Here is a 72089-nt window from a genome sequence, read left to right on the forward strand (position 1 = left end):
TGACGTCTGAATAATTAAAAATATGGCGGATTATATTAAGATTTTATCCAGTTGATACATTAGTCTCAGGTGTCACTTTGGTAGCTATCGAATATCGCTATACATTGAAAATGTCCTCAAAAAGTACGCGCTGAAGGACACAATGGAACGTCGTGTCCGGACAGCTGGCCGTGTAGTGATAAGTTACTTATAGCTTAGTGACGGTGAATAGAGCCACTTATAATTCAAGGACAGTTCCAAACTGAACAAGAACAATGGAACGCGTCAAAGGTAACAGCGAAACCAACTGGCTTGTTCCACGAGAGAGTCAGTTGAAATGTTAGTTTAATGACTTTTGATTTAATATTCTGAAGTACATTAAACTCATCATCGCCTTGTGACCTCAAAATGTACTTTTGTAACAAAGGAACTGTAAACATGTTTGCTATTTTTCTAACGGTTAATGAACTCAGAAAATTATTTATTTATCGCTTGAATTTAGCTTAAAGCATAAATGCTTCTATTTTATTGCTCTTATAGACAGAAAAACATACGACCCTGATGGTTAGTAGTAACCATCGCTCATGGACATCAACAATGTCAGGAGCTGAGCCAAGCCGCTGCCTACTGATAAGTACTCTGCACAAGCCTCGTTTAAAGAAGGATATGTCATAGCGCTCAGGAAACCCCGTGGAGGGGAGCTCATTCCATAGCCGGATGGTACGTAGCAAAAAAGACCTCTGGAAACGCACTGTCGATGAACGCAGCGGATCCAGATGATATGGATAAACTCTGCTCCGATGGCGGGAGGTACGATAATAAAAAGGAGATGAGGGGATCATCTCAAACAATTCCTCAGAGCACCTCCCATGGAACATACGGTACAAAATACAGAGGGAACCGAAGTCCCTCCGCAGACCCAGAGGTTCCAAACAGATGCTTCATGCCACGATTCATATTGAGATAAGAGACAGAAATGTTATTTGTACTATATTAACGAATGTATATTATTCTTCTAATCAGAACGCGAGAATAGTTCTTTTTAGAAATAAGGTGCTGGTTCCAATGGCCGCTCAAAACACTCGACTATTAGCGCATACACGGATTTTAAATTTACTTGAGAGTAATTTTGTTTATAAATGTGCTATAATACGCATTTGGCCCTTTGTATTTGAATCCTGGCATGATCTCATCACTAGATATCGGTAAACTGACCAACATTATCGATGGTGGAAGGAGACTTTTTGTTCAGTTTTTGGTCAATATAAACATTTTGAATACCGACTTCCAAAACTCCTGCTCAAATCTCTAGTGGTCTGCTAGATGTTTTATCACATTACTTACCGAATATTACATTTACAAGATGTATCCTATCTTCGTGTTAGTTAGCTCGTCGGGTGAGTGACGTAATTCGATTAAAGAGGCTCCGTAGCGCAATGTAGATATGGGGGCGTGTTTGAAACTATTTAAATTTGAACTGGCAGTAGGTTTTTTTTTAATAAAATGAGAAGAGAAGTTTGGTTTTCTATTTGGGGTTACAGAGAACATTCCAGAGCCGGCTTTGGATTCAGCGCAGGGAGTTGTACGATGGTAGAAAACTGATGGCGGAATCATATCCTCTGAACTCCCCACAGCGCGTTCCGTGGAAAACATAAATTTTACCGTAGACCCAAATAGTCATGTTTTTTAATACAGTATTCACTAGACAATGACCGAGATTTGTACGGTTTTTTTTTTGATAACGCCATCTTGTTGTGTCTTTAAAGCGGTTAGTTGCCCTCAATTAAGAAAAAATAGTATTATTATTCGCCAATAGATGTCGGGAAGAGTTGATTATTGAAAACACGAATAAAATAACATTTTCTGAAAATAAATCGTAGCTAGATCGATTTATTGCCCCCGAAATCTCCTGTATACTGAATTTTATGAAAATCGTTGGAGCCGTTTCCGAGATTCAAATTATATATTATCTATATATTAATACGTGAAGCAAAAACTTTGTATCCCTTTTTACGAAAATTGCGCGGACGGAGGAGTATGAAATTTTCCACACTTATAGAGAATATAGAGAAGAAGTGCACAATGCTAATATTTTTTTAAAATAATGCATAAAAGATACATTAAAACAATAAAGAAAACATTACACACACTACATACCATGTATTTGACGCACACACGCATGCATACTATTTATTGTCAAACTTTTGTTCTTGGCGTCTGTTGTCAAATTGAGAATAGATTAAATATAGATTGTCCTTTGTTAATATTTTTATAGTGTAGTCTTGGCGAAATTTTTGATTATAGACGTATAAAATACAATCATAATAGTGTACAAACTTACAATTCCAATAAATAGTCGAATTTCGACTACTGCGGGACCTCTAGTATATATTAATATACAAGAATTGCTCGTTTAAAGGTATAAGATTTTATCATAACAGAAAAACAAATAAAAAAATACAAACGTAAACATATTATTTGCTATTTGCAGACGGGTCGTTGGTTCGAAAATATCCGATCAGACGAGAGGCGCACTTGAATCGTATCGATACACCATTCAAGTGTACTGAATTTATGCATCACGCGTTCAATACGACGATAGGTTTTGTATTGCTAGTAACAGATGTTGCTTATAGTTTTAAATCATAGATTTTTTTTATTGCTTAGATCGGTGGAAGAGCCCACAGCCCACTTGGTGTTAAGTGGTTTTCAGAACCCATAGACATCTACAACGTAAATGCGCCACCCACCTTGAGATGTCAGTTCTAAGGTCTCAGTAAAGTTACAACAGCTGCCCCGCCCGTCAAACCGAAACGCATTACTGCTTCATGGCAGAAATAGGCAAGGTGGTGGTACCTACCCGTGCGGACTCAAGAGGTCCTACCACCAGTAATTTACACGATGTTATTTCTTCACCGTGAAAGTCAATCGTGAACATTTCTTAAGTACGTATTTCAATAGAAAAGTTGGTACCGGCTTGCGGGATTCGAACACCGGTGCATCGCAAGATACGAATGCAACGGACGTCTCATCATTTAGGCCATGACGACTTCAAAATTTTTGTCGTATTTTTTGTCGGATTAGTGGTGATAACGTTTGTTATGAAGCCTGGCCTAATACAATTTGCCAATACCAACCAGACTTACACAAAAGGTAGAAAATCCATGCTATATACTACAAAACAGTTAGGAGTTTGCGTTTTAATGATATTTTCGCAAAATGTTCGGTGAAAGTGTAAAATATGTTGTGTTTTGTTTAAATTTAAGATAGATTTGATTCATCGTAATATTATTTATGCTTTTTACTTTCAAGTATTAGCGAAAATAGATTGAGGTTAGTTATGATATACTGAGAAACTGAGAGAAAAAGAGATAAAATATAAATACATAGCGGAGTATGTCTGATAGTAATTTCTTTTTGCAAATTTATTTCTCTGCTTGTTGGGTTTGTTTACAAGCTTCACTTAAAAACATACGATTCACAATTAGATGCTTCCATATTAGAATGGCTTTCTAGATACCTCAGAAAATCACTACAATCTGGAATGAATAGAAAAAAAAAACGTTAATACATACATACAAGTAAAGCAAACTAAAAATATTTCGTTTAAAAATATTCTCTTTACAAAGTTCGTGAAGCTTACATTCATATTTTGTGTTCTGGTATTATTTCAAAAGCTCCACAATATAATAATTGTTCCTGCCGCTCCCGTTAGATTATTGTTTCCTGAATCTAGATGGTATTTGTGGCTGTTCGCACTAGCTTTACGTGGAGCGTGTTTGAATGCTTTTTTTTATGATTGGAAGATAACTGTTAGGCCTTTCCCGTTTTACCTGGACAGGTGGGCAAAGGCTCAGCCAGGAGGGGTGGGATTTGTTAACAGTTGCCCGAGCGCCTCCGAAGGAGACCTAACAACTCAAGAGCAATTGCTTCGCAAATGAATCTATTACCGGATCGGAATCGCGACCCACTGAGAAGATCCAGCGAGAAACTCAGCGGGCTGATGCATGGGTTAGGTTTGCACGTCGAACTCTTTGTCGAGTTCGAAGAGTACGGTTACCAGGGTTCCTTAGCCTGCTCCTAGTGTTAGAGCCGAAAGCGTCTAATGCAAAGGTTATTGGATCTGATGGATCCGTAATGACGTGTCTAGGGCGACGACGGTGACTGGCTCCTGCGTGATCAGGAATCGGGGAGTAGTCAGCGGCGGCAACGATAAGGCGATTATCATGACGCATAGCCTTATCGAAGTACGACCGCGTTTGAATGTTTTAAAGTACTCAAGAGCCACAAATAAAATATAGAAGTGGCATTGGCTAATTTAATATCCCTGTGTTCAAAGTTGGCTTGATTATGCTTATTGTGTGTACTATTTAAGACCTTCATGGACCCGTCATATATTATGATTGATAGCACTTCAATGATGACATAGTTCGTGTTTATTTGATTATTTTAACAATTCCCGGTATTTATTTGTCATTTCTGGTGGTAAAACGTATAAGGTGCATACTCCTGAATAATGCTATCCGTTAGAGATAGCTGTTAAAATTTCAATCTTAAATCTCAAATATGGCGTTTACCATTTGCGTTTTCTCCTGTAACTATTTAAAACCAAAAGACCAGCGACTCTGTGTGCCCGCCTACGAAGTATATAAATCCCATCCCGTCAAAAATAATACAATTCCTTATTAATTGAGATTAATCCGAGAAAATGTTCTTATCGAGAGAAACATTTTTAAAATGCCTTAGCATTCGCCACTATACTAGGTACAGAAGCTTAAATTCACGTTTTGTAATATGATGAACTTGAAAATTCTCCAATTACAGATATTGATTTTTTACTAGTGGTAGGACCTCTTGTGAGTCCGCGCGGGTGGGTACCACCACCCTGCCTATTTCTGCCGTGAAGCAGTAATGCGTTTCGGTTTGAAGGGCGGGGCAGCCGTTGTAGCTATACGTGAGACCTTAGAACTTATATCTCAAGGTGGGTGGCGCATTTACGTTGTGGATGTCTATGGGCTCCAGTAACCACTTAAAACCAGGTGGGCTGCGAGCTCGTCCACGCATCTAAGCAATAACAAAAAAAAATTGATTGGGACAATTTGTGATAACCCAAGTAAGCTGGTATGGTAAGTAATAAATAAGTTGGTATATCATTGTGGTATTTGGTTGGAAATATCTTTACAGATACTAAAGCGAAACTATTCTCCGTTATCTGATCTTCTGACCGTATTTAAATAAAAAAAATCGGTTGTCTGTAAAGTCGGTTTACTGATGATTGTTGAACGTGAAAACGTCATAAGAAAATACTGATGGAATGATCTTCTTTTTTCAAAAGAAAATTTTAATTTTATTTGTTTGATAGATATTTTGTATGGATATAGAGAAGGAGGTAAATGGAAATCACTATTGAATTGATCAAGGTACATTTATTTATACGCATAAATACAATTATGTCAATATATTTTTTACAATGTGCATCTTTGTTGCTCGTAGCGTACTCTCGTTTGCTCTTCAAGCCTTAAATGGAACGCCTCAGAGCGAGGTAACGCCGCATGAGTCATACTTTTTCGTGCGTACAGCCGGCTCCATCGAATTATAAGACGTTGTCACGTCAAAAAACGCAGTATATCTGGCTCCAGTGCGAACCAAAACGTATTGGAAGAAAACCTTGGGGTTTAATTATTATAAAGTAACTCTGTGTTGTTTCAGTCGAGATTGTTCCAGGAAGTTTCGGCTTTTGAATTTACGAATATAGACTTTCTAGGTATTCGGAGTGAGCGAGTGATCGATTTAACGTTTAGCAAAAATAGTTGAGATACTGCCGAGATTTTAGCGCAAAGTACATAGGCCAAGAAGATAATTTTCATTAACTCGTTGAATGCCATGTACATAACAGTGCCCTACGTAGCGCAAAAGTCTATAAAAATAATGTCATGTTAAAAAATATCTATTTCAATAAATTTGAATTGTGTGTTATCTATATTTGGGTTTTTGGTTGACAAGGTTTGCGGACCACTTTTAATACTCGATTCTAATCCTTCATCGTGGAAGCTATTATTACGTAGTTGTAAAGTACGTATTTCATTAGAAATATTGGTATTTGCCAACGTGATTTAAATACCGGCACAGTGGCATCGCTCGATACGCGTGCCTTGGTTGTATCCAACCTATATAGCCTCAAGAGTATGTTGGCCGTCTACATCTAATACTAATCTCTATTATGAGCAATTTGTCTGTCAGATTATCCTGATTCAAAACTAAGGTCTTGTAGTCTTCTGCAAATTCCAATTTATAATGAATAATTTTAATCTGTATGCCCGTATCGGAAGTAGCGTGCTCCCACGGGGGCCACCGCGAGATTTATAGCCTCACTAACATTATCCAACCTGGTCGTATTTTACACAGCAGTTGGGATACCAGGAACTGTTAATTATTATGAACCAGCCGATGCTGGTTACATACCAAACTATTCATATACGAGGAGCTTAAGTCTTAGACTCTTATCAGGAGATACGTAATTTTTTTAAGTGTCTGGCTACTGTTAATATGCTATATATTTAGGTGTATTTTAATTTTAACAGGTTATACGCTATGCGGCATATCGGTGGACCTAGCGTACTATACCATTCGGGCCAAGCCAAACTCAGGGAACCAGTAATTTTCATCAACTTGAGCTTTGCATTCTAAAATGTATAAAATGCGATGATTTGAACGGAAGATTAGTGACTTTTACCGTCTTGTTTTTAAGATATTTTAAGAGACAATAATATTGAAAAAAACTACAACTTTCTATTGGATTTGAAAACTAAGTCGTTTGGTTCGGCTAAAGGGCTATGCGGCTCAGTTCCATATGCGTTTTGTATGATAGCTGTAATTTGTGGCTTGTAGGAAGCGTTTACTTTTACCCTCATGTGGCTCACGGCTGATTTTCGTGGCCTGATCGGTTCATTAAGATAGAGTTCACCGGTGAGCACTAAAGCCTGAATGAAAATACTCGATTTATCATTAAGACGATCAACATGTTAAGAACTGCACATAGTTGAATGCAACAGCTTATGTATGTATCTATAGCTATGAGACAATATATTCGGAGTAGCCTCACATTAATTGGCTACGAAAACTCCTTCTCCTTCTACTACTGATTCTTGTTTTGCGTTGTTTTAGTAACGTGGCAGTATCTATTCCTGTTAATGAAATTCTTCTTCTCCAAATTCAGTTAGCTTTGAGCCTCTACGTACTCCAACTCGATGACGACCATTACCACGTGGACAATGTGGTGTATACGTACAGATTTCTAACCAAACAAAATTACGATAGTTTTTCACAGATGAAACCATCGTAAATGCGTAAGGTATTGGCACTACAAATATACCTACTCTTATTTTAAAGCAAAAGTGCGTTTCATCTTTCATATGCGGTAGGCAGCGGCTTGGCTCTACCCCTGGCATTGCTGAAGTCCATGGGCGACAGTAACCACTCACCATCAGGTGGGCCGTATGCTCGTCTGCCTACAAGGGCAATAAAAAAAAACCGACTTTGCGTGGATATAAATAGATCATTATCCCGTAACACAGCTTTAATTACCAAAGAACACCAAAACTCATGCATTAATTAATTGCTCATCAAAATATTGATGGAAGCTTACTCCTGTTCGCATAAGAACCAACAAACTAACTTCAAGTAAACGCAATTAATCAACAAAGTAAATCCGGTAAGCGCTCCGTACAACAAAACTGTAGTGGGAAGGACGGTATTAAAACCGCATTAAATAAACTTGACAAAGAAAATAACTATGATTGAGAGCTGGGAAACAAGGAGTTAGTGTGCTAGCTTTGTATCAGAGATCGTGGACGAAGCTACAAGAATGCACGCCAATATGCTGCTTTATATAATGCTTTTGTGAACCTTAGAACTTATATCTCGAGGTGGGTGGCGCGTTTACGTTGTAGATGTCTATGGGCTCCAGTAACCACTTAACACCAGGTGGGCTGTGAGCTCGTCCACTCATCTAAGCAATAAAAAAAAAAACATTTTTTCAAAATATTTTATACATCTATCTGTATACCTATATCTTTGGTGTTTTAAAATTAGACGAGATATTATATAAATTTATATGATATTATTATATTAATACTTGATTCCCAAAGTGCAAAGAATACATTTTTTTAAGATAATTACGCAGTTAGATGATTCGTTGTGGGAAGCTAAAAGTTTTACAAGTATGAATTTTTAAAATTCTTGTATTGATTTTCCTGGTGGTAGGGCGTTTTTGTGACTCTGTAGGAGTAGGTACCACCACCCTGGCTATTTCTTCCGCGAAGGAGTAATGCGTTTCGGTTTGAAGGGTGGGCAGCTGTTTTTTTTTTATTGCCCTTGTAGGCAGACGATCATACGGCCCACCTGCTGGTAAGTGGTTGTCGGCGCCCATGGACTTCAGCAATGCCAGGGGCAGAGTCAAGCCGCTGTCTACTGCTGTTGCACTGTAACAGCTGAGACTGGGAACTCATGTCTCGAGGTGGGTGATAGCATTTACATTGTTGATGTCTATGGACCTTGGTAAACACCTAGCAATAGCTTGGCCGTGAGCTCGACAATATTCATAAGCAAAAAGAAAAAAAAAAAAAAAAAATATTATTTATATTTGTATGTATATCAATAATTTTAGAATGGCCTATAACGCAGTGAACGGTTACAAGTGGATTGCCTGAACCTTTGTTGATGTCTGAAGCGAAGGTGAGTGTTTATCATCAAATGAATCGTATGTTTATAAACAATAAAAATACAATCATTTTTTTCCAAAAATAACAACTGCCCTTCTGTTAGATTGTTTTCTATTGTATACTGTAATGTCTACATTATTTGATCCGCATTGTTTCTGTTTTGAAATTGTACTTAAGCATTATAATTATTATTATATAAAAAAAAACTCACACTTATATCAAATGCAATGTACTTAAAACTTGTTACTCTTGTTACTCTTTCGAACTGATATATTGAAATCACAATTTATTGAATTTAAAATGTACAATTCACTGAAACATCCACTTCTCTCATGTTTGATTGGGAAATTAGATAAAAGTCGTACACACACACACACACACATTATGTATACATACATTCATACATACATATACATATATTCTAATATATACTGGGGCACTAAGCAAAAATGACACGTACGATACTAACCATTTCCCATCAAACGACCCTATCAGTTCGTCTTTAACCATAAACTTGATGCTGTCTCTAAATTCAGCTTTAAAAAAGTACTAAAAATACTGAATGAATGACTAGTTTTAAGCATTGATGATCTACACGTAGAGTAGTTGCACTGTTATGAGTGTCGTTATCTTTGATGTTTTTTTTATTGCCTAGATCGGTGGACGAGCTCACAGCTCACCTGGTGTTAAGTGGTTACTGGAGTCCATAGACATCAACAACGTAAATGCCGCAATCAACCTTGAGATATGGGTCCTAAGGGTCTCAGTATAGTTACAACGGCTGCCCCACCCTGCAAACCGAAACGCATTACAGCTTCACGGCAGAAATAGGCAGGGAGCCCAATCCTGGGTAGCGAGGCCCGTACCGCGCGGGTCCAATGACCCGACAGTCCATTGCACTTTTATTGATCTCTTCCAAAATCTTCTCTTATCATAATAATAAAATAACTGACACCTTTTTTGCGCCTTGCTCATTCAATCGTCTTCGCTATGTTCCTTTTCTCTGTCATTCTTTCTTTGAAGTAATCGTGGTCTAAAGGATAAGACGTCGGGCTCATTCCTATGTAGCGATGCACCGGTGTCCGGATCCCGCCGGCATGTACCAATTTTTGTAATGAAACACGTATTTATCAAATGTTCACGATTGACTTCCACGGTGAAGGAATAACATCGTGTAATAAAGAATCAGCCCGAAAAATTTTTATTTGTGTAATTAGTGGTGGTGGGACCTCTTGTGAGTCCGCACCACTACCCTGCCTATTTCTGCCGTAACGCAGTAATGCATTTCGGTTTGAAGGGCGGAGTAGCTGTTGTAAAAGTGAGACCTTACGACTCATCTCAAAGTGGGCGGCATTTACATTGTAGATGTCTATAAGGTCCCGGAACCACTGAACATCAGGTGGGCCGTAAGCTCGTTCACCCATCTAAGCAATATATAAAAATAATAAAAACTTTTCTCCCTTTCTTACCGTTTTTCTCTCACTCACATCTTAACGCTCCGTTCCGCATTTATTTTCATATATTCCGTTCGTAGCAATCCTACACGTACCTATTTATTTAAAGGTATATATTATTATGTTAGTATTTCAGTTTCTAGTTTTCTCAGAGAATCTTAGTTCGTGACCATATGACCCTGTGGAGTTTGTTCCGAATTGTGACAACTAATTATTATGTTTGTCACATGCTATCTACCTCGAGAATAAGCTCCTTTGTATAAATAGTCTTATTTAGTAGCTCCTTACCATAATCTTTGGTTCTATTTTTAATATTAGAGTTGTAGGACACTTCAACGACATGTTCTTAGTGTGTCCTTTGAATCTACTGTTGGGACTTCCTTTTCCTTATTCCTTCCTCAATCCCCTATCCACGCCATCTGTTGACACTACAAGAAAAACTATGCGCGTATGAAAATGGCGCGAAAAGTGTAAAAAAAAACTAAAAACGGTGCCGGTGCAAAAACAATAAAATTGTGATTTGTTGATCAATCAGCACATATAACTCTCGCCAGTGAGAAAATATAATAGTGCATCAACGAAATACAGAGTGAGTCCTAAAACTTATCCTTTTTCCAGTCCCAAACATCTAAATTCAAAACATATTTAGTGGTCCGTTTCGAGCGCGAATAACCTATGGTAACTAGGGGCATATTCGTTAGAAAACTCTAGTTCTACATTTCATTTCGCTTTAATCTTATCCTAATAACAATATAACTATAATTTATAATATTATTTTACTATTTAAAGCATAAAATAACAATATATTTTTTATAAATCTCGAGTGACGTAGGTAGTTCAAAAAATTTATCGGTTGTAAAAATAGCATTCATTTGAAACATAATTTTTGTATTCAGATTCAAATTATATTAAAATTTGTATTGTTACTATAATTTACGTATTCTATAATGTCAGAACTCAAATTAAAACTCCTAACAAGTCAGCGTGAATATGTTTTTAAGGACATACAAATACTTTATAACTTATCACAACAAATTGCATCAGATTCGTCAAAATTATCTCAATTCAATGTTCGATACAAACGTCTAGATGTTTTACGGCAAGAATATTTAGATCTAACTAATCAAATAAATGCGTTAAAACTTGAAATTAATCCTAAAGACAAAATCGATATGCAAGTTGTTAAGGCATTTGACGACATGTATTACGCGATATCGGAAGCGTCTAACGCCGACCCCGGCTACGCCGGCGCACCCGCGTCGCATTACGTCTCACCCAAGCCGTTTGGTCAGCAAGTACGTTTACCAAAAATTAATTTAATCAAGTTTGATGGTAGAATTGAGCAATGGCGGACTTTTTATGATACATTTACGTCGCTTGTACACGAGAATGAAAATATTACAGCAATTGAGAAATTTCATTATTTAATATCGTGTCTATCGGGTGCTGCTTTATCGATTGCCAAAGGGGTACCTGTTACATCTGATAATTATCAAATAGTTTTCGACGCACTAGTGGGTCGATTTGAAAATAAAAGGTTATTAGCTACATCTTATTTAGACAAAATTATACAATTTCAGCAATTGAAAAGTTCTAACATTAATGATTTATTGACATTAAATAATTTATTATATGAAAGTGTCAATGCCCTCAAGGCAATAAACATTCCCAATCTTGGTGAATTTATATTATTCTATTGGGCGTCCCGTACTTTAGACAGTGACACTCGTAAAAGATTTGAATCACAGTTACAGGAAAATTCAAATAACCTACCTACTATAAACGACTTACTAACTTTTTTACAAAACTATGTTAAAATACTAGAGGTTAGTGAACCAAGCTCGTCATCTGTTGTACGTATACAACAAACTAATAAACAACTCACAAATTATAAGAGTGCACCTCGCAATGAATGTTTTTCTAAAAAACTTTATTTGAAATCAACATCATTGCCCGTTAATTCAAACATATCTTCAAGTGTCAACACCGGCGCACCGTGTAGCTGTTGTGAACAACAACATAATCTATATAAGTGTCCTAAATTTCAAGCTTTAGGCATACAAGACCGGCTTAATTTAGTGACATCAAAATCTTTATGTAAAAACTGTTTACGCCAAAATCATAACATTAACAAATGTTATTCAAAATTAAATTGTTCTACTTGCGGACAACGACATCATACGCTTCTCCATGAGGTCAATACAGCTGTGAGTGGCATGGTCACAGTTGACGTACGCCCGGACGAGATCACGCGTAATCCCACCTTCGAGTCTAGCACTGCAGCCTCCACTAATGCGTATGTGGGCTACAGTCGCTCGGTGGTTCTTTTGGGTACTTGTGTAGTTCGCGTTCGTCATCTTCGCAGTACTAATCAATCATTTCTTGTACGTGCGTAGATTGATAGTGGTGCTCAAGATTGTTTCATTACCAAGTCATGTTGTCAACGTTTGGGCTTACCATTACGTCGCTGTCCATTAACCGTAGTTGGTCTAGGTCAAAATGCTGTACATCACGTGACTGGAGTTACTTCTTGCACTGTACTTTCTCGTACTTCAGAAAATCCTCATTTCAACATTAATCCTATCGTAGTAAATACTATAACGAGTAAAATGCCTGCTACAAACTTACCTAGTAATCTTCGTGAATCTTTTAAACATCTGGTCCTCGCTGATGAGAATTTTGATAAACCATCAAATGTACATTTACTACTCGGCGCAGAACTGTTCCATAGTATTTATGACGGTCAACGCGTTCAGCCCAGTCATGATCTACCGGTAGCTTTACACAGCGTATTTGGTTGGGTCATTACCGGTAAAATTGATACAAACCATTTACCTCCGCCAACAATATCTTCTCTCTTAGCATCCACACGTTCTCTGGACGAGGGACTCAAGCGATTCTGGGAGATCGAAGAACCTCCAAATCAGGTTATTTTAAACCCTGAAGATATTAAATGTGAACAAATGTACTCAAATCTAACGTATCGTAATCCCGACGGCAGATATGTTGTACCTATGCTTCTCAAAGAACCTATCAGTCAACTAGGCGATTCTTTCAACTAATCTTTCTCTCGGCTCGTTAACCTAGAACGACGCCTTGATCGAAACTTAGAGTTGAAAAAAGAGTACACCGCCTTTATGCGCGAATACAAGTTGTTAGGGCATATGGAGCTTAGCGGTGACTCGAATAAAATCGGGCAGTATATAATTCCTCATCATTGTGTCATTCGCCCGGAAAGTACAACGACTAAACTTAGGGTTGTATCCGATGCTAGCGCCAAAACTACCAATGGCAAATCTCTTAACGATCTTGTATATACTGGTCCAAAACTTCAAAACGATATAGGAGATATACTTACAAAATTTCGGTTGCATGCTGTTGTTTTTACTGCCGACATCAGTAAGATGTATCGAAACATCGAACTCAGGCCAGAAGACCGAAGATGGCAGCATATACTTTGGCGCGATTCTCCTTCTGATCCTGTAACTGAGTATGAGCTGAAAACGGTAACCTACGGGGTTACGAGTTCCCCTTATCTGGCAATACGTACTCTGCATCAATTAGCCTCTGACTACGAAGAAGAGTGGCCCTTAGCTGCTGCTAGTCTTCGTCATGATACTTTCATGGATGACATCACCGTTGGTGGTACATGTATTGAAACTGCACTGAAACATAGAGAAGAGTTAATACAAATGTTAGCGCGTGCTAAGTTCGAATTACGTAAATGGAGTAGCAACTCACCCGAATTCCTCACCCAGATACCAACGGAACATTGTCAAGTTCCAAAAACATTTTGTGATGAAAAACAAAAACAAAGTATCAAGATTCTTGGAGTCCAATGGGATCCAGCTGATGATAACTTCACTTATGCTTTATCAGAACTCGCTTCAGGGAATACAAAACGTGCTATTCTATCAAACGTCGCCAGAATTTATGATCCACTCGGATGGTTGGCCCCAATGGTTCTAATAGCTAAGCTTACCTTACAAGAACTATGGCGCCTTCAGCTTGACTGGGATGAAACTGTACCGTCAGATATGTTGTCTCAGTGGCATCTATTTACATCTGAGTTTCACTATCTGAAGGATATTAAAATTCCTCGACTAATTGTACCTCCTCATTCAAAATCATACGAACTTGTAGGTTTTTGTGATGGATCTACCAAGGCTTATGGTTGTTCTGTGTACTTACGTATCACTACCGACACTGAAATTACATCTCACTTGCTTATTGCAAAATCTAAAGTAGCTCCATTAAAAGTTCTTACTGTCAACCGATTGGAGCTATGTAGTGCTGTATTACTAGCAAAAATATTGAAGCATATTAGTAATTTACTAAATGAAACTCAAACCTCAAACATAACAATTTCAAAGATATGGGCATTCACTGATAGCTCGACTGTACTATCATGGCTGCAAACAGCACCTCATCGTCTTAAAACTTTCGTTGCACACCGTGTCGTGAAGCTGTTAGATAATTTGTCTGTCGAAAATTGGTATCATGTGCCAACGTATGATAATCCAGCAGATTACTGCAGTCGTGGTCTTACCTGCTCTCAGCTTGTGGCTTGTTCCACTTGGTGGACAGGACCCAAATGGATAATCTCGAAGTCTTCTACATGGCCGGTGTCTGAAAAATTACCTTATTTAAAGGAATTAGCCGAAGTAAAATCCAGCTTCTTGTGCCATGTTCTTTTGGAATCTTCTAACAATAGTATTCTAACTCAGTTAATTGAGAAGTACTCTTCATTGTTGAGGCTACAACGCATCTTTGCCTGGTGTCGACGTTTTATTGCAAACGCAACAATTCTTACCAAAATCGAAGCTATTCTCAATTCACGACCATTAATTTCGGTATCTTCTGACCCTAACGAGGTAGACGTATTGACACCTGGGCATTTCTTGACAGGGAGCCCTCTAGTGAGCTTACCCGAGCCTCTCCTTGCTGATATACAAATGTCAGTTCGTTCTAGATGGCAGATGTTACAAAAGCTAACTCAACGTTTTTGGCGTGTCTGGCATTTGGATTATCTTCATACATTACAGCAACGCGCTAAATGGTTTAAACAACACGGTAACGTTAAGCTGGGAGATATAGTTATGATCGTGGATCAAAACCTTCCACCGTTGGAATGGCGTATCGGCAGAATTAGCATAATTCATCCCGGTTCTGATGGCGTAGTACGGGTTGTCACTGTCCAAACAGCTCACGGTCTGCTGCGCCGACCAGTTACAAAGTTGTGTCCTTTGCCAATTCACGAAAACTTGTAACCTTTATAATTTACTTTATACTATTATCTAATTCAATATAATAGTTTATTTATTCACATAATTATTATTTTTATCTTAATTATTACTTTATTCTTACCATATTATTATATCTAATTCACTAGGTATCTTAGTTACCACAGCTTATTATCTTATTAAAATCTTTTGAAATCCTCCAATGATTTCAAGTGGGGGGAAATGTTGGGACTTCCTTTTCCTTATTCCTTCCTCAATCCCCTATCCACGCCATCTGTTGACACTACAAGAAAAACTATGCGCGTATGAAAATGGCGCGAAAAGTGTAAAAAAAAACTAAAACACGGTGCCGGTGCAAAAACAATAAAATTGTGATTTGTTGATCAATCAGCACATATAACTCTCACCAGTGAGAAAATATAATAGTGCATCAACGAAATACAGAGTGAGTCCTAAAACTTATCCTTTTTCCAGTCCCAAACATCTAAATTCAAAACATCTACCTTAACCTTTAGGTTACACATTTTAATGTGTACTGTGGAAGCGAGTTATCGGGCTCCGGTTGTAGCATCCGAAAACGGACTAGACAAAAAAACTAGACTGATTTGTCTGCTGGTAATCTCTTTATTTTTCATGGTATTCTCCGAACACTAGGCCCAAACGAGACAGGGATTTGATTAAAATTATTAATATCTATGAGCGAAGGTAAGAGTCTTTCGGATTTCCCAATAAAAAAATTACAGCAAAGAAATGGGGTTTTGTTTAGTGACGGCTATTTGCAAAAAAAATTACCGCAACCCCAAGGATCTGTCTAGATCATCATCTTTGAGCTGACGTAGATACTTATTAGTATTATCTGCTATGTTGAGTCTCTGCAGCGTGACTATTACTGATGATGAAATACTATCGGAGTAACGCCAAGGTGCAATGGCGTCTTCTTATTGACTTGTTGCAGAATGAGCCGATCTCTTCATTATTTTTTTGACATAGTGGGCGTATGTATGGTGGGTAGTCGTTCAAAGAGATTGCGCAGCACGAAACGAAGACAGTTCCTGGACGTCTAAAAAAAGGAAAGAAAAGACACCGGAATATCTTCTATTGCTAAATTTATATGTCGGAGGAGAAACGCTGAAGGAATGTTTTTAAAAAGTGTGACGTCACCATTGCTGACGTCACGGTCATTAAGTTCTCGACGATGACTCATGTTTGGGCTTCCGAAACAAAACTTCACGAGAACTTTGTGCGTGGCGTATATTTCACGAGAAGCGTAACAACGTTCCAGAGAGATCCGTACTGTACGACGGCTCGGACACGAAATGAATCAGCGCTAGACAGCACTGCCGTATTTATAGGGCTCTGTACACGTCACTTTGACGTTTGTGTATCGTTGATATTCCGAACTATTAACCCGGATGCGACATATATATGATATAACTCCTGTTCATATCATAAGCGCGTGTTTGGAGGCGTGAGCAGTACGCAGTAACCTCGACTCTATCTCTCTGTTATAAATACACGAACTCTTGGCACTGAGGCATATTGCTGTCCATCTAATTTTTTACCCTGTCTTATAATTGCTTATGATACATTTTGGTTCTTATGAATGTAGAGGACCCATGTGGCACAATCCAGGCCAGCTTATCCCAGTGCCAGCCAGTATCCCATAATATTCCGAATTATAATGTCACCATTGGTGGCGAGACTCGCCTTACTGGTTAAGAAAGGCAAAGAAAACGATTTGGGAGTAGCGAAGCGTCTATTTGCCTTTTTAACCTGTTCAGTTTGGATCAATAGTGGTTCAAAGTGTGTTGTAGGTAGGTACCACAATCCGATATGTTTCTGCCGTACGCATTGATTTTGTTTGTATTCTAGTTTTAGGCATACAATAACCAGTATTCGAAAGAAATTTCCACATCAACCTCAACACTGGAAATGGCAATAATGTAGGTGTATATAGCTTTAGGTAAATTACAGGAGAGCTCCAAATTTTTGTATGTATTACTTTCATGAAAGAAAAAAGAAACTAACTAATCACAGTTTCCAACGTGAATGATGTGTCTGGTGATCTTACAATACAAATAAAGAGGTCTATAATGCGGTAAAACTAAACCAATTTAAGAGCTCTGGGCTGAAATCTAGTTGGTTTTGCATCGTTAACTTTAACTTTAGTCTGTACGAGATAAATTTGGCACATCGTAGACGCAACGACCAAACGGGGCCCACTTTAAGATACTAAAAACAGATTTATTCACTGGTAATTGTCGAAAAAGTTAAATTGCTTTGAGATTTGATATCTTTGGTCGTTCGAAAAGGATCAAATTTCGGGGCACTATGGCTTCGTTTGATGAAGTTTTTAGGGATGGCTTTACAAGGTGATTTTTGGAACACCGTTCTTTAGAATTGTATCTTTGATTGGTCCTTTGAAGATTTTGGGTCACATTTCAAAAGCCACTGCCATAGACAATGCGATTGAAAAAATCACAAAATTAACTTAGTTCTCATCTTTAGATTAGTTTGATATTTTTGTATATTATCAGAGCAGACATCATAGCATTTAACTCAAAGCTCCTTTGCAGTATCAATGAGCAGCTTATCAAGTGAAGTTTATCTGCTGTGGTTAGTATTTCTTATCATTGAAGAGACTCTGGAGGCTCACAAGGAGTTCATTGAAACAAAACAAAATTGAAGTTCTAGTAATGAAGTATGCTAAAAATATTGTAAAAGTGGTTCAGTTCAGTTAAGTTCAATTTTTAGTATTTTCAGTTCAGATATTGGATAGAGAGTTCCACTTTATGTTCCAAAAGATCCAATTCGTCTTAGGTGATAGATCTGTAAGCAATGATTAGTCTTATATTATAAGATAGTGCCTGTAAGCAATAATTTATAATTCATTCGGATTTCAAAGAACAAGATACATAAACCTTTACTCAAATGTGGTCGAGATTTACACAAAAAATTAAATTTACATGCGATATATGTATGTTGAATTTTTTTCCTTTTTTTTTATTGCTTAGGTGGGTGGACGACCTCACAGCTCACTTGGTGTTAAGTGGTTACTGGAGTCCATAGACATCTACAAAGTAAATGCGCCACCCACCTTGAGATATAAGTTTTAAGGTCTCAAGTATAGTTACAACGGCTGCTCCACCCTTCAAACCGAAACGCATTAATGCTGCACAGCAGAAATAGGTAGGGTGGTGGTACCTACATGTGCGAACTCAAAAGAGGTCCTACCATCAGTAATTACGCAAATTATAACTTTGCGAGTTTGATTTTTATAATATTTTTATAATTTTTATATTCCTTTACCGTGGAAATCAATCGTGAATATTTGCTGAGTACGTATTTGTGTGTTAAAATATATGGTCCAGTGAATGGTGCACATTTTGAAACAGCTTGTACACTGAACATAGATGCTCTCACAGAAACAAATGAGGCAACAGCTGGGTACAACTTTGTATATATAATATTTAAGCATAAAATTGAATTTGGTTTACAAATATACATGTACATTATTTTTTATATTTTTATTTATGATTACGATGGATGGACGGGCTCACGGTCCATCTACTGTTAAGTGGTCACCGAAACCCATAGACATCAACCATGTCAATGCCACCGCCCGCCTTGAGATATGAGTTCTGAGTCTCAATTTTTACAGTATGTGGGGCTGCCCATGTCTTCAAACTGAAACGTATTTTTGTTTCACGGCAGAAATAGGCAGTGCATAGGTACAACCCCCTGGGGCTGGTTCACAAGAGACCCTACGACCAGTAATTACGTAAATAATATTTTTTGCAGATTTGATTTTCATTACACGATATTCGTCCTTCACCGTGGAAGTCATTGGATATTATTTGTTAAGTATGTATTTCATTAGAAAAAAACCGTGCTTGCTTGCGGATTCGAACACCGGCACAATCGTTTCGCTCGATACGATACGATATCGATACGATACGATATCGATACGATATCGATACGATATCGATACGATATCGATACGATATCGATACGATACGATACGATATGGCTCGATACTACTGTGCGTCTGACCGTCTTATCCTTTAGGCCACAATGACTTCAAGACTATCTAAGACAATCGTAACATAAGCTTATAGAATAACACTGAAAATATTTTGGGACTTCTTCTTTATACCACTGAAGAAAAAAACATTAACTTCGTGCCTAATATCGTTGACAAGCCAGATTTGTTCAAAATGTTTAAGTTAGTAAAAGAATAATCGAAGATAACCGTTTATTGTTACACTAAAATACAACAATCATTCCCTTCGGGACAGTCTGAAGCTTTTTCATATATCAAAAATCGAGTGCAGTAGCCTTTCGAGAAACATTCTCCGCCGTGCTTCTGACATCTGGTCTCTTTTACGGACACTGAAAAACAAATAAAAAGTCTTTACTACAATATTCAAATCTATCTTCTGTCTATATAATTATATATAAAAATGAATTGATGTTCGTTAGTCTCGCTATAACTCGAGAACGGCTGGACCGATTAGACTAATTTTGGTCTTGAATTATTTGTCAAAGTCCAGAGAAGGTTTAAAAGGTAGATAGGTATGTTACACAAAAGTTTTTGTCTTTTATTTATCGATTGAGGCAATACGAAGTCTGCCGGGTCAGCTAGTCACCAATAAAATTAAATTTAATCTATATTATTATATATAATATAAATATGAAAATGCTTGGAATTAATTGAAAATAACAATTTTGTTTTTCCTTTGGCGTGTCCCCCGTCGGACGGATTCCTTTTGTTTGTTTTAAGTTTATTTTATACAAAAGTTTAGGTCTTTTATTTATCGATTGAGGCACTACGAAGTATGCCGGGTCAGCTAGTGATTAATAAATTTGTATCTGTTTACTGGTACACAGTAATTTTCAGGACAATTAAACAAAGTCAATTGTAGTACCCAAAATAAAATTGGAAACGTTAAGTCCCATTAAATTGGTTGCTGACATTCAAAATGATTGAAGTGAAACTTCTAATGCGACTTCCAACAACGTTGCGTTAAATATTTAACGCTACCATGGATTAGAAAGAAACAGAGTGACAGTGAATGCGTGGCACTCGAACGGATGCGCGTAGTATATCTGTTACAGCGTCCAATATTTTAATAAAGTAGGTATTTAAAAATATATCTATAGATATTTGTTTTTCTATCTATAATAAAAAAATATGTATAATATAAATATTAAAGATGTCGCATCTCTTATATACAGCATTCCCTATTACAGGAACAATCGGATTTAAGGATGAAAAATGAAGAAAACCACAATACTACACATCGAAAAAGAAGTTTCTCTTCATTCATGTGCACCAAGTTGCTCGCGCAATTTTTTTATATATAATTGTCAACATTTAGACACGTTAAAATCGTAAACATTCTCTCTATTAATAAAAATAACATAGGGCATTCAATGTAGTGGAAAAAAGGTCACGGCGTTAATGAAGCGATTACCATTTATCAACAAGACCTTGATCTTTTTGATGTGCCACTCAGAAATCGTCGCCTAATTCTGATAAATTTATCCAAGCAATTATCCGAGCATCGGACTAACACAGCAATAACAATTGAAATTGATAATTCAACCTTATATTTCGATGTGCTGATTCGATTACTGGTGGTAGGACCTCTTGTGAGTCCGCGCGGGTAGGTACCACCGCCCTGCCTATTTCTGCCGTGAAGCAGTAATGCGTTCGGTTTGAAGGGTGGGACAGCCGTTGTAGCTATACTGAGATCTTAGAACTTATATCTCAAGGTAGGTGGCGCATTTACGTTCTAGATGTCCACGGGCTCCAGTAACCACTTAACACCAGGTGGGCTGTGAGCTTTTCCATCCATATAAGCAATAAAACATTTTTTTTTACCTAGTCGATTTCATCTTGGGCACTAAAATAGTTATTTGAAAGCCAACAAAATTTTACCTCCGTAACAGCATTCGATTCCGTCTTTTTGCTGCTTAGGACAGAGTCCAGTTCTGGCTCTGATATCAGATGGACAGTCCTCAGCCACAGTACACAAACCACCTTCCCTGCGGCACGGATCCTCTTGTTCGATGGAATCTATTTCACGGACTGGAACATTCGAAGTGTTACATACACATTTAAAGAATTCAATCTGAGATTTCTTCTGGTGTATTGGACGCTCGACTCGCACATAAAACTGTTGAGGTTTCAATAAAAGGAGACCATTAGTGTTCTCAGACAATTATATTCACGGAAAGAGGAAGAAGTAACCATGACAGACATTTTTAAACAAGTGACAATAGAGTAATATAAATCAGTATTATAAAACTACCACAGATTACACCAAAAACATTCATATAGTGAAGCGAAATCTTACGCAAGTAGGATGGTTTTTTTTTTATTGCTCAGATGGGTGCACGAGCTCACAGCCCACCTGGTGTCCTGCCTACTCCTACCGCAAAACGGCGTTGCATCCTGGGTTGAAAGACGAGGCTGCCATTACAACCTTAAGTATTCTTAGATAGGTGGCCAAACCCACCTGCTGTTAAGCGTTTATCGGAGCCCACTGGCATCTCCAAGGAAGACGTCCTCCGGTAATTACGGAAATTGAAAGTTTGGCGCATTTGATTTTAAATGCACGATGCTATTCTTACACCGTGAAAGTGAATAATATGTGTTAAGTACGTATTAGAGAAAGTGGTAGCTGCCTGCGGGATTATAACTCAGACACAGCTCTCTTTTATACGAAATTTTCTTTGCAATGTATGTAAAGAAAAACTTTTTTATGTAATTTTTCTATAAAATCCTTAATATTTTTTAGTTTAAAAAAAGGATTTTCATTAAATAGTGAACTCTATGTCATTGAGAAAAAAAAGTAGAGAGTAGAGAAAGAGAATTTATGGAAAATATAGGCTTTAAATGTTGTTTTCTTAATATTGTACCGAAAACTCTATTAAGTCTTCTATCATTATATATATTTTATGTATTTAGCACGTTGAACGCCATATGAAAAATCAAGTATTTTCAATTCAAGCCACTGTGCTCACCGGTGAGACTTACCTTACTGAACCGTTCGGATCGTGAGCATTACCCGTTAGCCTTTTAAAATTTCTAAGCTAAACGGTAAAAGTCGCTAATTTTTATCTTCCGTGAAAATTATCGCATGTTATAAATTTTAGAAGAAAAATCTAGATTTGATAAAAATTACTGATTCCCTGATTCTGGTTTGGCAGGAATGGTATAGTACGCCAATCGGTGATCCGTAAAGCATACAACGTGCTAACAAATTAAATGTATTTTGTTTAAAGAAAATAAAAAGAAGAAAATAAGCCCTTACAATCATCTTCATTGTTTCCGTAAACTAGAATGCACATAGCACAAAATAATAAAAACTTCATGATGACGTGTTCGCTTTAGTTTTGAACGCGACCAAATGACACGACTGGCACTGGCGCTTATCTTTTATGTGTCGTTATTTACATTTCATAAGACACAGTAAAGTTTTAAAACGGTCACTTCGTTTGTATTGGAAATTGTATGATTTTGACTGCTTTTCCTTTCGAGGGACGACAGATAGGAAATCTTTAAGCGGACTGGTGTTAGTGCTCGGTAGACTGACTCTCTGAATAACAGGGAAAAAAATGCGCATGATCATTACCCCAAATTAGCCCCAAAATTAGACCCCAAATTAGGGTTCCCTGTGTTATGGGTACCAGAGACAGACATACATACATAAAGATGTTTAAATTTATACATTTATAGATAATAAACACCCAGACAAACAAACCAGTTCATCACACGAATGTTGTGATGTGTGTATGTGGGAATCGAACTCAAGACCCCCGGTGCAACAATGAGAGGCTGTGACTATTGCACCACCGAATCAGTCTGTTGTTGAATTTTAATCTCTGAAACGTATACGGGTAAAACTATTTTGTTAATGTCATTAGCAAAATTCAATCGTGCCTTCAATTTCTTTTGTTCTATGATAGCTAGAGCTACATTCATTAGTTTCATGTGTTGATTTGTGTGTGTTTGTGTGATCAGCACATGTTGAAAAAATCGATTGTTATTCCTTTCGACTTGAGCAAGACTGTGATATTGAAGGGATGTCCGTTTGTATTTGATTTACCCTTAGATACGATAAAGCGAGTTACGTTATATGATTACGCAACATAAATGAGTCGTCCTACCCGCACGAGTAGGTACTACCACCTTGCCTATTTTTGCCGTGAAGCAGTAATGCGTTTCGGTTTGAAGGGTGGGGCAGCCGTTCAAACTATACTTGAGACCTTAGAACTTATATCTCAAGGTGGGTGGCGCATTTACGTAGTAGACGGCTATTGGCTCCAGTAACCACTTAACACCAAGTGAGCTGTGAGCTCGTCCACCCATTTAATCAATAAAAAAAAGAGTCAAATGATACCGAGAGGTCGAACTAGTAAATTGGTAGATTTGATGTTGACACGATTGCATTCCTGCGTGGTCGAAGGCTTTTAAAACTACTCTTTTGTTGATTATATATTTAACTTGGATCATCGGTAGCTGCTAGAGAAATTATCTATATAGTAACTAATGACATCAGACATTTACAAACAACAAAATGTCTCTATTCCATTATTATATTTATAAAACTAATTCATATCGAAAACGGTTCTTACAAATTGAACTACTGCAAACGTGTTGCACTATGTGCACTAAACATGTTTTTACAGTCGGCTTATCTCGAAATTATAACGAAAACAACGCATCGTTTTCTGGAATTTTTTTTTTTCTAATGAAGTGTTTTATTTATTTTAAAGCATTAAATCTACATTTTGTTGTGAATTCATGATAGCCTAGATCATCACTGAATAAGTTACAGCTAATATATAAAATTCTCGTGTCACAATGTTCGTTCCCATACTCCTCCGAAACCACTTGACCGATTCTCATGAAATTTTTTATGCATATTCAGTAAGCCTGAGAATCGGCTACTATCTATTTTTCATACCCCTAAGTGATTAGGGTTGTCCACCCCTAACATATTTTTTTTTATTTGGACTTTTTTTTTTTATAATGAGGTATTATGTGGTTGAATGAGGTTTTGTTATTTTTATTATATATTCCCTCATCGTTCACAGCACTACATACCTCTTTCACTCATTTACCACATCCTTACACACTTACAATAAGTTAGTTTTTTTTTCTACACTAGAAATTCCCTAGAAATCTTATATATGGTAAAACAATGTTTGCTGGGTCAGCTAGTAGTTTATAAGAATTCATTGGCTGAGTTAATATATGTTTTGTTAACTTCATAATTTGTATTCTGAAAGTCTTACCTTTTACTTCTTTTGCCTAAGCGTATGTAAATTAGCAAACATAGTTGAATCTCATTCTTAATTAAGTCTAGTTGTTTATTGGTGATTGGAAAAGGACGGGGTATGCGTGGGTTCATCTCTTTTTCATCTTAATAACTAAACTGAGGCCTTAGAACTCATATCTCAAGGTGGGTGGCTGCATTTTGTGTTACGTTATCTATGGGCTCCGGTAACCACTTGACACCAGGTGGGCTGTGAGCTCGTCCGTCCATATATGTGATAATAATAATAAAAACCCTTTTTTCGGGCATTATTTTCCGCTATCAACCAAGCCAACAATGCCAATACAAATCACACCTTATGCCTTAGAAGTCGTCGTGGCCTAAAGGATAGGACGTCCGGTGCATTCGTATATAGCGATGCACCGGTGTTCGAATCCCGCAGGTGGGTACCAATTTTTTAAATGAAATACGTACTTAACAGTTGTTCACGTTTGACTTCCACGGTGAAAGAATAACATCGTGTAATAAAAATCAAACCCGCAAAATTATAATTTGCGTAATTACTAGTGGTAGGACCTCTTATGAGGCCGCACGGGTAGGGACCACCGCCCCGCCGATTTCTGCCGTGAAGCAGTAATGCGTTTCAGTTTGAAGGGTGGGGCAGCCGTTGTAACTATACTGAGAACTTAGAACTTATATCTCAAGGTGTGTGGCGCATTTACGTCGTAGATGTCTATGGGTTCCAGTAACCACTTAACACCAGGTGGGCTGTGAGCTCGTCCACACACCTAGGGAATAAAAAAATATTAAAAAAAAACGTGACATTAGCGACGCCTTGAAACGTAATAATGATGTGGTTTCAAGTGGTAGGGGTGTTCTCTTTAACATCAGATGGAGCGTCTATATATCAGGATCATCTCAAACAATTCGTCAGCCGACGGTTCTACTAATACAAAATTGAATGTCACTGAAAGCAAACGCAACAAGCATTCACATTCCCGTGAACGCCCTCATCTATAGATCATAATATAATTGCGTCGCGTTAGAGTCCCTTATCCGTTTGATTGATGGAGCCCGCATCTTCTTGTATCACCTGGACTGGGTGATTAATGAGTGGGTCTATTGGCTCGGGTGTCAGAGCGAGACGTACTGTGTTTTTGTTCGCACAGTGATGAGAGGAGCGAGAATCGTTTTTATTTCTTACAAGCGGCCCGCTCCGGCTCCGCTCGGGTCTTTAACAAAAATTTCAACGGTATTTGACGTTGTTTTATTTTTTTAACAAAAGAACACTTGTTGCGACATAGCTACAATAGTTAAACATATGCTTTTTGTAAATAATAATGTGTTCTACAAAGTCGTAGTACATTATTTTATTCTATCATCAATAGTTTTCGCAGGGAACGCGTTGTAAAGAATATTTTAGGTAAATTTTTTACACTTTGGGCTACATTATTGGAGTTTTAGTAAGGATCCCAAATTTTTTTCAAAAAAAATTTCAGCCTATGTCGCTCGGGAATAGTGTAGCTTCCAAACAGTGAAAGAATTTTTCAAATCGGTTCAGTAGTTTCGGAGCCTATTCAAGACAAACAAACGAAAAATCTTTCCTCTTTATAATATTAAATAATCATTCATCAACGATTCTGAGTGCTCACTTACCCGATCCTGCGGACCAAATGATAAACAGTCAACGTCGCTCTAAGCACGTCATTACGAATTCTCCCGATCGATTAACGGTGCTTTTAGGTACATCAAGCACCGGTCACCGTCCTCGCCGAACCCGTCTCCTGCGACGAAGGGCTCGGCGAGTTAATTAACCCATAGACATAGCCCACTGAGTTTCTCGCCGGATCTTCTCAGTAGGTCGCGTTTCCGATTCGTCGGTAGATTCTGCGAAGCACTGTTCTTGTTAGGACCAGTGTCAGCAAGACCTCCGGTTTGAGCCCTGAGAGCTCACCTACACGCTAAGGTCAAGCTGAAATAGCCTCTCAAGGCTAACAGCATAGGCAGGAAAAAAGTGCTAGTATAGCTTTATATTATTACACTTTGATACTTCTCTTTGAATGATAATGGTATACATTTGGAATTTATCACAAAGATAATAACATTGTTTTAATATACATCAGATTCATAACACCGTTGTCATCTTAACTTCAATTTTGTTAGAGAATTGTTAACCAGAAGCATTCTTTTCGAAATATCTAGAATGGGAACGTCAATCCCAATTAATTTTACGCATAGTCATTTCCAATGAGTTTACTAGTAACTTTACTTGGGTCATTACTGTTCAGGTGTAATGTGAATTACAAAAATCGCTGTCCGCCCTCTCATCACGGAGTAATCGTCTGTAATGTTCTTCTTATGACACAGATCGGACACAAGCCTACTACAGAACCGACTGTACAACAGATATCAGCTTGCTTCATTACTTAAGTTGTAACTGTTAATGATTATTAATACTTCTAAACATCAACGTATCGGAGACACTACAATTATTAACACCATCGTCAGACATCGTAGGGGCGAATAGGGCGATCGAGCTAAGAGAAATATTGAGTACACCAATCACGTTTGTTGTCTTACAACAATTTAGAATTATAGAGGTCCCGCAGTAGTCGAAATTCGGCTATAATTAATTGGAATTGTATGTTTGTACACTACTATGATTGTATTTTATAGGTACTTCTATAATCACAAATTTCGCAAAGACTACACTATAAAAAATATTAACAAAGACAAACAATATTTAATCTCAAATTGACAACAGACGTCAAGAACAAAAGCTTGACAATAAATAGTATGCATGCGTGTGTGCCTAAAATACATGGTATGTAGTGTGTGTAATGTTTTCTTTATTGATTTAATGAATCTTTTATGCATTATTTAAAAAAAAAAAAAAAAAAAAATATTAGCATTGTGCACTTCCTCTCTATATTCTCTATAAGTGTGGAAATTTTCATACTCCTCCGTCCGCGCAATTTTCGTAAAAAGGGATACAAAGTTTTTGCTTCACGTATTAATATATATATTTTCGTTAGCAAACGAAAACGAATGACAGTTCTTAGGACGGAGGCACCGCTCTTCAAGAAGGCTGGTTGGTAATTGTGATGGCGTCTATGCGCCTCCATCGGCTAGGCTCTGTCGTAGCACGAAGTTAGCCGAGTTCTGACAATACCGCAATCGTGCTGCCATCTCTCGGGAATCGTGCTGCGTTTCGTTTAGCTACCAAACTAATGACCGTATCCGACAAATATATATATTATAATATTTACGCAAAAGACTGACTGAGTATTGCTTGACCTAAATGATAATACGCCGGATGTACTCGCATGAAACAATACCAATATTCTGGCCAACATGGACTTTAAATTGCTAAGTTTCAGAACATTTCTTAGTGTTTCACGTACCTACTCAGCACATATCAACTGCGGCTTCCAGGAGTTGAGCTCCACTATTGAGCTAATAGTTTTTCTTCAGGTTAAAAGAGTTGCCTAAATCATGACCCAAATCATTGATAGACTGAGTAATTTTTGTTTTTGTCTGATTCAACAAATACGTCCATATAAAAGATAATTTGTAACCAGAATTTCTGTGAGAAAATACGATTATTTCGTTAATAGAAAATACAATGATAAGATACATGTAAAGGCAATTAATCGGCCAATATGTTTGTGTGATGGACGATCAGATCCGGGTCGAGTAATTGGTTTGATAGGTTTGCATCGTCTGCGTAACGATAAACCTTGGGTATGATATCAAGATAATTATTATATTTTGTTCAAGTAAAATATAGTTCGGTTATTAGGTAAATATGCTCTTGTAACTTAATGACTAAAATAACCAGAAATGTTTTTTTTATTGCTTAGATGGATGAACGAGCTCACAGCCCACCTGGTGTTAAGTTATTACTGGAGCCCATAGACATCTACAACGTAAATGCATCACCCACCTTGAGATATAAGTTTTAAGGTCGCAAGTATAGTTACAACGGCTGCCCCACCCTTCAAACTGAAACGCATTACTGCTTCACGGCAGAAACAGGCGGAGCGTTGGTACCTACCCGTGTGGGCTCACAAGAGGTCCTACCACCAGTAAATGACTAGTTAATGACTAAAATAACCGTAAATGTAATTTTACGATTTAGTTAAAATTATCAACTGTCAAATATGAATGTGGAAGGATATAGAGGAAGAGGTTGGTTGAAGAAGAAATGGATGGATTGCGTGAAAGACGATATGGGTAAGAGGGGAGTGAGAGAAGAAATGGTATATGATAGAAGAGTATGGAAGGAGAAAACATTTTGCGCCGACCCCAGGTAACTGGGAGAAGGGCAGGATAATGATGAATGATATCAACTGTCAAATTCAAGTCTGGAAGTCGAAACGATAAGAACAATGCGATGCGAAGCAATCGAACATTCGTGCTGGAGTCCGAATAATAGTGAGGTGAAGCGAAATAGTGAAATGAACTGTACCTAATCTTTGCTAATGAGTGTAAGATTTTGTACGTGGACTACGAGAACTTTCGAACCGGCTTTTCGTAACAATACCATCAAACATTAAATTCGTTCAAACGCCTCATTAAGGAGCATTTTTTAAATATTAGTCGACCAGTTTAATATGTGATAAGGTAGATTTCTGAAATTGATATCTACTTCAATTGTATAAGTTTCAAAAGTATTTTAGGTATCTTTTATATGTAAATTGCTTATTCTTATTTATGTTTAAATAAGCAAAAATTTTAATAATTATTATTATATTATATTGTGTATTATTTGTATGTATATTTACAGATATATGTATGTATGTATGTGTACATATATGGGTATGTGTATGTATTTCACTGTATTCGGGCGTAGCTTGTTTCCAAATGATTCTTGTCCACCTGATGTTTGTCTGGAAGAGATCGCTCTTAGCGATAAGACCGTCAATTGTACTTTTTTGTATTCAATGTATCGCACTGCTTATTTGTTTTTTGGTGTACAATAAAGAATACTCTCTCTCTCTCTCTCTCTGTGCGTATGTCGAACGGCGCACCAGTTGTTTCAACAAAGGGTATATATTTTTATATATTTACAATAGATACAATGGTATATATTTGTGAAATCCAGCCATATAAAAACCTTACAATGCACTTTTACAGAGCTCGCATTAGAACAAAGAACACAAAACAATATTTTCTTTGTTTCATCAATTATTTGTCCACCTTTAAGTAAAGCGTCAGTGCACCTAGTATAGTTTAATTGCACAACTGTTATTCTCTTTGTAATTTAAAATATGTGTGGTGTCGCGGGACGCCGGATAGGAACGAAGTTCCTGATTATAAAAATATTAATTTTAAGTTCTATTCGAGGTATAAAGAAAATATTTTTTTTTTTTATAACAACGCGAGGCAAACGAGCAAGACGGGTCACCTGATGGTAAGTGATTCACCGTCGCCCACGGTATACAATATGATTCGGGTATACAATATTTTATTATTATTTATGTTTTTTTATTGATGAAAATAAAAATAAAACTACTTTACAAAGTTATCAACTTTATTTAATTCACAACTAGCTGACCCGGCAGACTTCGTGGTGCCTCAATCGATACATAAAATACCTAAACTTTTGTATACAATAAACTTAAAACAATCAAAAGGAATCCGTCCGACGGGGGACACATCAAAGGAAAAATAAATTTTTTTTTTTTTTTTTTAAATTCCGAGCATTTTCATGTTTAAAATTAGCCAAATCGGTCCAGCCGTTTTCGAGTTTTAGCGAGACTAACGAACAGCAATTCATTTTTATATATATATTCACAATGATTTATAACAAATATAATATAACAATAATATACAAAGAATCAGCTATTTACATTAATAATAATAATTAAGCCTCATTATGTTCTATCATAGAAATAATAATAACCATCCTCACGTAGACCATACATTAGACACTGTATAGCCATAATAATAAGAGTATACATAAATAATAAAAATCTTACGTTACGGACGTTACAGGTACCGGTTAGGGTACCCCTCCGCATCGTCCCATAAGGAACTTCGTTCCAAAAAAGTGTACACATTAATTTTGTATATAAACTAATGAGTTACATTTCAATCGATTCCATAAACATCTTCACTGATCACGTCTCGACGGCGATCATAAGATCTTCTAAGCAAGTCGATGTGGAGGACTGCTTCCACCGCATCAGACTTTCCCCCGATCTTAGGGACCTCGTAAGAGTTAGAAACGCGGCAATCCGGGCCTACGATCGATATCCCACGGACTCAAACCGGACTCGGATGCGTCGCTTACAGCGGGAGGTCAAATCCCGCTTAAGCGACGCCCGAAACGAAAACTGGGACAGTTATTTAGAAGAGCTCGCGCCCACTCACCAAGCATACTGGCAACTAGCTAGGACTCTCAAGTCCGAAACTATAGCCACTATGCCGCCTCTCGTACGCCCCTCAGGCCAATCACCGGCTTACGATGACGATGACAAGGCAGAGTTGCTGGCCGATGCACTGCAAGAGCAGTACACCACCAGCACTCAACACGCGGACCCCGAACACACCGAGTTCGTCGACAGGGAGGTCGAGCGCAGAGCTTCCCTGCCGCCCTCGGACGCGTTACCCCCCATTACCACTTTCGAGGTTAAGGAGGCGATTGATAGCCTACAACCACGGAAAGCTCCCGGCTCCGACGGCATCCGCAACCGCGCGCTTAAATTGTTACCAGCCCAACTGATAACGATGTTGGCTACCATATTAAATGCTGCTATGACGAACTGCATCTTTCCCGCGGCGTGGAAAGAAGCGGACGTTATCGGCATACACAAGCCGGGCAAACCGAAGAACGAAACCGCGAGTTACCGCCCCATCAGTCTCCTCCCGGCGATAGGCAAACTATACGAACGGCTCCTTCGTAAACGCCTCTGGGACTTCGTATCCGCGAATAAAATTCTTATAGACGAGCAGTTTGGATTCCGCGCCAGACACTCGTGCGTCCATCAAGTGCACCGCCTCACGGAGCACATATTACTAGGGCTGAACAGGCGGAAACCCATTCCGACAGGAGCCCTCTTCTTCGATATAGCGAAGGCGTTCGACAAAGTCTGGCACAACGGTTTGATATACAAACTGTATAACATGGGAGTGCCAGACAGACTCGTGCTCATCATACGAGACTACTTGTCGAACCGTTCGTTCCGATATCGAGTCGAGGGAACGCGTTCCCTACCCCGTCACGTCACAGCCGGAGTCCCGCAAGGCTCAGCCCTCTCCCCGTTACTATTTAGTTTGTATATCAACGATATACCCCGGTCTCCGGAGACCCATCTGGCGCTCTTCGCCGATGACACCGCCATCTACTACTCGTGTAGGAAGAAGGCGTTGCTTCATCGACGACTTCAGACCGCAGCTACCACCATGGGACAGTGGTTCCGGAAGTGGCGCATCGACATCAACCCCACGAAAAGCACAGCGGTGCTCTTCAAAAGGGGTCGCCCTCCGAACACCACGCTGAGCATCCCCCTCCCGACTAGGCGCGTCAATACCCCCGCCCCCGCCGTTCGCCCGATCACGATGTTCGACCAGCCCATACCGTGGGCCCCGAAGGTCAAATATTTAGGCGTCACCCTCGACAGTAGGATGACATTCCGCCCCCACATCAAGACGGTACGCGACCGTGCCGCCTTCATTCTAGGACGTCTCTACCCGACGATATGTAGGCGAAGTAAAATGTCCCTTAGAAATAAGGTGACACTCTACAAAACTTGCATACGCCCCGTCATGACCTATGCAAGTGTAGTGTTCACGCGGCCCGCATACACTTGAAATCATTCCAAGTCATTCAATCCCGTTTTTGCAGGATAGCCGTCGGAGCCCCGTGGTTCGTCAGGAACGTCGACCTCCATGACGACCTGGACTTAGAGTCCATCAGTAAGTATCTGCAGTCGGCGTCCATGCGCCACTTCGATAAAGCGGCACGACACGAGAACCCTCTCATCGTGGCCGCCGGTAACTACATTCCCGATCCTGCGGACAGAATGGAAAGCAGTCGACGTCACCCAAAACACGTCATCTCGGATCCTCCCGATCCACTAACGGTGCTTTTAGGTACTTCAAGCACCGGTCACCGTTCTCGTCGAACCCGTCGCTTGCGACGAAGGGCTCGACGAGTAAATTAACTCTCAGACACAGCCCACTGAGTTTCTCGCCGGATCTTCTCAGTGGGTCGCGTTTCCGATCCGGTGGTAGATTCTGCGAAGCACGGCTCTTGCTAGGGTTCGTGTTCGCAACATCGTCAGGTTGAGCCCCGTGAGCTCACCTACTAAAGTTAGGGTTACGCTGACATAGCCTCTCAAGGCTATCAGCTTAGGTGGGAAAAAAAAAAAAAAAAATTCAGTCGATTGGGAATGTATGTCCTTTCAATGTTAACATGTTCGGTAATATTTTTGTTTAGTGTATCTTTGTTACCGACCAGCAGAGTTTAACAAGAAACTTTTTGTTCAGGGTAGGGTCAATGGTAAGACTTTAATAAACAATGATTCTACGTGACCACGACTGCTCTGTCAAGAGTAGCCGACTATGATGATGATGATGATGATGACTATGATGACAATGATGACGATGATGATGATGATGACATTTGCTATGAAAGGTGTTTATAGTTTCACGGCAGAAATAGGCAGGGTGGTGGTGGTACCTACCCGAGCGGACTCACACGAGCGGTCCTACCACCACTATTAATATTTCAAGTAATTTGAACCATCTACAGAGCACAATATCAAACAAAAAGTAAAAAAAAAAACAGTTATATATTCACCAGTAGCTTAACAACTTTAATAGAACATGAAAGAAACCAGTTAGGATATAATACTCAAACGGCTGAATAAGAAGACTTTGTGACTTTAACATTAAACATTTTTTTCTTTCAACATGATTACATACATTTTTCGCTGGAAGGTTCCAGTGAAATTGGTTATTAGGACTAGGGTAAAGTTTTAACTTGATCTCAAATTATGGACAGCAACAATATCACGACTTTTTTTTTTGGCTTTAGCTTAAAATTAGATGGATCTTACGTATACAGAAATGAAGAAAAACAAGTTTTCTTTATTAAAATTGCGGCATACTCAATTCATTGTCATAATAACAAAAGGATAAACTGTTTTTTTAACATTCCTTTCCTTTCCCATTTCCATTTTTTATTATAAAAGCCTCATTTATCAAATAAAAGCTGTGGAAACAAAAAAAATGACATTTCAAAAATGAACTTTCTCAATCGCATCCGAGTTTTAGTGCTTCAATTTTTCCAATTTCGCACAATACCGTCGAGCTTAAAGCTTCCGATACGAACTTTACTAAGTTTTCGTTGAAAAGTATTTCCGGTTTATGTATTTGATTTTGAAATTGGATTTTTGTTTCTCTATTTGTTTTCTAAGTTGAGATGAGCACATGTCTTGTCATTAACTTTATATTGAAACCCATAGACATAGACGTGAATAACACTATCTACCTTAAGATATGACTTCGAAGTCTCGATTACTTTGATAGAGCGATCTGTCTTATCCTTCAAACTCCTCTTCTTCTAACTTCTAACAAAGTACGAAAACGTATCCCACCCGGATAAAATTCTCCCGGATAAGATTCTTTATCATAAAAACTTATCTCTACTTGAACTATGAGGTTTACTAGTTATTTGATTAAAAAATAACTAGGTGCCTCTACAACGGAAGAAATATAACGAGGCAACAACAAGGACATCCGTATCAACTTATTAATATTTGGACAGACTATTTTAACCTTTATATTCTCTGTACTAAGGTTTACTTTTAAGGTATAACAACATGGATTTGAGTGTCATATTTATGTTAGTTATCAAAAATGGATTTTGAGCAACGAGATTGGCTGTTGATGTATAGACGTTGTGGTTCATGGACATCTGCAATGCCAGGGGCACAGACGCTCAATAACTAACACCATGGACTCCTTTCAATCTTCATTTCAAGGACATGTCATTGTAGAGGGGAGATTCATTCCAACGCCGGATGGTATAGTATATTTCAGCTTTCACAAGACATATAGTATGTTTGAAAGTTTGGGAATGATTTTGAAGTCGTCGTGCCCTAAGGGATAAGACGTCCGGTGCATTCCTGTTGAGGCGATGCACCGGTGTTCGTATCCCAGGTGGGTACCAATTTTTCTAATGAAATACGTACTCAACAAAAATGTTCACGACTGACTTCCGCAGTGAAGGAATAACATCGTGTAATAAAAATCAAACCCGCAAAATTATAATTTGCGTAATTACTGGTGGTAGGACCTCTTGTGAGTCCGCACTGGTACGTACCATAACGCCGCCTATTTCTGCCGTGAAGCAGTAATGCGTTTCGGCTCGAAGTTTGGGGCAGTCGTTGTAACTATACTTGAGACCTTAGAACATATATCTCAAGGCAGGTGGCTCATTTACGTTGTAGATGTCTAAAAGCTCCAGTAACCATTTAACACCAGGTGGGCTGTGAGCTCGTCCACAAATCTAAGCAATAAAAAAAAAACTCTAGTCAAACTGAATAATAATTCGATTTGGTGCCACTGCAACTGAGATCTAAGGTTTATGCTTCAAAGGGGACAAGGGGTATTTGTTGCTACCGAAACAACAATAGAAGAACTACACGAATAAAGTTTTCGTAATCGTGAACTTCTATTTAAAAAACAATTCTAAATGTAACAAAGCCCGATAGAAATAAAAGCAAGCGAGATTAAACCAAGAAATTGCAGCAACGAACTATCAAAAGGAAAAATATCTGAGAAACGAAAGGATTAAAAGAGATTAAAGGATATAAGTTTTAATCTCGACGTTTAGAGTTCAACGGTTTGTTTTTGAAGAAACTACGTATTTGTTACGACGTTGGACTTCATCGACTAGTGTTCAAGATTTCAACCAAAATAAATAATTACACAAACATTTCTAATTGCAATTACTTTTAAATTATTTATTTATTAAATAGATTAACGACCTCATAGGTCACGCACGTAATGATAATCCATACATGAGTAATGTTTTATCTTGAAACATGAGGTCAATCTCAATTTTGTTGAATGTCGGCTGCTTCTCCGAAATACTGCTATTACCGCGCTTAAAATAAAGATATTATAGTTAAACGTCGTAATATAATAATGTTGAAACGCTGGCAAGGTTACGCCGGTAAGAGCAACGCCATCTATCGCCGAATAGCCAAAACAAATATCAAAGGATCTAGTAACATATAGAGCCCTCGAGAAGCACAACGCCATCTATTGTCAGATAGCGGAAGCACACATCGACGGTACTCGACTTGTGAGGAATGTTCTCGACAACTCTAGGGATATCGTATCGACTATAAAAGCATTGCAGAGATGGCACGCACCAGTTAGTAATCGGAACTATTCGAAGCGAAACAGCGAACGGATCACCTGAAGCGAAGCGGAAGAAGTGAATTGAAATTCTTATATTATTTGCGAAGTGTTTAAAAAAAATCTAAGTAATAAATACAGTTTTGATTTATACTTCGGTAGAATTTTATGTATCCTGAACCCCAGCGCGTAACAATACAATATGTTTTCATAGTCTACCAATGGCACCCATTAATGAAAAAAAATTGAAAAAATGTCAAAAATTTGTAAAGATATTGCAATAGCGTCACGAGAATACATTTCGTAAAAACCATTCGTTGGCTTCTTTCTGCATAAGACTGTCCAATTAATCTCAGCTCTTAAACACTAGTTTAGCTGTAACTCGGTTCGAGTTACGTTCAGTCGAGACGGCGCCTGCTTTCATTGGCAGCTGTTAAAATGAAAATGTATTAAAGAAGACATTTTCCTTGACGTCCCCGTTTTATCAGTTTAATATGTATCAATATAGTTTCTCTGCTGTCTTTGTTTGAGCGCGTTTGTGTCTCAATGGTTTCCTAAGATAAATTATCTTATGAATCTAGATTCACGACCGTCTAAGTTCAGATGTTTTATCAATAAAATATGTTCAGTGAAACGTAACGAGCTGTAACTGTTGGATTGAGGTAGTTTACTTCGTTCTAATATTGTCTGTCTTACGTTCCAATATCTACTATTATTAACCGACTTCAAAAAAGGAGGTTCTCAATTCGTCTGTATGGTATTTTTTTTTATGTTTGTTACCTCTAACTTTTGACTGGGTGAGTCGTGTTTGATGATTCTTTTTTTATTAGAAAGCTGACGCTTCCCGTGTGGTCCCATTACACTTTAGTCCAGTTCTGATAATGGTTCCATGAGAAAACCATATAAGTCTTAAATCTGCATTAAATACGTGCGCGACAAATAGAAGAATAACTCAATATCACACCAACCGATTTCGATGATTATTGTTTTTAGTGTATATTAATTTGTTTTGGAATATCTTTTTTTTTCTATTTCAAGTCGGTTTTTGTTAAAGCATGTCTATTTACAATTACTAGAGGTCCCACAGTAGTCGAAATTCGACTATAAATAATTAAAATTGTAAGTTTGTACACTATTATGATTGTATTTTATACTTCTATAATCACAAATTTCGCCAAGGCTACACTATAAAAAAATATTAACAAAGACAAACAATATTTAATCTATTCTCAATTTGACCACAGACGTCAAGAACAAAAGTTTGACAATAAATAGTATGCATGCGTGAGTACGTCAAATACATGGTATGTAGTGTGTGTAATGTTTATTGATTTAATGTATCTTTTATGCATTATTTTAAAAAAATATTAGCATTGTGCACTTTTTCTCTATATTCTCTATCCTCCTCCTCCTCGAATCGTGTTCCTTATGTCTGAGGGTCGTGACCACCATCACCCATGAGCTTCAATCTTAAGATGTTTTTCCACTTTCCCCTGTCCACGGCGTCATATTTTTATTCTCTATAAGTGTGGAAAATTTCATACTCCTCCGTCCGCGCAAATTTCGTAAAAAGGGATACAAAGTTTTTGCTTCACGTATTAATATATAGATTTTTCTTGATAAGAACGTTTTTGTTCCTTTTTTATATCAGTTAGAAAGCATAATAATATAGCATATGACCTATCTCTCAAATTTGTCTTTTCTAATCTCAGGGGCAATGTTTTTCTCCTCTACTAGTAAACAACCTCGGTCAACTTTACCAACTACCCACTCTCCAAATAAGTTATTATAGCATTATTTGCACATTAAATCCACCTTAATTACGAACTCACGAGGCCAGAAAACTCTAAACATTCGGCACGGTACTCACGACGGATTTGAATAAAATATGAACGAATTTCAAAACGTGGGTAGTTGTGTTTATCACTGAGCTTATGTATGTAAGATCGTTTTCGATGAAATGAGGCTTCATTGCATTATGAGCTGTGTGTAGTATCGTTAAAGAGTATAATTGCATGTATGTTTGTGAATTGGCTTAATAGAAAAAAGGACAGCGGTTTTAAATTTAACTTGAATATAACGTCTCATAAATAAAAAGCCTTAAGGAATTGTTAACTTGTGGCTTAAATAACTTGTGTACCCATTTAGCGATCCTAAAGTAGAGTTGAAGATGGAGTGGCATTTACGATGATTTGTTGGAGTTATCTAAAGTTAATCGAAAATGAATTTTATAAGTATCTAAATTAAGACTTTAAAATAATGCGGAAATCAATATTGAATTTCCTTATTTGTGTTATCTCTGACAATAAATACTTTGATGTGGTAATATTATTTTATTTTGTGTCACGAAAAAATAATTTTCAGTTTATTCAGTTCGTGTTTGTAAATGTTTATATTTATTTATTAAAACTTAATTGCCGACAAAGTGATATTTTTTTTATTATTAAAATTATACAAATATGTATTTTAAAATATAATAACTATAATACATGATTATATTACGTAAACTCTTTACGTATTGCGATCTACGTAATCTAAAATTCAATTAATTTTTCCTTTTGTATTAAAGGCAGACCTTGATCTGACCTTGGGTCATTTGTCTCAAAGTAGGTAGTTGTAATAAGAGACTGAGAAAACGCATCGTGTTTTTTAAATAAATTTGTATATACTTAACAGAATATTATGCCTATTCTTTGTCTCTTAATTTTGAGCCATTATCCAAGTGAGTCGTAGCCCTGGCTATTAAAAAGGCACTTTTAAAACAAATGGCTCGCGTGAAAGAAGTTAAACTTCTTCTGCGGTATGTAGTATTGTGATTTTTCTCTTTTTTCATTCTTAAATTAAAGTTATCTTGTGATAAGGAATGCTGTGTATAAGATAAACGATCTAGCTCGATCTAGTGGTTCGCAAGACACTGTCTATCTTTTCACTCTCACTCTTCCTAAATTGTATTTTTTCTGCCTACCCGTAACGGGTTATACCACGGGTTATATATATCACGGGTTAAATTATACTCTCAACGCACCTGAAGAAGTTTCACTTCAATAAAGTCGTCACTTAGTGATTTGTAATTTAGTTTAACTTTTGGAAGACCAAACTGTAGCGACGTGTTTCGAACCACTTCCCGACTATCGTCGCGAATAAATCATTCTGAATAAGCCCAAAGAGGGCATACCGAGTATTATTTTCGTGATTAATCATGGACAGCGACAATACTGTAATGAAGGCCTACACTAACCGTCATATACTATATGTATCTAAGATTAGTAGTGATTGAAATATAGAACATTATTTGTGGAGCTCTCCAATATGAGAAGATTTTTAAGAACAATTATCTTGTCTCATTTGTTCGTTTGCTAGCGTTGCGTGCCCCTAAACAAAAATAAATATGAGTAATTGTGTTTTAAATATAAATCGCTTTTAACTTGTACCATTTTCAGCCTAGCGTTGTTCAAATAACGAGGATTAAATCATTAATTAATTTACAGCACTGACAAAGTACACTTAATGTTGTGTACAGGAAAACAGATAAGCAGTACATGTTTGTGTTTGCACGTATCATGTATTTAGTTGTGCGGGAAAATGTTTTGGGCATTCTGAAGATCAGCTTCGGAATATTATTGATGAAATAAAAAAAGAAGTTGTCAATTTTTTGTCAAATTTACGAGAAAAACTTAATTTTTAGCAATAACCAATTTCCTTTCGAAAAAGTGTACCTTTCAAGTGTTATGGTCCTGACTAAGACAACCGATACAGCAATGTAAGTGTTAGCACTGACTTTGACAACAACTGGTTTGTTTTGAACGATGTCTGATGTACGCTTCGAATAGGAATAGGAATGTACAACGTACCTATCAACACCATGCAAGTCAAACTTGGTCAACACTTCTCAAAGATAATAAAGCAACTTAAGGATCTCGTTAGATTTATATTATACTTCTTTATATATTGAAAAACAAAGAATATTTCACTTTCAAAGATTTATTAGTTAAACGATGATAATGTTTCGCAACAGAAGTAGGATCATATTCTGCCAATTAATATGCGATCGTACAATGTGCTTTTGTATCAGTGAAATTATTTAATTAGACAAAATTTATATTACACATTTATTTATATTTTTCTGCAAACAACTTGTTCGCAAACAAACAGAGTAAGAACTCGCTAATTGGTGATTAACGATAACCGCCGATTCCCGATTATTAATCCCCGCTTTTAAATTGACCTGCTTGAGAATGAGTGGCTTAAGTTGATGGTTTTATCACCAGAAGTAGCTATTTTAAATAGTTTTCATTAGACATTAGAAAATCGATTCCCACTTAGAGAGAAAATAGCAGCGTACTTCTGCAAGTAACTAATATTTAGCGACATAGATTGTACAAAGAAATTTGCACCATAATAAAGAAATTTGGATTAATTTAGTAACATCAATAGCTATTTGTGGCAAGCTATGTTGCGAATCTTTTTTTATTAAGGTTGATGGATTTCTGTTGGCCCGGAGGATCCAGTTTGACCAGGACAGGTGGGCGAGTGAAGGCTCTGCCAGGATGGATGGGATTTGTTAACAGCTGCCCGAGCGCCTCCAAAGGAGACCTAATAACTCAAGAGCACCTGCTTCGCGGAAGAATCTACTACCGGATCGGAATCGCGAGCCGCTGATTAGATCCGGCGAGAAGTCTTGTAAGTACGGGTGGGTGACGACATCCTACTTATTCTCTGCGTAGCATTCAGCAAGATTCGGATATACAAGACTATCAGACCGATCTTATTGTATGGATGCGAAGCATGGACGATATACAGAAAGAATAGACAAAAGTTCTCGCGAAAGTTACTGAGAAAGATACCAGGACCAGTTCAGAAAGATGACTGTTCTTGGCACGTCCGGAAAAACAAGGATGTCTGGAGGCTTTTTGGTAGGCCAAAAGCCAGACCAAAATGAAGGTGTGTAGGCTCGGATGGCTTAGGCATGTAGTGCGTATGGAGCAGGATCGGGCTGTGAAACGGGTGTACGCGGTGTGCCGGAGGGACGCCGCCCCATAGGGAGCCTTTACGTTATGATTGATGTGGACTCTTAGTAGCTACTGGAATACCTGGTTGAGCCGTGAGCTGTATTATATCCCTAGTCTGTTAAAGACTAAGGATATAAAAAATGTGTGTGTGTGCAAGTCACACACGGTAGAAGTAGAACTTATAAAAAATAAGAATAATCGCAAGGGTCAACCACTCCGCAGTGCAATGGAGCCGCCTCACTCTGGAGGAACTGCCTGCATGATCACGGTATCCCTACGCTTGGTTTTTTTTTCCTACCTAAGCTGAGAGCCTTGAGAGGCTATATCAGCGTAGCCTTAGCTCACGGGGCTCAAATCTGATGAATACGCCAGGTAAATATGATTTAGCAAGAGAAATACGAGAACGTTTATCAACTGTGTAACATCTCGTCACCGCGATTCAGGAATTATTGAATTTACGTGCCGCGACATCTGTTGATGACAAACTAAATAGAAATAAAAGTATCTCAGGGCGCTCCGAGAGCCACGATAGCGTGCACGGACGTCAAAAACACACTGAACTAGTCGGGGACGCGAGACCGGGTGGAGCGCTTCGTGATTTGTCGGCGCCGTTCGGAGCCGCTTCGGCAAGCCAATCGCGGCACACTTATTTTTTCGTTTCGTTTCATTTCGTTTCATCGAGTTTGAAATCATAACGATTCTAAAGAAGTTTGACTTCAAAAATAAATAGGAGGTATTCGTTCCAAAAGCAGTGTAGCCCCAGCCAACCAAGCTAAGCCATTTCTCGAGCCTTAATACCCCGCAAAGACCAAGAGTTTCTAAGGAGACCAAACGCAAGTGGGTATTAGTTAAGTGCTTAGTGCAGTTCCTGACTACTTTAATAGAACGATCTGTGTAAGCTAATTACCCTTATAAGTTGTTACCATTGTGGTGTGTGTTAAATAGTTTTGAAATTGGACTTTATTGTTGTTGGCTTAGGCTACACCAGAATTCTTATAATGTTTTATAATGAGTTCCGTGTAAATGCATTCTCTGGATAGATATTTTGTCGTCTTTTTTTTAACGGTGCGGCATTTATCTGCCCTTGTCTTTCAATGAACGATTTTGCTAAGTTCTAATGGAAATAGATACAGTTTTATTTCGATAAATGTGGTCTTTCACAGAAGATTCTGGCAGTCCTATGAAATCAGTACTTCGTCCGAAAATAAATAATTTTTTTTGTACATGTGATCACGGCAAGTCAGTGGAAAGTAACAAATATTTCTTAATGTATTTTTTTTTTATTACCCTTGCAGGTATATGGCAGACGAGCCTACGGCCCACCTGATGGTGAGTGGCTATCGCACGAGGACTTCAGCAATGCCAGGGGCAGAGCCAACCCGCTGCCTAACGTAAATTTTATTTTTTATTTTTTTATTGCCTAGATGTGTGGACGAGCTCAAAGCCTACCTGGTGTTAAGTGGTTACTGGAACCCATAGACATCTACAACGTAAATGCGCCACACATCTTGAGATATAAGTTCTAAGATCTCAGTATAGTTACAACGCGGCTGCCCCACCCTTCAAACCGGAACGCATTACTGCTTCACGACAGAAATAGGTGGGGCGGTGGTACCTACCCATGCGGACTCACAAGAGGTCCTACCACCAAATTGGTACCAAATTGGTACGCCTGCGAGATTCGAACACCGGCGCATCGCTATATACGAATGCACCGGACGTCTTATCCTTTAGGCCACGACGACTTCTTAAAGAAGAAGAACATGTCATAGCGCTCGAGAAACACCGTGGAGGGAAGCTCATTTCTCATCCGGATGGTACGTGGCAAAAAAGATCTCTGGAAACGCACTGTGGATCCAGAATGCAGTGACTCCAGGTAGTACGGATGAACTATACTCCGATGGTGCGCGGTGCGATAGTAAAAACGAGACGATGAAATCATCATAAATCATCATCAGCATAAAAAATTTTGCAGGTTCCTATTCAAGAAAATGTATGGATACTATCCGTTCTTGTATCCATCACTTTATGTGACTGGTATGGTCGGATTAGATACTCTTGAGCTCAGACGGAAGATGACTCTTATGGTGCATTATTATCAGCTATTGCATAACAAAATTGATAACTCCACTGCACTGGAATCAGTGTCGTTATATGTGCCTGATGGCTACATGCGCGGATGTATGTGTGGAGGGGTGCGTCGCCAGCGGCAGCTTCTTAGTACTACGCACGCGCGTACGCAGCACACCGCTAACTCCCCGACGCATTGTGCTGTCTCGCTACTCAATGGCTTGCTAGCCTATGCTCCGGAAATGGATATATTCCATGATGGTTTGCAGCGATTTATTGTTGTTGTCAGGAATTACTTAAGCTAATTATTAATACCTTACAAATGTTTTGGTTTATACTGTTAATTTGTAAGTAGACTAATTAAATAAATAAATAAATCTCAAACAATTCCTCAGAGCATTTCACGCAAACTTAGTGACTAAAGCTAAGTATTATAAAGCAGGACATTTGGTGCAGGTTCGACACCACTGTCTCTGGCTATGTGGTATCCACCTGCAATAGCATCACCCGATCTCTTTTTTGTGAAGGCGATTAGGAGATTCAACGAATAATTGCCAACATTGTTCTCCGAATGTTATACCAGATCACCACCGTTCGATGTAATATGAACACATAAGTAAGGAAGAACGCACATAGCGCGCTTACTTAAAATTATATTTGCGCAGTGGCAATAGTCGTAGAACAATCTGTTTTCGCGAAAATCTAACTCAATTCTAGCGACCGTTATGTTTGTGAATAACATTTAATTTTTAACATTTACGAAATAGGATATTTTTAACATTACGGATTGTGTTTCACAATCAGTGTGGAAAGATAGTAACTAAATCAGTAATTAATAAAATTACAATTTCATATCATTAAGCATCCGCTTCCATTATTGGTCGTGAGGCGTCTTTTGAGTCCGCGTTTCGGTGTTGAAGGCCGAGGCAGCCGTTGTACTGTAAAAACTGAGGCTTAGAACTGTTGTCTCTAGTTGGGAGGCGAGATTAAAGTGGCTAATGTCTATGGGCCCCAATGACCACTTAATATCAGGTCCGAACATCTTAGGAATAATAAAACAAAATCCACTGCACCCTCTTTCTGTACCCTTACAACTACACTCGCCTTTATTCTCAATGGAGCATTTCCTTCGTCTCATTTATAACTATAAAAAAAAATACGTTGGAACTATTCGTACATTAAGCAATCCAGTAAAAAACTCGCCACTCAAAGAAACATTACCGAGGCTTGCTTATAAAAATAGTCTCTGTCTACCCTCCTACGGGATTAAAATCGTGACTGCAGATTCCACTCAAGCGAGACCTTTAAAATAACAATATATCCGTACAAGGATAGAGACGGCGCGACGTTGAGAATGTATACACTGAAACTCACTTCAGTTGACGAGATCGGAGGGACGCTTGTCCCGTGACACTAAAGTTGTAACTCTCACTGACACTATTTTCTCATATTTTTAGTAATACTAAGTTATATCAGGTTGAACTTCAGAGAAAATTACATTCACGATATCGAGGAGTGAAAGGTTGTTTAGCTTAAGCGACATTTTGCTTAATACGCGACAATTGTCTTTGTAATTAAAGGTCCGTTTTATTTCGTATTACTTATAATTTAATTTTTCCTACCTATGCTGATAGCCTTGAGAGGCTATATCAGCGTTACCCTAGCGTATCGGTGAGCTCTCGGGACTTAAACCGGTGGGGTTGCTAATACTGACCCTAGCAAGAGCAGTGATTCGTAGAATCTACCACCGGTTCGGAAACGCGACCCTCTGAGAAGATCCGGCGAGAAACTCAGTGGGCTGTGTCTGTGGGTTAATTTACTCGCCGAGCCCTTCGTCGCAAGCAACGGGTTCGGCAAAGACGGTGACCGGTGCTTGAAGTACCTAAAAACATCGTTAATGGATCGGGAGGATCCGTAATGACGTGTTTACTTATAAACAACAATTTTATGTTTCTAATTTAACTTGAATTAAGCTCACCCCATTCTAATATCCGAAGTTTTTCATTATGATATTTTTTCCAAATTTTAAACTTTAAATGACTCTCCGTAAAGCTGCAAAAATGTCGCTTAAACTAAATGGCCTGTCACTCCTCAATAATTATGTTGTTACGCAATAGTGAAACTAAACACATTACTTTTACAGATTAATCTTGCGTTTTTTTACTGTCGTTACATTGTGTCCAACGCTTTGAATATTTCACAGTTTTCGTGGTCACAAATGACTACTATTATAAATTCGTCGACATTTGGCTGTTCTTATAGTCAACTCTGTCGATTAAAAAAATATATTATATTTATAATAGCTACAGATGTACTATTATGTATACTATTAGTTCAGGCCTAAAAAAATAACCTATCATTTAAATTTTATGTAACATTAAAGCATTATTTTTGTGTAGCATTCAATGAATTACACAAAGCTCCGGTACAAAGCTTCCTATACAGAGATAAGTCTACAGGTACTACACTTACGGAGTGTTTGTTCTAGTTATAAATAACATTATTAGAGTGAACGCTGAGAGGTGCGATTACTCTTACCTCGTGTACACCTGCCTCTCGTTGATGAGTTACGAAACTTGTACTCGAGAAGTTAATATTACTTTTTTTTTTGTGTTTACCCTCTTTTCCTTTTTCTTTTAAGAGGCCATTTACCTTTTTAGCATGTAGGTTTTTGAAGTTAAACTTCTTTAGGCGCGTTGAGAGTAAATTTTAACTCGCGACACTTTCGTTACGGCTAGACAAAAAAGATACAATTTAGTACGAGCGAGAAAGAAAAAATAGACAGAGCGTCTCGCGAACCACATTCATATAAACATTGCAAGGCCAACGGTGTGAACAGTTTAGCTTCTAAAATATTAAGAGAGAGTGATATTTTAAATAAAAGTAAAACAGTTTTAAATTATTACTAAAAACATGAAGAACGCCACAATGCTACGCACCGCACAAGAAGTTTCACTTCTTACACGTGAACCAAGTTGCACGCGCGTCAGTTTTTTTTTTTTAATTTAGGTTTTTTTGTCACGGAAAATGGTTGTGTTCGTTAGTCGTATGATGATACTATTTGAATTGAATATTTTTCTACGAAATAGCCTGAAGTAACACCGTCGGCTAAAAAAGATCTCGCTAGACTACACCTTGGAATTAGGTTTATTTAATTTGAATTTGAAATGCGTTCTCTTGTTTATTTAGTATCTGATATTATTATATGCGTTTCAAAGTTAAGATATGCCCAACGACATGCTTTGCTTGGACTTGCTTCGCCGGTTTTTCTCAGAACTGAGGCTCCTTTGGTAATTAGTTGATCGTGATTTCGTATTGACACATTTGTGGAGCGCGTAAAATTACAACAAAATTGACACAGCATTATATTGTGAGATAAGTAAAACAAATTGTTGTTTTTGGGGTTAACATAATTGATGAATAGAATTTTTTTTTAATTGCTGATGGTTGGACGAGCTCACAGCCCACTTGGTGTTAAGTGGTTACTGGAGCCCATAGACATCCACAACGTAAATGCGCCACCCACCTTGAGATATAAGTTCTAAGGTCTCAAGTATAGTTACAACGGCTGCCCCACTCTTCAAACCGAAACGCATTACTGCTTCACGGTAGAAATAGGCAGGGTGGTGGTACCCTACCCGCGCGGACTCACAAGAGGTCCTACCACCAGTAATTACGCAAATTTAGATTTTGCGGGTTTCCTTTTTATTACACGATTTTATTCCTTCACCGTGGAAATCAATCGTGAACATTTGTTGAGTACGTATTTCATTAGAAAAATTGGTACTCGCCTGAGATTCGAACACCGTTGCATCGCTCAACACGAATGCACCGGACGTCTTATCCGTTAAGCCACGACGACTTCAAATAGACATTTAATCACACATCCAATACAGTCTAAATTTAGTTTTAAGCACTAAGGAAACATTTCCAAAAATCACGTCCAGCTTCTTCGTAGCTCCGGTGCATGAAAATAATCGTTACAAACACAATTTATACTCGTTCGTACGTTTCATATCTACGTTGGACCCGAATCCATCATAATTACCGCACGGGGGGCCCTTCTGTCGACGGATATACGACTGCGTACATTTCGTATCAAATTATGTTTACGATTATTCATTTTGTTAATCGATTTTTATTTTGTTGCTTTTGTTTCACAATCGTTCGGGATGTAGCGATCAAAAGATAATAGTGTGTCTAAATGTTGTTTTGCATAGTGTAGAAGTATTGTTATTTGGTTTAATAGTGGTACAAAGCAGTCATATGTGTTGCTTAACCGTTCTCACGTTACGAATTCATTAAATTATTACTGGTGGTAGGACCTGTTGTGGGTCCGCACGAGTAGGTACCACCACCCTGCCCATTTCTGCCGTGAAGCAGTAATGTGTTTCGGTTTGAAGGGCGGGGCAGCCATTGTAACTATACTGAGACCTTAGAACTTATATCTCAAGGTGGGTGGCACATTAAAATTTACGTTGTAGATGTCTATGGGCTCCAGTAACCACTTAATACCAGGTGGGCTGTGAGCTCGTCCACCCATCTAAGCAATAAAAAATAAAAGAAAAAATTATGATCAAAAATAATAATGTGTCTAAATGTTGTTTCGCATAGGGTAGAAGTATTGTCATCAAGTTTAATAGTGGTACAAACTAGTCGCTAGTGTTGCTTAACCGTTCTCACGTTACGAATTCATGAAATGAGAATATGAGAACTTCGACAGTCTTTCTCGTGGTAGGCTTTTTTTTCTAATCTGGTGGCAGGTGAGCTCACGGGGCTCAAATCTGACGTCGTTACTAACACTAGCGAGAGCAGTGGTTCGCAGTCTACCACCGGATCGGAAACGCGACCCACTGAGAAGATCCGGCGAGAAACTCAGTTGGCTGTGTCTGTGGGTTAATTTACTCGTCGAGCCCTTCTTCGCAAGCGTCGGGTTTGACGACAACAATGACCGGTCGTGGTAGGCTGATTCGTGTTTCTATGTATGGGCTCTGATATCGTATTGACAACAAGTGATTTATGATTTAGTCTGCCCATCTAGCCTTGGACGACTGTGATTTTTTTTTATATCCACGGACAAATCACAAACGGTTATCTGTCAGCATACTAGGATTTTGTGTTATGTGGGAATTAGTGATTGAGATATTATTATATTTCACTTAAATGTGTTTAAATAAATACACACATATAACAAATAAACAATTACTGGTGGTAGGACCTCTGGTGAGCCCGCAAGGGTAGGTACCACAACCCCGCCTATTTCTGCCGTGAAGCAGTAATGCGTTTCGAATTGAAGGGTAGGGTAGCCGTTGTAACTATACTGAGACCTTAGAACCTATATCTCAAGGTGCGTGGCGGATTTGCGTTGTAGATGTCTATGGGCTCCAGTAACTACTTAACACCAGGTGGCTGTGAGCTCGTCCACCCATTTAAGCAGTTAAAAAAATAAATAAAAAAACACCCAGACAAAGACCAAAGAAACCTGTTCATCACACAAGGATATACCCGATTTGGGAAACGAACCAACGAACCTTGAACTCAACTGTAAGAAACCCAAACTACTTCAGCACCAAGTCAGCCATTCCAAATTTATTATTATTATTATCGCAACTTACTGGAATAATCTGTCGCGGATCATTTCCCAATTAAATATAAATTAATCATAAGCAATCAATCAAATGTAATCAAATCTTAGTTATATAATCGTTTTTATTTTTGTTGTTAATGCACTGTCGATTGCACCTATAATTGAGATGACATCTGTCAATCTGTGAATGTTTTGTATTGACGATCACTTTGTTGGTGCACCTTAATAAATAAAATAAATAAAAATAAAATGATTTCAGTATTACACATACACACTTTATTAGTTTCATCAATTTCAGCCTTATGGCTCGACTTCTCCAGCCATCGAAACTAGTAAAAAAGAACAAAATAAACTATTAAGCCATTCAAGCCTTGGTGTGAATCTTTATGGACACTAACGGTTCACAAATAGCGATTTAAAACGGACCCAAAGTCATACATCTCGATAGCACTGAATGGCGCCGATTGTCTTCAGTGGACGGGCGGGTAATGTGTAGGAACTTCTGTAACTAAAATAGTTATCATTAGACAACCCGTCGCTTAGAGAAAAAAAAATGTTCGCTAATGTCTAATTTACGTAGTAATGTAACACGTTTTATTTTAAAATTTTGATTTATTAATTACTAGCTGACCCGGCAGACTTCGTAGTGCCTTAATCGATAAGTAAAAGACCTAAAATTTTGTATAAAATTAACTTAAAACAAACAAAAGGAATCCGTACGACGGGAGACGCATCAAAGAAAAAACAAAATTGTATTGTTATTTAATTCCAAGCATTTTCATATTTATCTACCTTTTAAACCTTCCCTGGATTTCCACAAATAGTTCAAGACCAAAATGAGCCAAATCGGTCCAGCCGCTCTCGAGTTTTAGCGACACTAACGAACAGCAATTCATTTTTATATATAAGTATATAGACAATGAATGCTTACTAAATACTAAAATATTTGTTAATCAATATCAACATCAAAATAAAGGGACATATACATATTAACCTCTCATTCCTGAACTGGGTGCCTTATGTATTATTCATCATGTGTGTGAAAGAGACAGAATATTCTATAATCCGGCAGACTCTGAGTCACGCCGGACGGATGCAAAATTCAAAGCAACTGAATTATTCTTGGATACAGCTAGATGGCTTACTGAAATATTAACGTAGCATCCTAGACCGTGTTTTAGGCCGTTTTAATCCAAGATCGATTTTTCTAAGGCTATCCGATGTCTTAATAGTGTGTAATGTAGTAGTAACTACAAAAGCAAAATATAAACTACATCAGAACTAAAATTATAACAAGTATCATCAGATAGTGAGAAGAGATCAGAGCCCATGAGTTATTGAATGCTTAAAGAAACCCATATACACAACAATATGAAAGAGGTTATCCACCATAAGACATTGGACTAATATCTGAAATTATAATTTTTAGACCCGTTTCCCTCTTCAAACAAGAACAAATAGATCTTTCGCGGCACAAACAAGCAAGATTATGATACATTCTCGTAAGGGTTTACAATACGCCTTACACTAAAAAAACAATCATGACAGTCACAGTGATTAAAATTACCAATCGAAGGATTTTTTTCAATGCTGGACCGTATGTAGCAAAAGAAACTGTAATAAAAAACGGTGACTGAACTAATTATTTTCAAGCTCAGCTCTGATTAACAGGGATAGACTTTAAGTCAACGACGGATAATGCTATCCTAAAAATGGCGATGACATTATCGTTATCGATTTACCATTGCTTGATAAAAGAAGTGAGCCATGAACAGAAGATTTCTAATCAAATGACCATATCGTTGACTCGATTCGCAATACGGGCAAAAATCACACAACAAACATTTTCATTCTCAATATTTTCTTTATATACTTGACCTTTATTGCATCCAAAGTCTTTTTCGTACAGAGAAAATACAAGAAAAACTGAAAACAATGGTTATGTACCCTCTGAGTGTATTGTACGTTCTTACTTTCGCAAACACGAGCTTATTCAGAAGCTTACACATCCTTCAAGTTTTATCTCTTTCAAAGAAAATCGAGGTAACGGCACAGCGCTGTTACCGTAACATTTATAAATTATTAATTCCCAAAACGTGAACGCCATTTCCCAAATGAATGCTGTATCAAATTTGTATTCGTTCATTTTAATGAAAATGCAAGGAAAATTTTAAACGGTCTTACTGTTGGCTTTTGTGAGGGTTATTTGTTTTGATGTTAATTTGAAGTTTTAAAGGATTATTCAAATGTTTGTTACCGATCCACGGTTTCGGGTCTATCGTTTATTAGTTGATATTTATTTGTTCTTGGTGAGTACATCCAATTGTTTGCTTGAGGGGAACCGAAGAGGTTCTGGGATAGTGGCCGAAAATACACCAATCTTCAAACAAAGTCATTTTGTTTTCATGATCTGCAACTTGACCTCTCAACTGCTCTAATGTAACCAACTCCCTTCTTGTATGTAAAACGTATATGATTAGAAATTTGAATTATTCCAGCGAAATCTAATCAAAAAAAAAAATCCACTGACTGTTAATTTAAATGACGAAGCATTTGGTCCTTCGAGCTGGATGCTGATGGTGGTGTTAGGGTAGACATGTGTTTCAGTTCAAAAAGTGTGTGTAATACCCGTTATACAATACTACTGATCTCGGTTCTCGTAACCATTTCACAACAAAAAGGTAAGCAGTGAAATCTTTCATTCAACTAGTAGAAAATAGTAGATCAGATATTATGGAGTCCAAAATCGATTGCAGAAATTAACAGCCTACTTCAATTTTTCTGAATTCTAATCATAAACTGTCATTAGTTTGGGCTTTTCCAATGCGATTCCTATTGTTTGTGGCTACTTTCTGATATTTATGACACAAGTCACCAACTCGTGATGATAAAGTGGCTAGTTGTTCTAATTTCCGTTTTAGTAAACAGTCTGCGGGTTAGTTATATACACTTATCAGAAACTACTCAAAAGCCGATCACCAAACCCTAAACAGGCATGAAACGCATCATCGTTCTGTGGTTTGCTCATTGTTTATGTAAATTGCGGCTTGGCTCTGCCCCTGGTATTGCTGAAGTCCATGGGCGACGGTAACCGCTCACCTTCAGTGGCCCACTGTCTCGACTCGACTGTCTGTACTCGTCTGCCTATAAGGGCAATAACAAAAAGCTTGCCCCCAAATGACGTCACCTGTAATAGCGCTGTATGTTTGCTATACCTTGTGCAGTGATTTCGAGTAATAAAAACAGTTTTGTTCTCTATTCTCTTTCTGCACAAAATAAATTATCCATCGCAAAATCTTAAATCCGCTTAACATCTTTCTCTTAACGATTTTCAATTGGAACTAACGTAAAGTTACTTTTTTTAAACGTCGGGCAAACACTAGCGACGATTTTTTTATCTTTTAACACTGCAAGCACCATTAATCAGATCTAACGTACAATAGGGATGGGACGAAATGAACAGATCCAAGTACGAATCGATAAGTGAATCATGTTCTTTACATGGTGTTCTCTGATTTAGTATTTCTAAACAAATTCTTTTTGTATTCTGTTCAGATTATAGCTATTTGATTTATTAGAATTTGCCTTTTTTATCTACACCTATTAAAATTTAGTCTTATCAGTTTTTTATCTGTAATACATGAGCCGATAATATAGCCTTTTATGTTTAATTAAATTTCTTTGCAAGAGGATATCTAAACATGGGCGGTGGTATACATTGGCGTAATATTAGCCTCTATGAGTATTTATTATAAGTTCGATAGGTTTTTACGATAATTATAATGTCCTCCTCCTCGCGTCGTTTTTCTCATTACTGAGGGTCGAAACTCCCCCGCTGCATCAGTTTCTCCCGTACGATTTCCCTCCATCTGCTGCGATCCTTTGCTTCATGAAGGGCATTGTGGAAATTGATGCTTAGAGAATTATAATGTAATAATATTTTTTATGATAATTTCGAGAGTGGCAGATACAATTAAAACTAGTTTTATAATTTAATCTTTCATTTTATTTTCGACGTTTCAAATACTTTATAGTTTCCGTGATCGCGGACGACTAAGGTTAATTGACATTTGAATATTATGTTAACTACCCTCTAATACCGCTGAAAGTAATGTGAATTAATTTTATATCAAAAGTTATTGTGAAAAAAAAGCTATAAAAAATATTAGGTTATTTTCCCAACACTATAATGCCCGTGGAAATTGTACGAAATAAGAAAAGTTTTGCTTTCACTCGAATTAAAATCTTGAACGGGAAGTTTTGTTGTTCCCTGTTACATTCGCACAGCTGATAAACTGCACTTTGTTTAATCCCATCTTTATTTCCGATTTCAATAAATCGAAACATCGATGTATTATTGACGTGACAACGTCTTATAATTCGATGGAGCCGGCTGCACGGACGAAAAAACATGACTCATGCGGCGTCACCTCACTCTGAGGCGTTCTATTTAAGGCTTGAAGTGCAAGCGAGAGTGCGCAACGAGCGACAAAGAGGCACAATCGGCCTCCGCGTTCGGCAGCGTTCGATATCTGTCTCTCTCCTACTTGAGTGAGCGATGCATCCGCGTGGACAGCTGCTATACAATAATACATTTACATGTTTTCGTCAAGTATGAAGTTCATGTGGTGTCAATTGTTTATAGCAACGATAATTGCGGCAATTTGAAGAATCAATTCAATAGTGATTTCCATTTACCTCCTCTATATCCACACAAAATATCTATGAAACAAATAAAATAAAAATTTTCTTTGGAAAATGAAACCATTACATCAGTATTTTGTTATGGCGTTGTCACGTTCAACTATCGTCAGTAAACCGACTTTACAGACAACCGTTTTTTTTTTATACAATATTCTATACCATAAATATTATCGAGATTTTTATTGACATAATGAGTTAAGCGTATACAATGTAAGCTATGTTAATAAGACCTTGCTCCATTTTTTTTATATTTTTTTTGTCTTATTTTTTATGACCTAGCCTAAAAAGAGGTATTAACATTTTTATCATGATTTAAACTGCTTAAACATTTTAGTATTAAGAAGGTGTTCATTGAATGCAATGTTTATTAATAAAAACAAGTCAATTTTTTTTTCTTTCATGTGTAACGTATTGTATTTTGTAAAAAAAAGAAAAATAGAGGAATAAATACAGAGAACCTGCAAAAGATATGACACCGATATAGTGTCCTTACTCTACAATTTGGTGATCTCTACTGCATTGATGAGGCCACCGATGCTTTTTTTATTGCTTAGATGGGTGGACGAGCTCACAGCCCACCTGGTGTTATGTGGTTACTGGAGCCCATAGACATCTACGACGTTAAAGCGCAGGCTTGAAAAAGATGAGGCTACCTTGAAATATAAGCTCTAAGCTCTCAGTATAGTTACAACGGCTGCCCCACCCTTCAAGCCGAAACCGCGTTATTGCTTCACGGCAGAAATAAGCGGGGCGGTGTTACCTACCCGTGCGGACTCACAAGAGGTCCTACAACCAGTAAACAACTAGCAATACCGGCTCTTGTGGATGCAAGTTGTTCTGTCAGTTTCATCACGTAGTATCAAGAGGAGTTCATATTGGAAGCGCCAAGATCAAACGGAGAGCTTAAGTAAGCTATGGTGGTGACATTGTAGCTTACATTTCTTTTATTCAAACAATCACCTCTAACTCTTGGATGGAATGCAGATACAGCGACGTGATCTCAGATTGGAACAATGAAGAGAAATCGTCCGTCAACAGTTCACTATTTCCTCATACCCCATCTATACTAATATTATAAAGCTGAAGAGTTTGTTTGTTTGAACGCGCTAATCTTAGGAACTACTGGCCCGATTTGAAAATTCTTTCAGTGTTAGATAGCTCATTTATTGAGGAAGGCTATAGGCTGTATAACATCACGGTAAGGCCAATACAAGTGGAGCACCAAAAAAGAATATTTCAAAATAGGGGTTTAAATAGCTCCTAAACATTCTATTATTCAAAAATATTTTCACTTTCTACGTAAATGAAGAGGCCGGTAAAATTTAGCGTTATGCCAAAGTAACTTTTCCACGCGGACGAAGTCACGGGCAAAAGCTATCCACAATAAGAGCATAATAACTTTTACTTAATTTACTAATAAATTTCTACCATTCATTAACATTCTAATTTCTTATTTCCACAACTCTTAAAGAATGTTGACGTCGAGCAGTTAAGGAACCGCAATTTGTATCAACAAGTTGAACAACAACGACAAATTCGAATTAACAGTGCGCAACGCACAGTACAAATAGTATTTAGATATTTCAGTAACACGAACACGAATTTAAACAATTTATCATAACAAATTATCTCGCAGCGAAACAGTAATATTGTAAAGCATTTATTTAAGACAATAGAACGAATACAATTCGTCATTTGCGCTCGTAATGTGTGAGTCACGTTAACGCTCGGTGCTTCCCGCACAAAGGCTGCACGAAACATTCGGATTTTACAGTTGAGGACACGAAAACTGCGCACATGAGAATTAAATTGGCTACCAGACTGTATACAGTTTCTGTTGGATTTATGTAGTGCCTTTAAGGAGTATTCGTTTTATGCAATTTTTTTTGTTGAGTCCGAAAATTTAGTATTCCTAATTCAAAATACAAGTAACGACTGAAATTAATTAAAATAAATTTTATATTTAGCGCCATTTTCGCTGCACTACGGTTAAACAAGTCAAAATTTTTATGCGAAATTTATCACAGAAAAGGTAATATAAAAAAATGTCGACCGCGGTAAAGCTATTGCATAGCATTTTTTATCAACTTATGCAATTATAATTAGACAATAATAATTTAATGAAATAATTAGACAATAATAATTAAAATGAAATAAAAGAATAATTTAATAATAAAATAATTATGGTTTTAATACCATGATAAAATAAGACCACGCTATATATTTAAACATTAACAAAAGCAAAACATTAACTGTCCCCTACAAACTCATAAGCTAGACCGCGCGAGAGAGAGACGAGCAGACTTTTCATGATGCGCAGGCAGTGCGACGTCACGCCGCGCGCTTATTCACAAACATTACACAAGCGCAACGTGTAAATGTGTTCAACGCGAACTATATGGTAAGCGGAGTGGTGGTGTTAGGTTTTATCTTCGTTACGGAATTTATTGATTCGCTCGCCACGCTCAAAGCCCGCGATTGAAGCAATGCAATAGTTTAAAAAAATTGTATCTAACAACTTATGTTTTATTATATTTATTCCAATTACATTGTTCCGCAGTGTATTAGATATAAGCAAATTGCGCTTTCGCGTTTTGCGTTTACCGCACAATGCCTCGGCTCGGTGTCGGTGGAACAACGAAAACATATATTATGTAATTAAAGTGTTCACCTCAGGCACACCGCCGCGTTCGTGATAATGTTGTGTATCATCAAACAAAATGTTCATCAAACTCATTTAATTAGCCACCTTATAGAGACATAGCGTATACTGTGACGAGAAAATCTAGCAAAGTGTATATTATTTAAAGTTACATTATATATTATTTAAAATATACATGTAAACGACTCTGGTCTTGATCACTGTTATGACTTCCACAGTATTCATATTTTATGATAATATATTTTAATATGACCTCATCTATAACAAAACAGGCCTATTAATTTTTTCCATCCTTGGGGTCAAATTGCAGACCGTCCTCTGTCCCAAAGAGCAAGAGTGTGTCGTTATATTCTTTTTTTATTCTTAAACTATTCGCTGTTAGCGTAAGGGGCTATTCCAGCTACGCGCCGACGAATAGGTGAGTTCACAGGCAGATTCTACAAAGCAGTGCTTTGCAGAATCCACCACCGGATCAAAATTGCGACCCACTGAGAAGATCCGGCGAGAAACTCAGTGGGCTGTGTCTATCGGTTTCATTTGCACGTCGAAGGATGGTGACCGGTGGTTGAAAATACTAAAGGCACCGAGAGTGGATCAGCGGGATCCCACAAGACATGTTTTGGGCGACGGTGGCTTTGGGTTGCCCAGTCGCCTGGGTCGGAAATGTAATTAGCGGCGGCTATGATAAGAGGGGTATCGTGTCGCGCCGCATTGTCGAACTAGCGTTCTGACGCTACCTTAAGATACTTAAATATTGATTATAAATAGAAATCATCGTAAAGGTCGATACTTCTCACGTACCACGGTGCTCCATCGGTTATCCTGCAGAAACAGGATTGGATAGAGGGCGTATTACAATCCAGGACCAGTAGATATTACCATCCTACTTATTAAATCCCAGTTTCAGTCCAAAAAGGGCCACATTACTATTTGACTGTTTACTTCAGGTTGAGCGATTGTATATTATTTGCTTTGGCATGTTTCTAAACTACGACGCTTAAGGAGTATTCTATGAGTTCTGTAGTGAACCGTGAGCACTTCTGTTAGGCTAATCCAAAGCAACTTCTTGGTAAGCCTCTTATTCATCTGGAACCGTTGTTCAAATATAATAGACACTATGGCACGCTGTAAAAGTGAAGCACCGGATGCCATAAAACCGTGCTGTTTAACAGCAACTGGTTTACAATGACATAGAGCAATAACTCCATCGCAGTAATCTAAAGTACTCGACTTTAAAAGCAAATATCTTAACACCACAGTAAATATTTCAGTAACCGGTTTTATTATCTTATCGCAAAATAATTATATTCGTGGCAGTTGACAGAATGGGGATAACACGAAAAGTTAATTTTGTTTAGCCCTTGTAGGCAGACGAGCATCCGGACCATCTGATGGTGAGTGGTCACCGTCGCTCATGGACGTCAGCAATGCCAGGGTCAGAGCCAAACCGCATGGTCGCTCCATCGCATGGGCAACCTTTCACGCGGTCTGGTGCCTTCCACTTTGCCCTGAAGGACAAGGCGCTCTATGGAGTTATTTCCTCTCTGGGAGACATGACCAAAAAATGATAGTACGCTGCGTAATGCTGAGTTCTTGAGGAATGGAGATATTGATGCGAATTTCGGTCCATGAAATACCAAATATTCGTCGTCAGCACCACATCTCCAGAGCATCGATCTTCCTTTTCTCGACCTGCCGCGAAGTCCACGTCACCGCAGCGTATAAGAATATGGAGAAAACAAGAGTTTGTACGAGCCGGATCTTTATTACTACAACTGCCCAAAACATTAATAAAAAAAACACCGTTCTCGAATCGGGTTTTGATATTATATCCAGGTTCAGAGGTAACCACTTATACCAACCATACTTGTAGCTTGTATACTTAGGAAATACATCTAAAATTCTTAATAAATTTTACGTTAGTTGTCTTTTCTTGACAGAAATTCTATCTTGGTTAAATGCTAGTAAAGCATGCCTTTTCAGGAGTTGATTTCTTGGTTTTACCAGTGTCTATCACAAGATAATTCCGGTTTGAATAGTCAGTGTCCTAATGCACTTGAAATCGGAAGTAGAAATCGTGTGGTTTTTTTTGTGTCAGTGTTTTTTTTGCTCCAGGAGCTGCGGATATAAAAATCGGAGAGAATTGAATATTAATCATTTTGAAGTTACACTCTTTTTACTCGACGACCACTGCATACACTCGAAGATTTTTTTATCGAGGTCAGTATTAAAGCGTTAGCGAAACTTGTTCAATCCGCAGGTATAAATGTGGATTTTTTAATGTATTTATTCGTTTGGGATAGTAATGAAAATGCTGTCACCGAACTTGTTACTTGCTGTTATTTTCAGTTTAGCTGTGATAAAATGTAAGTAAAAACGAATTACATTTTTTTATGATTTTAGAATTCAAAAGAGGTTTTTAAAATTTCGATGTCAACTTACCTTCCACAACCGAATGTTGTGTTGTGTTATGTTATGTGTTGTGTTATAAGGAAATCATGATAAAATCAAACACCAATTTCAAAGGGAGCCATAGTTTTGATGAGGACAAAGTTTAGACTTAGACATTTAGACTGTGCAATGCTATCAGAAATAGCTTAAGACCAGCAATATACTATCGTCGAGGTTATATTTTTCTACACAAATAAATAAATAAATATCGGGGAAAGGTTGTTACCGTTGGCATCGTCACTAATGGTTTAGGGCTTAAAAGGCGTAGACGTCAGCAATGCCAGGGGCAGAACCAAGCCAAGCAATACTGTTATATCAGCCCAAAACCTACCTCATTTTAAATTCTTCCGAATGGTACAACAAAGCAATTAGAACGTTTAATATGAAATTAAGATAGTAATTGAGGCCATCAGGGTAAAAGTGGCCTAAACCACAATTATTTATATTCAAGATTATATTATGTCGTATATTGGAATTTATTTAAAATATAATAAATTTTGATGCAAAACCGGCCTATCCATAGTTTCACCCATAGACAACACAGAGCTTTGTAAGCATTATTTTTGCGCGTATTGTTTTTTTTTCCTACTCAATTTAAAATTCATGAAAATTCAAACCTAATTTCCTCCATAGTAATTACTAGCGGACCGCTTCGGCTCCGCTCGGGTCTTTAACAAAAATTTTAACGATATTTGACGTTGTTTTATTTTTCTACATAAAGGAACACTTATTGCGGCATAACTATAATAGTTAGTCATATGCTGTCGCGACACTTTTTGTAGATAATAATGTGTTCTACAAAGAAAGTCGTAGTACATTATTTTATTCCATCATCAATAGTTTTGGCAGGGCACGCGATCTAAAGAATATTTTAGGTAATTTTTTTACACCTTGGGTTGGATTATTGGAGTTTTAGTAAGGATCCCTAATTTTTTTCAAAAAAGATTATAGCCTATGTCACTCGGGAATAGTGTAGATTCCAAACAGTGAAAGAATTTTTCAAATCGGTTCAGTAGTTTCGGAGCCTATTCAATACAAACAAACAAACAAATCTTTCCTCTTTATAATATTAGTATAGATAACTATGGTAAGCTTAGGCTGCTTTTGCGCTGACGGCTGCAATTATGTATCTACAGGTTGCAACGCCGAACACAATGAGATACCATGTATGACGTATGCCGGAGGAGTTTGCCGGAAGGTCGGTAATTGCCCTACTGGAACTGAAGTCACGATAAAAGGACTTTGCCCTTTACAGCAACTAGATGATGTAGAATGTTGTCGGTCCGGTGAGTTTTTTTACGTACTATTTTTATATTGCTTAGATGGTGGACGATCTCACAACCCACCTGGTGTTAAGTGGTTACTGGAGCCCATAGACATCCACAACGTAAATGCGTCACCCACCTTGAGATAGAAGGTCTCAAGTATAGTTACAACGGCTGCCCCGCCCTTCAAACCGAAACGCATTACTGCTTCACGGCAAAAATAGACAGGGTGGTGGTACCTACCCGCACAGACGCACAAGAGGTCTTATCACCAGTAATAAAGAGGTCCTACAACCAGTAATGAAGAGGTCCTACCACCAGTAATAATCCAACCCACCTTATCTTGGAATGTAGAGTACTCTCTATATATTAAACAACTCTATTACTCCTGTTGAGTGCTGCGCGAGGATAGGATATCAGGTAGCTATAGAAGCTCAAGAAGGTTCTTACGCCATTTATACAGAATTATTTACAGAGCTTTTTGATTTACGTAATATTGAAGTTATATTGAGGAAGAAGAAAAAATAGTTCTTGACGTCATAGGTATATTTTCCTATTTCTAGTGTAAAAGGCGCGTGATAAAAATGTAAAATAATATATTTATATTTTAAAAAAACATCATAAGAGCAATAACTTTTGAAGTCGTCGTGACCTAAAGGATAAGACGTCTGGTGCATTCGTATCTAGTGATGCAACGGTGTTCGAATCCTGCCTTCGGGTAGGTACCAATTTTTCTAATGAAATACGTACTAAGCTTGTGAGTCCGTACAGGTAGGTACCACCACCCTGCCTATTTCTGCCGTGAAGCAGTAATGCGTTTCGTTTTGAAGAGTGGGGCAGCCGGTGTAACTATACTGAGACCTTAGAACTTATAATAATATATCAAGGCGGGTAGCGCATTTACGTTGTAGATATTTATGGGCTCCAGTAACCACTTAACATCAGGTGAGCTGTGAGCTCGTCCACCTATCTAGGCAATAAAAAAATAAATAAAAAACTTCAAATTATAAAAATACTTATTTCTTGTTATCTACTAAATTTATCTAATCCGTAGTGATGTCTACGCCATTGCAATTAAATGAAGTGACAATTCACGAGTCGAACGTGTCCAAATGATCGTTGAAATACGTTTTAAGGGATATCCGGATCGTGGGAAAATTGTCCAGTCTGTTCTTTTATTTGGAAATTGCACGTAACCGCTATGTTAATAGAATTGATTTTTTAATAACCAAGCGAATTTCACGGGGTGTTGTTGCATTGTAGATACGCGAATGTTGTGTTACTCTCCCATGTTACTCTCCACTAGCAGCACTACAGCAAATTTTATGTAAAATAATACCTAAATCTCTTAACTTTCGATAAAAATAGGTGAGGAATACATAGCACTATGTACCCGTCTATAAAATAAAACCTAAATTTCTTAACTTTCGATTAAAATAGAGAATACTTAACGGTAGGCAGCGGCTGGGCTCTGCGCCTGGCATTGCTGAAGTCCATGGGCGACGGTAACTACTCACCATTAGATGGGCCATACGCTCGTCTACGTACTAGGGCAATATGTCTTCTATCTTCTATATATATAAAAACGAATTGCTGTTCGTTAGTCTTGCTAAAACTCGAAAACGGCTGGACCGATTTGGCTAATTTTGGTCTTGAATTATTTGTCGAACTCAAGAGAAGGTTTAAAAGGTAAATAAATATGAAAATTCTCGGAATTAAATAAAGTTTAGGTATTTTATTTATCGATTCGGGAATTCTGCCGGGTCAGCTAGTAAAAAATAAATAAATAAAAAATACTGTGAAAATTTATGCTAATATTTTCTTTTTCATTTCAGTTCGGAGGCCCAAGTCTTAAGCTAACTCTTCAATCAGAAGACTCAAGCTTGTTCTATGGAATATATTTGTAGCTATTTTAATGTTATATGTTATGTTATATGTTCTTTGCAAGTAAAAATTCCATTAAGAAAACATGTTTAATCCGACACGATTTGCTTACATTCGTTACATATTATTTATAGATTTCAAAATGTATTCGTTCCAATCATACTGTGAAATTTTATTATAATAGTAAATCATTGTGATATACATATTATAATGTATAATATAATTAAATACATACGTGATTTTGCAATTTGTATTGATTTTGTAGTTTGCATTGTTAGTAATATCTTCCTTACTTCTGCTATGAAGGAGTCAGACGGTTTAATTGAAGTGTAGGATATAATTACAATTAATCTAGTGTTAACTAGGCTCTATGAGATGAACACTTAACAGTGGTTAGGTTCTTAGTTCATCTACCTTCCTACTGCAATTATGGACGATTAAAGCCACTTTTACGGCTTAATCTTCAGTATTTTTACTATTATTGTATTATTATTATTCTTATTGCTCTTGTAGGCAGACGAGCATACAGTCCACCTGATGGTTAGTGGTTACCGTCGCCCATGCGTAAAAGTATAGTAAGTAAACACCACAACTAGTCAATCCTTTATTTTAACACCACACAAGCACATAACTAAATGAATGCTATTGAATGTAATGTTGAAACATTTTTATGTGTCTCTAAAAACGCGTACAAAACAAAAGAACGCTTCCTGACAGGTGATCGTTTGACAGTTGACGTTAAGCTACATACTGGCGCGTTCATTATAACACCACGGACTTCAGCAATGCCAGAGGCAGAGCCAAGCCGCTGCCTACCGTTAAGTATTCTCCACAACCCTCGCTTGAAGATGGATATGGCAGGCATAGCGCTTGGGAAACACCGTGGAGGGCTGTCATTCCAAAGCCGGATGGTACGTGGTGAAAAATACCTCTGGAAACGTACTGTGGGTGAACGTTTCTAACTTTAGAGAACATTACGGTTATCGTTGTCACGCTTGACTGAGGTATTATTTCGCGATAAATGAATGGTGTGCAAACTACCCTCTATTTTTTCATAAAAAGATAATATTAGTTCTACTACATAGTACCATTAGTTATACAATTATTCCAGTTTTTTTTTTTTTTTTTATTGCTTAGTTGGGTGGACGAGCTCACAGCCCACCTGGTGTTAAGTGGTTACTGGAGCCCATTGACATCCACAACGTAAATGCGCCACCCACCTTGAGATATAAGTTCTAAGGTCTCAAGTATAGTTACAACGGCTGTCCCACCCTTCGAACCGAAACGCATTACTCCTTCACGGCAGAAATATGCGGGGTGGTGGTACCCACCCGCTAGGACTCACAAGAGGTCCTACCACCAGTAAAAAAAAGATCTCAAGAAACCTTATTTTAGCTGGTAAAAGTAGTATTAACTAGAGCTAGGACTCGTAATAACTAAAGAGTATTCTTTAATTTTGAAAACACACTTAAATAAAAATCTACCCTTGGAATTGAAATTTAATGGAATTCAAATCTTAAAAGTAATTTTCCGCTTTATGAAGTTGTTGAGAATTACGAAAGATTCCATTGCAATGATAAATAAATATTTATGTTTTAAGCTAATAAATGCGCAATATAAATTGTCTGATTAAGCTTAACAAATAGCTTATAATCGTATCGCGAATATGAAAATTTCATTATAAATTTCAGCCACGTTCGTTTGATGATTGACCGCAAAATGCGAGCTAAAAGCTGTTTGCTTCGCCCACTAAAGTTAAAAGGCTATTTCGGCAGTTACATTAATTGAAACTTGTAATGCAATAATGATCCATATTTATAAAAATAAATTATAGTTTAAAAAAAACTAACAAAATACGCTTTTATAGAAAATCCAACTTGAAAATAGAAAATAAATTTTAATAAATTTGAATTAAAACTAGTGTAAGAAAAAATTATTTCATTGTAAAAGCATGGGGTGCTTTTCAGGATATTATCAAAATAACCCTTCTACTCATAATTATCTGCTCATAAAATATTTATAACTACTGATACCATGCATCCCACGCTTTTCTTGCAATAAAATATTTTTTTCTTACACTATTTTTGATTAAAATTTATTTAAATTTATTTTTTTCAATCTTTTCAATTGAAATTTTTATTAATTTAAAAATTTTCAATTTTTTTTTCTATATTGAATTGTCGTCGATCCTTAATAAGTATACCAAATTTCGAGTTAATCCGACGTTTTGAAGGGGTCAAAATCATGTTCAAAGATTCCGTTACATACTAACATACATACGTCTGAAGCTAATAAAAGCGTATTAATAAGCCAGATTGACAATCCAGATGCTAATTCATGTCGTATACAATTTTATGTTGATTTTATTATCTTATCTTTTTTATAATCACACCACCCGTCTGAAGTGCTATTCTCAACTACAATGCAAACCCAAATATAATTTTTATCACGTTTCATCTGACTCCAGAGTTAGCATCTCTGCACAGCTGCTGTCAAAGAGCGGCAGTGAGCTCACGCCCCACTTGTAAGTCAATAATAAGCTATATGAAAGTAATAAATCATATACAAATGTGCGATTTCATGAAATTTCGCGATTTCACGGTAGGCAGCGGCTTGTCTCTGCCCCTGGCATTGCTGAAGTCCATGGGCCATGTGCTGCTCGTCTGCCTACAAGGGCAATAAAAAAAAACATGTAATATATGAAAATTATTATTTTTGGTTTCCAATATTAAATTAAATTTTATTCGAAATCAAAAACTTTGCTTGACACTTTTCTGTTTGAACCGATCAAACCATTCATCAAAAATTATTGTATTCATCATTATAATGTAAATTTTGTTCGTGTACGGAATTATTTATTTTTAACATTGCGGTATTGAGGCTGTCGCTGTAGGAAGCTTTAAAATCAGTTGGTAGGTTATTCGAAGTGAATTGAAATTAGTTTCCAGTTTTGCACATCAAGAGACTATTTGTTTGACACCGTTCTAGAGAAGAATGTCGAAAATTATGCTAATGCGTTAACTATAGCCATTTTAAAATGCCTTTACTTAAATTTTGTGGCTTTTTTTATTGCTTAGATCGGTGGACGAGCTCACAGCCCACCTGGTGGTGTTAAGTGGTTACTGGAGCCCATAGACATCTACAACGTAAATGCGTCACCCACCTTGAGATATAAGCTCTAAGGTCTCAAGTATAGTTACAATGGCTGCGCCACCCTTCAAACCGAAATGCATTACTGCTTCACGGCAGAAATAGGCAGGGCGGTGGTACCTACCCGCGCGGACTCAAAAGAGGTCCTACCACCAGTGAAAAAGCAACTAGTTAGCTTCGACTAGTAAACTAGTTCACAGCTCACCTATTGTTTAGTGGTTATCGGAATCTATCGGAGCGGAGATCTTATAAACACGTGCAGAATCGTAAGAAAGTTTCTGCAAATAGAATATGATCAACCACATAATGCAATAGTTAGCCAACCCCAATAAACCGTGACATTTACTTGACCGAGTCCGTAAACGTCACTAAAGTACTACCAGCACAAGCTGAGAAAGTAAAAATTTTAATAATAATAATTCATTTATTTGTATAGAATGCAGGTATAAGTATGGTCTTAGTATAAAATATATTCAATCCCACTACATTCTGCCTGTTGGCATACAAATTTTGCATGAGATATTTACAGCTAATTTAAACTAGGTATTAAGATAAATTTAAGAATGAGATCTTGTATAGCAATTACGTAAATCCATAAATTTTACTGTTTTAATTTTCATTTTTTGGGTTTTTTTCGCGAATGTTTTTCCTTCATCGTATAAATAGTTCGTGAACCTCTATCACAATATTCTTATATCATATCATTACTCTTATTTAAAAATATATTTTTTCTTCATACATGATCAAAATTGGCTCGCTCACCAATGAGCGCGAATTAATAAAAAACAGCTTTGTCTACTAGTAAAATTAATATAACAAATCTTGTGTTTAATAAGTCCAAACATAAAAACAATGGTTAAAATTCCTTGAGTATCTTAAGTGGGACAGTAATTACGCTCTGCGTTGTGGTTTTACAGCATCTCTGACTTTCTGTTGAACCGAAATATTTTTGGTGCAAGTAACAAGAGATTTTACTAATATTTATGTCATCTACAACGGAGTGCTTTAAATAATAGCTGTGTTGAATAATTTTTTGATTTCGCAAAATCTATCACTAAATAAAATATAAGCTACTGTCTTTTTTTACCGTTTAGACGTGTAGTTGAGGTCACGATCCACCTGTTGGTAAATGGCTTCCGGAACTCATAGAGATTAACATAGTAAATATCGCTATTCACCTTAAGCATGTGTTGGTACCACCACCCTGTCTATTTCTGCCGTAAAGAATTAAGGCGTTTCGGTTTGAAGGGTAGAGATGCCACTGTACTTTCTGTAAAAACTGAGACCCGAAAACTCATACTTCCAGGAGGCGGGTAGCGGTATTCACGTTGTAGATGTCTATGGGCTCCTGCAACCACTCAACGATGATAGTGGCGTGGTGAGCCGTGTACTTGTCCACCCATCTAAGCAATTAAAGAAGAAAAACGAAAAAACTTCGTAACGAAATTCACTACAAAATAGCTACAACTACTAACCCGGCTAGCTGTAAAACTCGTACTGATTAATGCAGCTAGGAAATGTAAAAACAGCGTCATAAATGACGCTCATCAAATGCTCACATATATGCCGCCCGTGCGAGCTCACAAACCGCCCTACTACCGCAAATTATAATATTCCGGATTACGTTTTCATTACACGATGTTATTCCTTCATTCTGGAAGCCATTTGCTAACATGCGTTAAGTATGAATTTTAATACCGGTGTAGTCAACTCGCGATACGAATACACTCCTTATTATTTAGGCCACTGTTAAATCAAAACATGAACATTTGAATTTTATTGTAAAATTGTAATGGTAACACCTAATTCCTAACTAAATTAGCAAATTTTAAGATTTGCGCATGGCAACCCTCTCTTCCATTCCTCCCTTTTAGCCCCTTCTTCTTTTACTCCACCTTATGAGCCCACCCTAGGTGGGGTTGGCACAACGATTTTTTCTATTCCATATTCTTGTATCAGCCGTCTTCTCAACACTCACTTCTCTGTCTCTCATATCGTCATTCACACAATCCATCCATTTCTTCAGTCGACCTCTTCCCGCTCTACCTTGCACTACCATTTCCATACATCTCCTAGTCACATGCATCTTCTCTCTACGCATCACATGTCCATACCATGCTAACCATCGGCTCTTTAATTTGTTAATTACCAGGGCTACTTTCACACTCCCTCTGATATACTCATTCCTTATCTTGTTCATTCTTGTCACTCCACACATCCATCTTAACATTCGCATCTCTGCCGCATGAACTCCTCTTTCATGCTTTACTCTCGTCGCCCAAAACGCAGATCCATACAGCACGACAGATCTAATGACCGTTTTTTTTTTTTTTAATAATAAATTTCCGTGGTTGGCACATTTTAATTGAATTATTATAAGCTAGCGGACCCGACAGACGTTGTCCTGCAAAAATTCATTCAAGTTAATCCAGCCGTTTAGTTGTAGTATAGATAATTAGCCTAGATACCGACTGCAGCATCATCTGCTGGGCTGATTTGTGAATCTAAACCATCCTGGGTCCGTCCACTCAAGGGCATACAAAAAAAAACATTTAAATCGGTCCAGCCGTTTAGGAGGAGTTCAGTAACAAACACACGCACGGAAGAAATATTTAAATAAAGATAAGAATAAACGCAAATGTTCGTTTTACAAGCCTTTATTTCATTTACAAAGTCACGACGACTAGTTTTACCGTCAATCGCTCAGATCTCATAAACTGTACCAAGATTAGAACGATCGTTATCTTTTCACTAAATTAGACGCGGCCAGGGGTAGAAGGGTTTCAGTTTATCTCGCCTTTATGTGAGTGAATGCGGGCTATGTAGGTTGTTTATTCGCCACGTGGAGCTTTGTCTAAGAATCTACGAAAAGATCCCAGGGGTTTTATCTATGAAACCTTCTAAGAATACAGTAAAGGAATCCGGCGGCTTAAAAGAAAATATATATTTGGTCGTAATTAAATCTACACACTTTTATGGTTTCAATCGCACGTTTATTATAGTCATTGTATATTCATTATTTCCGATGTCTATATATATAAAAATGAATTGCTGTTCGTTAGTGTCGCTAAAACTCGAGAACGGCTGGACCGATTTGGCTAATTTTGGTCTTGAATTATTTGTGGAGGGCCAGAGAAGGTTTAAAAGGTAGATAAATATGAAAATGCTCGGAATTAAATAAAAATAACAATTTTGTTGTTTTTACTGGTGGTAGGACCTCTTGTGAGTCCGCGCGGGTGGGTACCACCACCCTGCCTATTTCTGCCCTGAAGCAAAAATGCCTTTCGGTTTGAAGGGTGGGGCAGCCGTCGTTACTATACTTGAGACCTTAGAACTTGTATCTCAAGGTGGGTGGCGCATTTACGTTGTGGATGTCTATGGGCTCCAGTAACCACTTAAAAAAAAAAAAAAAAAAAAAAAAAAAAAAAAAAAAAAAAAAAAAAAAAAAAAAAAAAAAAAAAAAAAAAAAAAAAAAAAATTCTACTAATAATCAAGTAATACATTTTACATAATCATTTTTTTTTAATGTAGTATACAAATATTGTAACTAATCAATATACTTAAATGTAGAAATGAAAATTATCATGCAGTGTATTGTACGAGTATGTACATTTTAATTTGTTATAAATAATTTAATAATTTAATAACCTAAACCTAGATAAAATACTAAAATAAAGAATATGTGGGATTCTTCATTTGATTGAAAAGAGCACCTGAGAACGGTTGATTCTATCTTATTCTACCAATGTAATGGTACAATTGAGACTCGGACCTCAAGTCTCATCGGTCGTAGTTTCAATCGAATTGCATAGCGTAGGTCCAAGCAGCTAAACCGGCAAGTAATTTTTTTTGTCAAATATTGTCAAAGCTAAAAACAGACTATCGTAAATAGGAAATCAAGCCAACAATTGATATCACCTTTTGTTTCTATTCTGTTGATACTGGTTTGGTTATTAGAGTGAATAGTGATCGGTCCATGATGCGTGTTAAAATTTTACAATAGAACTTTATTTTATTTTATTTATAGCTTAGATGGGTGGACGAGCTCATAGCCCACCTGGTATTAAGTGGTTACTGGAGCCCATGGACATCTACAACGTAAATGCGCCACCCATCTTGAGATATAAGCTCTAAGGTCTCAGTATAGTTACAACGGCTGCCCCACCCTCCAAACCGAAACGCATTACTGCTTCACGGCGGAAATAGGCAGGGTGGTGGTACCTACCCTTGCGGACTCAAAAGAGGTCCTACCACCAGTAAAAAACTTCTTAAAGTCGCTTAAATTGATGTTCAAAAATTACACTACTTACAAACAAATACGCATACATACTAAGCTAACAAAAACGTGTTCTCTTATAGGCAATAAGAACACGTTAAACCATAGTTCCAGCTCCGTGAATGCTTACATGCTGTGTCTATATACAGGGCTTTACTGGAAAAGTACTAGCCATAAACTTTTAGAGCTTTCAGTTAAAACGCCTTATTGCAATAGGTGTGGATGAAAATACAGATTAAGCTGGGAAGAAGTAGTGTGAGGCTTTTGTTAGCTATTTTTTGTTGCCTTAATACGTTGACGAGCATACGACCTACCTGTTGGAGAGTGTTCGAATCCCAGGCGGGTACCAATTTTTCTAATGAAAATACGTACTCAACAAATTTTAATGTTCACGATTGACTTCCACGGTGAAGGAATAACATCGTGTAATAAAAATCAAACCCGCAAAATTTATAATTTGCGTAATTATTGGTGGTAGGACCTCTTGTGAGTCCGCACGGGTAGGTACCAACGCTCTGCCTATTTCTGACGTGAAGCAGTAATGCGTTTCGGTTTGAAGGGTGGGGCAGCCGTTGTTACTATACTGAGACCTTAGAACTTGTATCTCAAGGTGGGTGGCGGCATTTAGGTTGTAGATGTCTATGGACTCCAGTAACCACTTAACACCACCAGGTGGGCTGTGAGCTCGTCCAATCATCTATGCAATAAAAAAAAATGCCGACTGTCAACACACTCTCAACAAACAATCACAACCAATATTGTAATTAAGAATCTGGAGAATTTGCATATTTGATATTCGAACAAGGTTTTCGGATATTGCTATTAACGGAACAAAGATTTTTATTTTGTCGACCAATCCATGTCGCCCCGAATGTGGCCACAAAAAATGTATAATTTATCTCGAAAACAATGAGGCGTCCGAGAATTACCCTGTAAATCCAAATTAATAAGTTACACTTGACAGAATTTATTCGTTAACTTCTTTATAGGAAAGTGAAACAGCAAAAAGTGATGTTATTAATTCAGAGGCGTTGTCCGACTTTTAAGGTTCGTTTGACAGAGGAAGCTACATTATTGGAAGCTCCTAAATTAATTTTTATTTTCCTACCTATGTTTATATATATATAGAGAGAGATAATACATTTTATTGCACACCAAAACACAATTTACATTCAAAAACAGTAAAAAAGCGGACTGATAGCTTTGTACAATAAGTGGTCTTATCGCTAAAAGGGATCTCTTCTAGACATCCGTTTAATTTAGAAAAAATCTGGAAAATATAAAAACATAGCAGGTATGTTGCGGTAGGTAGGTAGGTGTAGGTGAGCTCTCGGGGCTCAAACCAGGAGGCTTTGCTGGCCCTAGCAAGAGCAGTGCTTCGCAAAATCTACCACCGAATCGGAAACGCAACTCATTGAGAAGATCCGGTGAGAAACTCAGTAGGCTGTGTCTGTGGGTTAATTTACTCGCCGAGCCTTTCGTTGTTTCGGCAAGGGCGGTGACCGGTGCTAAAGGTACCTAAAAGCACCCTTAATGGATCGGGAGGATCCTTAATGACGTGTTTAGGGCGACGTAAGTTAAACATTATCGCACACGTCTTAATATATTGACGATCTAATGATTGACAAGGTAGTGATTACCCATAGCGCACCCACTGATTCAACGTTCAGGGATTTTAGGCAAGGACTTGGCTATACCTGGCATTGCTGACGTTCATGATCGATGGTAACCATTCACCACCGTGGCGGGCCGTATGCTTATAATGTCTGAAATTGTCTACCAATAAAAGGCAATAAAAACATTGGTAGGTGGATATGGAAGCCTATAAATCCGTTTTACAACCAGAAGAAAGTCAAGAAGACTAATTTCGGAAACGCAAAAAATTCACTAACTTGAATGCCAAACTTTTGAATGCTACCCGTATTCATTCTTCGGTGGTCACGCTTTCCATGTGCTAAATACTTTATCCAGACTGAATTAAATCACAGTCGTAAATAAGAATTTTAATTTCCCTCCAACGGTCCCGGCTGTACATTTTTCAGTTCGTATTACGTACCATCGGAACCCCTTAATAAGATACAGCAAATTTAGTATTCGAGACACTTCAAAATCCTTTAAAATTTTGTCTGTGTATTCAACCTTGCTTTCTCCTGCAATGTTGCTAGAACCATTCAGAGTTACCCGGCTAGGTTAAAGTATTTCCACATGAGCTCTCTTTCGGAGCGGAGACGCACTCTCGATCTATTGTTCCTGCATAAACTTGTTAACGGAGAATACGATGCCCCTGATCTCTTATCTCTTCTGAACTTTAACGTGCCGCTGACGTCGACAAGGGCCTCGAAGTTGATGGTGTTCAGGGTTCCCAGATTCTACACCAACCTAGGTATGAACGCGCCTCTCAGCAGACTAGTTGGGGAATTAAATAATTTGCATAACAAGTATTCTCTGGACGTTTTTGCTGGCACTGTTGACAGTTTTAGACGAGAAGTCTACAGCCTTGCTCAATGAGTTTTTTCAATTAAGTAATAGCGTATTTGGTAGTAAATGTGTAATAATGTAAGGTCATCATGTAATGTTATATATAGTTTTTCTTTGTTTTTTATATAATGAACCGCTTTTTTTATGCATGCAGCCGGTACCTGTAATTGTGTTAGCATTTAGTGTGAAATCAATGTATATGATACCTGTAATGTTCTGTGCTGATGTATAACATGTTGGTACCCAATAAATAAAATAAATAAAAATAAAATAAATAAATAAGTTTTCTCGGGCGATTTCGTTTATTTAACTATAAATAAACATTCTATTAGATTATTACGTTACTATTGATGCCTTAATAGCCAGATGAGCGTGCAGTCAACCTGATGGGAACTGGTCACAACGTTGCGCAGATGCCTAAATAAAAAATAAAACTTAGACATCTTTTAAAGAAGCGGTCATGCATAAGCCCTTATGACAATACATAT

The 72089-nt window shown here is 37.6% G+C and overlaps 4 protein-coding genes and 1 long non-coding RNA gene across 6 annotated transcripts; 4 read left to right on the forward strand and 1 right to left on the reverse strand.

Moving 5' to 3' along the window:
- Positions 1–11325: 11325 nt before the first annotated feature.
- LOC149501553 (uncharacterized) lies at positions 11326–13215 on the forward strand. Its single transcript, XM_089732851.1, has 2 exons — positions 11326–11448; positions 12550–13215. The coding sequence occupies exons 1-2, from the start codon at positions 11326–11328 to the stop codon at positions 13213–13215; spliced, it is 789 nt and encodes a 262-aa protein (XP_089588977.1).
- Positions 13216–13557: 342 nt separating this feature from the next.
- Positions 13558–14786, forward strand: LOC149501554 (uncharacterized). Its single transcript, XM_089732852.1, has 2 exons — positions 13558–14183; positions 14681–14786. The coding sequence occupies exons 1-2, from the start codon at positions 13558–13560 to the stop codon at positions 14784–14786; spliced, it is 732 nt and encodes a 243-aa protein (XP_089588978.1).
- Positions 14787–19637: 4851 nt separating this feature from the next.
- LOC114247206 (U-scoloptoxin(19)-Sm1a) lies at positions 19638–22853 on the reverse strand. Its single transcript, XM_028180095.2, has 3 exons — positions 22719–22853; positions 21341–21490; positions 19638–19788 (listed from the first exon to the last, which is right to left on the reverse strand). Exons 1-3 carry the CDS (start codon positions 22777–22779, stop codon positions 19658–19660), a joined length of 342 nt encoding a protein of 113 aa, XP_028035896.2. The 5' UTR covers positions 22780–22853; the 3' UTR covers positions 19638–19657.
- Positions 22854–39560: 16707 nt separating this feature from the next.
- On the forward strand, positions 39561–43521 carry LOC149501555 (uncharacterized). Its single transcript, XM_089733107.1, has 3 exons — positions 39561–39825; positions 42370–42465; positions 43050–43521. Exons 1-3 carry the CDS (start codon positions 39794–39796, stop codon positions 43447–43449), a joined length of 528 nt encoding a protein of 175 aa, XP_089589233.1. The 5' UTR covers positions 39561–39793; the 3' UTR covers positions 43450–43521.
- A 14798-nt stretch (positions 43522–58319) lies between these two features.
- Positions 58320–61954, forward strand: LOC149501556 (uncharacterized). Of its 2 annotated transcripts, XR_016324196.1 has the most exons (4): positions 58320–58463; positions 59685–59834; positions 60377–60531; positions 61649–61954. It is a non-coding gene; the product is annotated as an uncharacterized LOC149501556 (long non-coding RNA). The 2 variants fall into 2 exon arrangements; XR_016324195.1 differs by lacking the exon at positions 60377–60531.
- The last annotated feature ends 10135 nt before the right edge of the window (positions 61955–72089 follow it).

Source organism: Bombyx mandarina, chromosome 15 (genome assembly GCF_030267445.1).
Source record: "Bombyx mandarina strain Sakado chromosome 15, ASM3026744v2".
NCBI classification, from domain to species: domain Eukaryota; kingdom Metazoa; phylum Arthropoda; class Insecta; order Lepidoptera; family Bombycidae; genus Bombyx; species Bombyx mandarina.

Bases quoted from the DNA above. Each gene is read 5' to 3' on its own strand.
- LOC149501553 (XM_089732851.1), top strand. From the start codon at position 11,326: ATGCAAGTTGTTAAGGCATTTGACGACATGTATTACGCGATATCGGAA. The intron at 11,449-12,549 runs GTACGTTTACCA...GTACGTGCGTAG, and splicing joins CCAAGCCGTTTGGTCAGCAA to ATTGATAGTGGTGCTCAAGA.
- LOC149501554 (XM_089732852.1), top strand. From the start codon at position 13,558: ATGTATCGAAACATCGAACTCAGGCCAGAAGACCGAAGATGGCAGCAT. The intron at 14,184-14,680 runs GTCAGATATGTT...ATAATCCAGCAG, and splicing joins GACTGGGATGAAACTGTACC to ATTACTGCAGTCGTGGTCTT.
- LOC114247206 (XM_028180095.2), bottom strand. From the start codon at position 22,779: ATGAAGTTTTTATTATTTTGTGCTATGTGCATTCTAGTTTACGGAAAC. The intron at 21,491-22,718 runs GTAAGGGCTTAT...CGAATGTTCCAG, and splicing joins CGGAAACAATGAAGATGATT to TCCGTGAAATAGATTCCATC. The intron at 19,789-21,340 runs GTAAAATTTTGT...TTTGTTTTTCAG, and splicing joins AATCGAATGCTGTTACGGAG to TGTCCGTAAAAGAGACCAGA.
- LOC149501555 (XM_089733107.1), top strand. From the start codon at position 39,794: ATGGTCCTGACTAAGACAACCGATACAGCAAT. The intron at 39,826-42,369 runs GTAAGTGTTAGC...TTACCCTTGCAG, and splicing joins AAGACAACCGATACAGCAAT to GTATATGGCAGACGAGCCTA. The intron at 42,466-43,049 runs GTAAATTTTATT...AAAATTTTGCAG, and splicing joins GAGCCAACCCGCTGCCTAAC to GTTCCTATTCAAGAAAATGT.